This window comes from Takifugu rubripes, chromosome 10 (genome assembly GCF_901000725.2).
Source record: "Takifugu rubripes chromosome 10, fTakRub1.2, whole genome shotgun sequence".
NCBI classification, from domain to species: Eukaryota; Metazoa; Chordata; class Actinopteri; order Tetraodontiformes; family Tetraodontidae; genus Takifugu; species Takifugu rubripes.
The window spans coordinates 11370676-11442764 of record NC_042294.1 but is presented as its reverse complement, the minus strand read 5'-3'; the positions used below and the strand labels follow the sequence as shown (position 1 = coordinate 11442764).

General features: G+C 45.6%; 3 pseudogenes; 2 read left to right on the top strand and 1 right to left on the bottom strand.

Moving 5' to 3' along the window:
- The first annotated feature begins 21787 nt into the window (after positions 1-21787).
- Positions 21788-24437, top strand: LOC115251347 (general transcription factor II-I repeat domain-containing protein 2-like; annotated as a pseudogene).
- A 6798-nt stretch (positions 24438-31235) lies between these two features.
- LOC115251303 (general transcription factor II-I repeat domain-containing protein 2-like) lies at positions 31236-32975 on the bottom strand (annotated as a pseudogene).
- A 24621-nt stretch (positions 32976-57596) lies between these two features.
- LOC115251340 (general transcription factor II-I repeat domain-containing protein 2-like) lies at positions 57597-60266 on the top strand (annotated as a pseudogene).
- Positions 60267-72089: the final 11823 nt, after the last annotated feature.

Here is a 72089-nt window from a genome sequence, read left to right as displayed (position 1 = left end):
CTGGAGCAATGTGGACTGGACGTCTCCGAGGTGTCGGTGTACTCAGGAGTTTGTACAGAGATCTTCAAAAGAGAGAGTGTGATCTTCCAGAAATCAGTCTACTGTTTTGTTCATCTGAGCATTCAGGAGTTTCTGGCTGCCGTCTACATGTTCCACCTTTACACCATCAAGAATAAAAGGATTATGGATTCTTTCCTAAAATATTTGAAACCAATCCACTTTTCCTGGTTTGCTGGGTTGTTAAATAACGATCCAGCCACATCTCTTGATGACTTCCTCATGAGAGCACTAATGAAATCTCTCGAAAGTAAAAATGGCCACCTGGACTTGTTTGTTCGCTTCCTTCATGGTCTCTCTCTGGAGTCCAATCAGAGGATCTTGGGTGGACTGTTGGATCAGACGGACAGCCACCCAGAAACCATCCAGAAGGTCCTCAACAACCTGAAGGAGGTGAACAGTGATGAAATCTCCCCAGACAGAAGCATCAACATCTTCCACTGTCTGATGGAGATGAAGGATCAGTCAGTCCATCAGGAGATCCAAGAGTTCCTGAAGTCAGAGAAGAAATCAGAGAGGAGACTGTCAGAGATCCACTGTTCAGCTCTGGCCTACCTGCTGCAGATGTCAGAGGAGGTTCTGGATGAGCTGAACCTGCAGCAGTACAACACCTCAGAGGAGGGACGACGTCGCCTGATTCCAGCTGTGAGGAACTGCAGGAAGGCCGAGTAAGTAAAGATTTTTGGGGCCGGACATCGGCGTTTAAATCAAGCGAGTGGATCATGTCAGGTAGCAATACCCCCTCCAGTGGTCATTCCTTCAATTCTTTATTTCCATTGCAGCATCCATAAATTTAAAAAACAACAACAATTAATTCAGAAATGTTCAACACTGGTTGGATATAAGTTCAAAGGTCAGTCCAGACAAACCAACATAAGGCAGGAATAATAGGAGCCACAAGTTAACTGACTATCATGAAATTACTGTCATGTCATTAAATAACTTTTGTTTGTTTGTATACATCGTATTCAAACAACAGAAAAACACATTTTAACTAATGACACGTGACTATTTTGCTTCATTTGTTCAACGTAAAAACAGCCGGCCTCGTTGGTTTAAATGGGTGTTTTAGGTCTTTGTGGCGGTTCCATTTGGAGCCTTTATGTGACCCACAAAGTTGTTTGAGCCTTTCCACACCCGTTAGGTGGCAACTTCATCACTAGCAACAAAAGGTGCAGTGAAAATGATTTGAAGGAAAACAGGCAGATGTAACAGAAGCTGAAGGCAATCGATGCAACCAGAGACTCTGATGTCATCGATCGGATCGCTGAATTAAGACTTGACGCACGATCGTACAAATTGGATGAAATGCAAAATATCCAAAGAGCCGATAGACAGATAAAAAGATGCACGTTTCTTTAAACCATTTGCTATAATCATTTTAAATATTGAGTAATTATGAGCTGTTCTAAAATAAGACAAATGTTAAGAATAATTCAGTTGCATTTCAGATCTGATGGTTGTTCAAACTGTTGCTCTACGGTGTTGAATTTAGCTTTTCCAGGAAATGAGCTACATTTGTGTTGAGGTAGATTCTCAGATAAGTTGATTAGAAATCCCAAAGTTTGACTCACTATTTTTGTTTCATACACAACAGACTGTCTGGTAGTTTTCTTTCAAAGAGTCATTGGGAAGTTGTGGCCTCAGCAATGACGTCAAACCCTTCTCATCTACGGGAGCTGAGCTTAAGCTGGAACCAAAGCCTGACAGATGCCACAGTAAAGTTACTGTCTTCTGCAATGATGCATCCAAACTGCAGACTGGAGACGCTCAGGTCAGGAGGCCTCTGTTGGTCTTTTCTAAATTTCTTAACATTTTCTGCTTTTCTCTTCATTTTCATATTTAGAAATGTGTTTTTATTTGCCCCAATTATTGGTTTTCTAGGCTGTGGTGCTGCACTTTATCAGAGATCAGCTGTGACTCTCTGGCCTCGGTGCTGAGGTCCAATCCCTCCCATCTGAGGGTTCTGGAGCTGACTGAGACCAAGCTGCAGGATCCAGCAGTGAAGCAGCTCTGTGGTTTTCTCCAGGATCCTCTCTGTAAGCTGGAGACTCTCAGGTCAGCTTTCTTTTATCTTCGACATAACAACTAAACAATGAAAGGCTTCAAGATAAACTCCATTGACTTTTGGAGAAGAGAAGTGTAGTATGAATTTAAATGAGCCATTGAAAGTCAATTTTATAGATACTTTTGAACAATGTTGATTCTGTAATATCCCAGTTTATCAGTGGGGGGCAGAGCTCTCCTGACTCCAAGGGCCCTGATTAAATAATGAAATAAAATGAAATAATTATTTTGAGCAAGTGTAATATGACGTTTCCTAAGAGATCATTTCTTGCCATGATTCCTTATCCAGACTGAGTGGCTGCAGTTTATCAGAGATCAGCTGTGACTCTCTGGCCTCGGCGCTGAGGTCCAATCCCTCCCATCTGAGGGTTCTGGACTTGAATTACAACAAGCTGAAGGATCCAGCAGTGAATCTGTTCTGTGGTTTTCTGCAGGATCCTCTCTGTGAGCTGGAGACTCTCAGGTCAGTCACCTCCATTCAGTTCTGTAATTAAGATCATGTGAAAGTGCCAAATATAAAATTAAAATTTTTTGGTCAGGTTGTCACACTGCAGGTTATCAGAGATCAGCTGTGGCTCTCTGGCCTCGGCGCTGAGGTCCAATCCCTCCCATCTGAGGGTTCTGGACCTTAGTCTTAACCAGCTGAAGGATCCAGCAGTGAAGCTGCTCTGTGGTTTTCTCCAGGATCCTCTCTGTGAGCTGGAGACGCTCAGGTCAGTCAGAGATGATCCAGTACTTTCCCAGGTGTAACCAGTTAGACAATAAATGTTTCCATGTTTGATCTCTGTTATAAACGTAGTGTTACAGTTCTCAGAAAAAAGACCACACAGGACAGATTTGCAGTATTAAATTGGTTGTGGAAATCTGTCCCATGTGAGGATGGTCATCAATGACTAGAAAGGAAGTATCAGTTGTAGATTTGTCTTGTTTTATTTTAGGCTGGCCACAAAACCGCCCAAACATTCAGACAAATCAAAAATGGTTCTTCCTGTCTTTTAAAGATCAGAAGGAAAACTAGAGAACCCAAAAAGAAAGCTGCTGCAGTGTGCCATGCCCCTTCTCTCCTGAGAAAAGCCATCCCAAAAAAGAGAAAAGCCCAAGTGTGAAGTGAGCACCCTGTTAAACCTTGGTACCGAAAGCCTGCAGTCATTCTCATCTTAGGTGGCTTCATTCCAGCCAGAAGCCCAAACCTGCCTCCCTCTTAAAGGGGCAGCAGGTCAGTCCAACCACAGAAACCTTCATGAAGATCTGAAGCTTTCAGCATCCACAATTGTTGCACCTCACTTCCATTGGAGTCCAAATCAGAAGTCAACAAGTTGATTCTCCACCGATTCTACACAATGCAACCGTTTTAAAAAGGTTTCCATGCAGAAGTTTTCACACATTTTTATATTAATCTGTTTGTTCATCGCCTCCTTCTGTTGTAATGATCATTAATGAAAATGACCTTGTTTTAGTTTTTCTCCTCACAAATATGACTTTCTATGAACGATGCAATAAATGCAGCTTGCAATCTAAGACAATATGGAAGTATGTGTATATAATAGTAGTGGAAGGAGCTCATAAAATAATATATTTGCTCTTCTCATCACATCTTTCTATGTTATTAAAGAAAAACCTGCTCTTAGTCAACAAAATCAGGAGTGGGTCGCTTTGTTCCAACTCCTGACAAGAGTTGAGTGCTATTGAGAAATGTGGTTTCACAAACTTGGAAGGTATTTTGACCTACACACACTTTACATACGGTGTAGATCTTGTCCAACCGCCCTGAAAGAACCCAAAATAGGAACATACGGCAGATAAGCCGGTGCAGGACCAGAGGTTTGTTGCTTGTAAGCTGTGTTTTGCTCTGGTACATGTTGATTTTTATTTGTCTTCTCTCAAAATAATTGTTATTTTAGACTAAGTGGCTGCAGTTTATCAGAGACCAGCTGTGATTCTGTGGCCTCAGCTCTGAAGTCCAACCTCTCCCATCTGAGGGTTCTGGACCTGAGCTTCAACATGTTGCAGGATTCAGGAGTGAAGCTGCTCTGTTCTGGACTGGAGAGTCCAAACTGTAAACTGGAGACGCTCAGGTCAGTCTTCATTTTTCTACCTATATACCAGCTGCTAAGATGGTGAAGTGAGGCTGTTCTCAACACTGCTGTGATGCACCACATTTAAAAAATTCCTTGTAATATCGTGAATTCAGGTCTGACCCAACTAAGAACTAACGTAGGTTTAGTACTGACGCAGATAACATGCAGACCTGCACCGTATAACCTCATCCTGCAATTTTCAGATTGCTTTACTGCAGCTTATCAGAGACCTGCTGTGGCTCTCTGGCCTCGGCGCTGAGGTCCAATCCCTCCCATCTCAGAGAACTGGACCTCAGCCTCAACGATCTGCAGGATTCAGGGGTGAAGCTGCTCTGTGGTTTTCTCCACTTTCCAAACTGCCGACTGGAAACTCTGAGGTAAACACCATTCTCAAAAATGTCCATTATTCCATCCGAGGGTCCTCACACTTTCTGAGTGTGTGTGTTGTGCCCAGTTCCTTCAGGAGGGAGGGCCACACGGGGACCACTTATTCATGATAAATTGATTTAAGGACAATGAAAAAGCCGACAGATGGTAACCAAAATTAGACAAAACTACGTGAGGGTGCCTCACGTCAAGGAGCGCGTGTGCAGTCCCGACGTGGAACTTATTGCTATCGGACTCCGTCCATACTATTTGCCACGGGAGTTTACTAACGTCATCGCCATCACCGTTTATATTCCTCCGACCGGTAAAGCGGACTCGGCCTGTGATGTCATCCACTCTGTCACGGCTGACCTGCAGACTAAACATCCCGGAGCCTTTATCCTTATCACAGGTGACTTCAATCATGCCTCCCTTAAGTCCACTCTCCCTACATTCCACCAGTATGTCCAGTGCAGCACGAGAGACAGGAAGACTTTGGATCTACTGTATGCTAATATCACCAATGCATACACCTCCACCGCACTCCCTCCACTAGGCAAGTCTGACCACAATCTCGTGCTGCTCTCCCCATCATACACACCTGTGGTTCAGCAGCAATCAGTCACTGTGAGGACTGTTAGGAAATGGTCTGATGGTGCCATGGACTGTCTGCGGGATGCCCTGGAGACCACCAACTGGTCTGCTCTCTGTGAACCACATGGTGAGGACCTGGATGGACTGACAGACTGTGTTTCCGACTACATCAAGTTCTGCACTGAGAACTCCGTCCCCACCAAGAAGGTACGCTGTTACCCAAACAACAAACCATGGGTGACAAGTGACCTGAAGGCCCTTTTGAATAAGAAGAAGAGGGCCTTCACTGCTGGGGACCTGGCTGAGCTCAGGAGTGTACAGAAGGAACTGAAACGCAGTCTGAAGGAGAGCAAGGACGCCTACAGGAAGAAGCTGGAGGAGAGACTGGAGAGGAACCAGACCAGGGATGTTTGGAGTGGGAGGACGATCACTGGCTTCCAGAAGAAAGGAATACGCTCAGCTGATGGGAACGTGGACCAAGCTAATGAGTTGAACCAGTTTTTCAACAGGTTTGACTCTAGCTCCCCCTCCCCCAGCTGTCCCAATATTCCTCTGGATAACAATGGGTCCCCTTCACACCTCCCAGAGCCCCTAACACCTCTGCCAACTTCTTCCCCCTCCCCCCTGCTGACACCCTACATGGATCCCAGCATGTCACCCATCCCCCCGACAGGACTGTCCTTCACGTCTGGCCAGGTGAAGAGAGAGCTGGAGAGGCTCAACCAGAGGAAGGCTGCCGGACCAGACGGCATCAGCCCACGGGTGCTGAAGAACTGCTCCAGGCAGCTGTGTGGAATACTGCAGCACCTGTTCAACCAGAGCCTTCATCTTCAGAGGATCCCAGTGCTTTGGAAGACATCCTGCCTGGTCCCGGTGCCGAAGAAGACCCATCCTGTGGCACCGAGTGACTACAGGCCAATAGCACTGACCTCCCACATTATGAAGGTCATGGAGCGGCTGGTGCTGTCACACCTCAGACCTCTGGTGAGCCCCTTTCAGGACCCTCTGCAGTTTGCCTATCAGCCCAAGGTGGGGGTTGATGATGCAGTGATATACCTGCTGCAGAGGGCTTACTCCTCCTTGGACAGACTAAACACCACAGTGCGGGTCATGTTCTTTGACTTCTCTTCTGCCTTCAACACCATCCAGCCAAGACTGCTGAGGGCGAAGTTGGAGAAGATGCAGATGGATGCTCCCCTTGTTTCTTGGATCGAGGACTACCTGACAGGTCGGCCACAGTTTGTGAGACTGCGGAGCTGTGTGTCCGACCCCCTGATGAGCAACACAGGAGCTCCTCAAGGAACTGTGCTCTCCCCATTTCTGTTCACCACCTACACAGCTGACTTCCAGTACCACTCTGAGACATGTCATCTCCAGAAGTACTCGGATGACACAGTCATAGTCGGGTGTGTGGAGAATGGACAGGAGGATGAATACAGGGACCTTGTGGAGAGTTTTGTCAGGTGGAGCAGGGAGAACCTTCTGTAGCTCAACGTGACCAAGACGAAGGAGATGGTGGTGGATTTCAGAAAAAGCAAGTCCCCCCCCCCCCCACCCCCTCCATAACACAGTGGACAAACTGAGGAGCAGCTTCAGCAACAGACTCCTGCAGCCTCGCTGCTCTAAGGAACGGTACAGTCATTCCTGCCGTCCGCCATCAGACTCTATAACTCATCCAAACCCAGCCAATAACAACAACTGTGTAATGTTCATGTTGTAATTTTATTTCTAATTTATTCTATATTTATGTATATATGCTTATAATGCTTATAATATGTATATATTATATTATGTATATATTATATATATGCTTATAATATATGCTGTATATATGCTTATAACATTCTAATCTTATCTTTATTTTATTTTTTTTTCTGTCTCTTTACTCTGCATACGCTGCTACTATAATTCAATTGCCCCACGGGGATGAATAAAGTTCATCTTAATCTTAATCTTAATCTTATTACTATCATTTTTTAACCTGTAACTAAATTAAATATTTACAGATCATGCCTTTGATTAACCTTTCAGATTAATACTGGTTTCACTTATAACCTTATAAAAGTTTCCCTTCTTTATTTAGATTAAGGAGCTGCATCTTATCAGAGATCAGCTGTGACTCTCTGGCCTCGGCGCTGAGGTCCAATCCCTCCCATCTCAGAGAACTGGACCTGAGTCAGAACCAGCTGCAGGATTCAGGAGTGAAGCTGCTCTGTGGTTTTCTCCACTTTCCAAACTGCCGACTGGAAACTCTGCGGTAAACACCATTCTCAAAAATGTCCATTATTCCATCCGAGGGTCCTCACACTTTCTGAGTGTGTGTGTGTTGTGCCCAGTTCCTTCAGGAGGGAGGGCCACACGGGGACCACTTATTCATGATAAATAGATTTAAGGACAATGAAAAAGCCGACAGATGGGAACCAAAATTAGACAAAACTAGGTGAGGGTGCCTGGTAGACACCAGCCAACGAGGAGGGAGATGGTGAGGGAGACAGGAAGTCATCTAAGACAGGTTGTGCCTTTAAAGATGAGCCACAGGTGAGATGGATCTCCATGATGAGATGGGAGGGAAAGAGGTGGGAGAACCTGGGAAGAGTGAGGGCCAGAACAATATATATTCTCCTTTGGAACAGTGCAAACCTGAGAGGTTGGAATTGTGGTAATTACATATTACTATCATTTTTTAACCTGTAACTAAATTAAATATTTACAGATCATGCCTTTGATTAACCTTTCAGATTAATACTGGTTTCACTTATAACCTTATAAAAGTTTCCCTTCTTTATTTAGATTAAGGAGCTGCAGCTTATCAGAGATCAGCTGTGACTCTCTGGCCTCGGCGCTGAGGTCCAATCCCTCCCATCTCAGAGAACTGGACCTGAGTCAGAACCAGCTGCAGGATTCAGGAGTGAAGCTGCTGTCTGATCTCGTAGAGAATCCAGACTATGGGCTGGAGACATTGAAACAGTAGGTGGTTGAAGCCAGTCAACTCCCGCTCATCTGCTGCATCACTCACTGACCACTGGTGAAGAGCATCTGTGGAAACATCTGCCGTCTACTCCGTCCATAGATGAAGAATTCAGTTTTTAAAAAGCGCTGGTGGACTTTCAGGAGATCAGTCGATGGTCGACAAAGCAGAAGCAGCTTCGCCTTGAAGTTAAATTAGTTCCTGGTATCACACAATGCATCTTTATAAAGTTCTAAATGGCTCCTCGGCCACTCTTATAAGCATGAAAACATTCTCTTAATTGTCTCTTCAAATGTCTGTATTATACGTTACTATTTTTTATAATGCCTTCAGAATCTTTAGGGTTTGTGTCACTTTAGTAAAATCAAAGCATTTTTCTTTATGTGCCAGTAATGAACACAATCTAAGAAGTCTTTGACACTAAACATATGGAGCTCCTATAGAACAAACTAAAGATTTGTTGTTATTAAGATAAAGAAATGCAACATTTCCCCCAGAGAAACGATGGCGATGGGAAAAGCCCTGGCTGTGTGTGTGCATCACAGCAGGCGTGGGTTCTCCTCCCTGTAGTCATGCGGGGCTCCTTTGAAGGGCAGATGAGGAGGTTGGTTACAGATTCCCCTCAGAAAGATGATTACGGTGCCAAAGGTCATCACCGGGGTAACCAGGAAGAGGCAGAGTCGGTCTACTGTACGAGCAATGCCGCTCCAGTTATCCTTCTCCTGTCAGGACCAGACATTTACGCCACTTTTGATCTTTTTTAAATCAGACTTTGGGTTGAGGACTCTGTTTGAACCATCTGAGCTCATTGTAGTCGTTCTTGTTGCGCATGTGTTTAATGATGTAGTGGCTCCATCCACAGCCGGCTTGATCTCTGCGTACAGCTGATCGCTCGCTCCTCCCTCTTCTTGTGGTTTCACAGCTACACACAGACACCAAAGCTCAGAACTCAAATGAAGCTACTGATGCTTCTATATCTCATGTGTTTAAATGTTTCTGGAAACGTACTGGCAGCGTGTGTGACTCGGGTCACCAGTCCGTGTCTCCCAGACTGTTTCTCAAACATCAGCTCACTGCGGGACTTCACACTGTAGTACTCCTCAGCCGAGGCAATGTAGCCCACTGAGCTGGATCGCCACGGTAACGCTCCATCCCAGTACGGCTCTGCCTCAGCAGGGCGGGACATGCGCAAGATGAGGGGTAATCGCTCGAGGAAGAGCTGGCAGAAAAAGAAAACAGGATTTGGAACACTGATACTGATGTGTGTATGTCTGTGTGTTATAGTGGAAAACCACATGTTCATATATTCTCTTTCATATGTTATTAAGTCATAGGTTCATATATCCTCTTTCATATGTTATTAAATAATAGGTTCATATATCCTCTTTCATACGTTATTAAGTCATATGTTCATATATCCTCTTTCATATGTTATTAAGTCACATGTTCATATATCCTCTTTCATGTTATTTGTTGTGGTTCGGTTTCTGGTCGGCACTCGGACTTCTCACCTCCCCCCCTACCTGCAGGAACGGCATTCAGGGGGGGCCGATCTCCGAAGAGCGCTGAGCCTCCAGCGCACCTGCAGCTCGTTCCGCCTAAATCAGGAAGACAATAGTTAATAGCAAACGAAATAATTAAAATAAAAAGAATAAGCTTAGAATAAGCAAGGGATTGCGCAGTACACAGTCACAGATTCTCAATTTAATTTTTACTTAGATTTGATTTTTTTAATTTGAAACTTTACTGTGTTCCCTTATGTGTTTATCTGCTTTGTGTTATGTGACTGAGGATCGAAACATTTTACATGTATTTTTGAGTATAACTTAAATTACATTTGTGTAATGCTAATAGTTTAATATCATACAGTGTAAATATTTGCATGAGGAAGTTTATGTATATTTTGGGTATAAATAAAGTTGATGAGTCCTTATATTTTCTGTTAAGTTTAAATGTATTTTGTTATTTGACTCTTTATTTGCATATTTGAATGAAACTTTTTACGCAAAGTTGTCTGCTCCTTTGTTTACTTCCGGTTACTGTCGCTAGTTTCCGGTCTCGTGAGCTCACTCTCGCTAGCTTGTCTCTGACGGTGGTTGTCAGCGCAGCATCAGCGAGTCTCCAGCCCGGACGCGGCTCCTTCGTGCGTCCACAGAGGCTCCGTCTGTCTCCTACTGACTTGTATCTCTACATTTTGTCGTCGCTGCTGGTTGTCAAACGTTTGCTGGAACTTGTGGCGCTCGGCTGCCGGCGACGGCAACTATATCTGTTTTAAAGAAGCGGAGGAGACCGCGGAGGAGGTTCCGAGGATGAACCCTCAGTGCGCCCGCTGTGGGAAGATCGTCTACCCGACAGAGAAAGTGAGCTGCCTGGACAAGGTGAGCTGGATGACCCGGAGAAGCGTCCTTTTAGTCCGTTTTTGCAACGATGACAGAAACGGGAACCTTTGGGCAGGTCCTGTGAAGTTGGACACGTCGGTGATTGAGAAGTGGAAGGAAAACGACCCTTAAATGTTGGGGTCCAGGGTTGTGTCTGGTTTGTCCTGGCGCACCTGTGGGCAATTAACACCTGGAGGAGGGAGCGCCTGGCGATCAGGGCCAGAGTGTTGCGGCTTTGTTGCTCTGTCTTCCCGGCACGTTTAAGGGCTTCACGCCGTCTGCTGGACCTGAGAAGTGCAGAACCTGTCTCCCGAGCTCCCTGCAGTCCAGGAGGACTGCTTCTGTCTTCTTTGAGTGTTCCCCTGTCAATAAAACTCATTTGGACCTTTTTACCACTGTGTTCTGGCCTGCTCTCGGGTTCTGTTAAAACCCAAAATCTAACAGATACTTGATTTAGTGATTTTCCCCAACAGACGGTGTTTGATTAGAAACTCTTTCTGACCTCTGGTGCTCTGAAACATCTCCGCTTCCATTTTCAGCTGTTTTTATTCTCAATAACATCAAATCATCCATCCATCCAAATCGTGGTCCTGTTGGACCACCAAAGGACAAACACTTTCCATTTAGCACGGACAAAAAAAACCCAAATCCTGTTTAGCAATGAAGCTGTGGGGAGAGTTTGAGGAGCGTTTCTGAGGAACACGCTGCCATATTGGGTCCAAGCTGCTGGGGTTTTTGTTGTCTCCAGGTGAATCGGTGGGCAGCGGCGTTACCGCCTGTCTCTGCCCCCCCCCCCTCTCTCCCCGTGGTCGTGGTCACGCCGGGCATCTTTACTGGTCCCGTTTTAAACAGGTTCTGTTGGGAACAGGTGTTCTCCAGAACTGTATTCCAGGCTGCTGTGCTGAAGGGCTGTTTTCAGTAGCAATAGAGCCAGAGTGTGCCTGCTCCATATGAACCCCCCCAGGCCGTGCTTTCCTCCTGGCTGAGCCATAATCAGCTCTGGATGGACTGGTTCACGCTTGGACTGAGTCAAGATTTGATAGCTTGACTGATTCTTACAGTTTTTGATCAAACCCCCATCTGCTGATTCCAGGAGATCTTTAAAGGATCTCAGAGCTTCAGATTTATGAAGCCTGCTCAGCCCCCGGCAGCGCTGATGAAACCATTTCATTCCTTCAACAAAGCAGAACATGAAGCTCCAGAAAAGGTTTTTGGATCAAGTTTCCAACAGAACGAGGACAAGTGGGTAAAAGCGCCACTTTAAAGCCTCCAGGCCTCAGAAAACATCCACCTTTAGGATGCCTGACTTTAGAGGATCGTCGGTTCGCTCCGAGCACAAGAACAAACATGTTTAACCTCAGTCCAAGAACATCTGACCTGAAATGATCAAAAACCTTCAGCGTAAAAAGATGGTGGAGAGAAAGCTGCTGGGAGGTTCTCAGAAGAGAAGTGGCATTAAAGCCAGCTGGAAGAGTCCAGCCTGCTTCCTGCTCCTCCAAACAGGCGTCTCCACACCAACACGGAGGAACACGGGCTTCTGTTCTTCCTTCTTCTCTTCTGACTATTGTGTGTTTGATGAATGCAGCATCCACTCACTGCCCCCCCCCCCCCTCATTTACACTGCTCCTGGTTTCACAATGGTCGTCAAACTGGTTTCACCAGCTTCACATCAGTCGCTCAGAAAGCTCATATTTGGAGATAGTTGCCTTTTTCGGATTGTCTCGCCCCGAATTTCAGATGGGAAGAATTTCTTTCTTTTTCCTTTGGAAGACAAAATGTTGAACATGATAATTTTTGAAGAGATGAAAATACGACACTAGAGGTCAGAAGGTTGGGCGGAAGTTTTCTGGTCTTGTGGAAGGATGACAGGTCACATGGAATGTGACCTGTCCGGAGGGGTGAGTTGAAGCTCCTTCTGACGGGAGACTCCGCCAGCGTTCCCAGCAGACCCTCACAACACGTTTGGGTCTGCCGGGTCTGTCCGGCATCCTTCCCCACCATCGGAGCCAACTCACCACCAGGTGGTGATCAGTTGACAGCTCCGCCCCTCTCTTCACCCGAGTGTCCAGAACATGCGGCCGCAAATCCGATGACGCGACCACAAAGTCGATCATCGATCTGCAGCCTAAGGCGTCCTGGAGCCAAGTGCACATGTGGACGCCTTTATGTCTGAACAAGATGTTTGTTATGGACAATCTGAGACGAGCACAGAAGTCCAATACCCTCCTGGGCTACCACCTTATCGTGGTGGAGGGGTTTGCCTGTCCCAGTGATCCCAGGAGCTCCGTTGTCTGGGGCTTTATGCCCCTGGTTGGGCCACCCATGGCAAACAGGTCCTAGGTGAGGGACCAGACAAAGCGTAGCCCAGGACCCCCTAATGATGCTGAACAACATTGGTGCCAAGTTTCCCTTGCCCGGATGCAGGTCACCGGGGCCCCCTCCTGGAGCCAGGCCTGGGGCCGGGGCACGTTGGTGAGCGCCTGGTGGCCGGACCTCTGCCCAGGGAGTCATGAAAATGATACAGAGACATCATTGATTTATTGATTCAGTTGTTATTCAGAATGTATTAGAAATGTTCTTGTTTGATAAAAATGCAGTGAATTGGGATTATTGAACTACAACCTCTACAGATTATTTACCTTCATCACAGTCTCATCACTATTTCTGATGTTTCCTCAGGATGGACAAGGACAGAGCAGAGTCCACAGTGTCCAGCTGTGTGTCCCTGAAGAGCAAAGTCGACCCTTTAAACTTCGGTATTGGACCTCAAGGCTCACCTTTAAAGTAAGGTTTTCTGAACCACATGATTCTGCCTTAGAACATTTCACAACCATACAAAACATCATTTTGTGGGTATTAGCCTCTACTATCGTGAAAAATGAAATTCATCAGGTCCTTAAAATGAAACGGTGCACCAACATGTCAGGTGTTCGCTCCCATTAACTCCCATGTTAATTTTAGTGTGGTAAATCTTTTAAAACTGAAAATTGCTTCTGTTTTTAACTGGGCATTTCTCCTACATGGGTTAACATCATCTCACAAAAATTCCTAGGCATATATTTTAAAGTTTCCCAACAATATCCATCATTGCAGAGTGCTCCAGCTCTCCATTTAGATACAGATGTCCCCCGCCTCCCCCGGGACATTTATGCCCCTGGTAGGGCCACCCATGGCAAACAGGTCCTAGGTGAGGGACCAGACAAAGCGTAGCCCAGGACCCCCTAATGATGCTGAACAACATTGGTGCCAAGTTTCCCTTGCCCGGATGCGGGTCACCGGGGCCCCCTCCTGGAGCCAGGCCTGGGGCCGGGGCACGTTGGTGAGCGCCTGGTGGCCGGACCTCTGCCCATGGAGTCTGGCCGGGCACAGCCTGAAGAGGCAACATGGGACCCCCTTCCCGTGGGCTCACCACCTGCAGGAGGGGCCAGGGGGGGTCGGGTGCATTGTGTGTTGGGTAGCGGCCGAAGGCAGGGACCTTGGCGGTCTGATCCCCGGCTGCATAAACTGGCTCTGGGGACATGGAATGTGACCTCTCTGGTGGGAAAGGAGCCTGAGCTGGTGCGCGAGGTTGAGAAGTTCCGACGCACAGCAAAGGGCTCTGGAACCAGTCTTCTCGAGAGGGATTGGACTCTCTACCACTCTGGAGTTGCCGATGGTGAGAGGCGACGGGCAGGGGGGGCAATTCTGGTTGCTCCCCGGCTCAGTGCCTGTATATTGGAGTTTACCCCGGTGGATGAGAGGGTAGCCTCCCTTCGCCTTCGGGTGGGGGGACGGATCCTGTGGCCCAAACAGCAGTTCAGCGTATCCACCCTTTTTGGAGTCCTTAGAGGGAGTGCTGGAGAGTGCTCCTTCTGGGGGCTCCCTCGTCCTCCTGGGTGACTTCAATGCTCACGTCGGCAGCGACAGTGAGACCTGGAGAGGTGTGATTGGGAAGAACGGCCCCCTGATCTGAAATATTCCTGCTTGATAAAAATGCAGTGAATTGGGATTATTGAACTACAACCTCTCCAGATTATTTACCTTCATCACAGTCTCATGATATTTCTGATGTTTCCTCAGGATGGACGAGGACAGAGCAGAGTCCACAGTGTCCAGCTGTGTGTCCCTGAAGAGTGACATGTCCAAAGATGGAATGATAGACTTCAGAAGTTCAGACAAAATGTAAGAAAACTAAAGTGTGATGATGTGTTTGTGTGGCAGCCTTTAAACTTCAGTATTGGACCTCAAGGCTCACCTTTAAAGTAAGGTTTTCTGAACCACGTAACTCTGCCTTAGAACATTTCACAACCATACAAAACATCATTTTGTGGGTATTAGCCTCCACTATCGTGAAAAATGAAATTCATCAGGTCCTTAAAATGAAACGGTGCACCAACATGTCAGGCGTTCGCTCCCATTAACTCCCATGTTAATTTTAGTGTGGTAAATCTTTTAAAACTGAAAATTGCTTCTGTTTTTAACTGGTCATTTCTCCTACATGGGTTAACATCATCTCACAAAAATTCCTAGGCATATATTTTAAAGTTTCCCAACAATATCCACCATTGCAGAGTGCTCCAGCTCTCCATTTAGATACGGATGGGTAAGACATGGCAGGTCTGTGCAGCTTGTTCTGCCACACTGTTCCACCACATGTCATGAAAATTCATTAAAAAGTCTATTTATAAGGCTCCTGGTTCTAATAAACCCATAGACAACAATATCAGTCATTTCTAAATGGTTGAAATAAGCTTTTGAATACGCGTGACCTCTGTGCTATTTAATGATCAGTTTCAGAGACCAGACGACTGTATTTGGAGCATAAATGGAGAACTTTTGTTCTATTCTATGAGTTTATATTCCTGATTTGGCACTTTTATTTTTAACATAAATTCACAATAAGGAAAAGCCACTAAACACTTAGATCAAATACACTTTTCTCCAACTAAACGAGCTTGTTAGAACGTAAATAACTTTATAATTTTTGCTCAGTGTTCATTCAATCTTCAACTTTCAGAGCAAACTGAAAGTAGAAGTGAACGCAGCCTTTCTTAGGCGTTGCTAACGCCCAGTAGACATGTATAACCACTATTCCCATTTTTGACAGCTATCAGAAACGGTCTGCTTCCATTGGAGATTCCTCCTGTCCCAAGGGTGAAAAGAAACGGAGAACTGAACTGCAGACCGCCGACCTGAACAACAGCGTCTCACGTAAGCTCGTACATTTGTATTTATAAGATACTTTTGGGTCGGAATAAAGGAACAACTTGTGTATTTACAATGTGCAAGAGAAGATCCAGAGAGCTCTTGTTTGGTTCCACTGGAACCAAACCCTCTTCAGACCTTCCTAAATGCTTAGACAGTATTTAGCAGCATTTAGTCATTTAGTTCTGGAAAGTGTTAAAGAGTTGAAGGCAGGTGACCTTTACAGGACAATGGGTCTGCTGAGTATGATGTGTTTGGAGAAGGTTTGATGTGTTTTTCTAAATATCATCCAGCTTTTACCAGCTGTTTAGTCCAAGCAAACTCTTGGAAGACATGGAAATGGTTGTTATAGACTAAATTACACTGAAACCCAATGAAATAAAAGAATAGGTGTACATAAGAAGACATAACATTTAAAAGTGACAGTAAGATGGGTCATTACCCGACTGTTGCTTCTATCATTCAAACATGACAGAATATTTTCCAGTTGAGGACATCTGTGTTACTGCTGTAGATGACAATTGTAAAAGGATTTAAAAGATTGTTTGTTTCAGAGGGTGGTGAACTGCAGGAGGTGATAGAAGGTCATAAGATGAGTCTGAAGAGAAGATGTGAACATGTGACTGAAGGAACTAATGAAGCAGGAAGTGGAACCCTGCTGAACAAGATCTACACTGAGCTCTACATCACTGAGGGACAAAGTGAGGAGGTGGACACACAACATGAGGTGAGACAGCTTGAGAGAACCTCCAAGAAGAACATCCAGGACACTCCAATCAAGTGCCAGGACATCTTCAAAGTCTTATCTGAGCAACAGAGACACATCAGAGTGGTTCTGACCAACGGTGTCGCCGGCGTTGGAAAAACCTTCTCAGTGCAGAAGTTCAGTCTGGACTGGGCAGAAGGTTTGGAGAACCAAGACATCAGTCTGGTGCTTCCGCTCTCATGCAGGGAGCTGAACTTGATCAGAGATGAGCAGCACAGTCTTCTCTCACTGCTTCATGTTTTCCATCCAACATTACAGAAGATCAGAGCAGAAGATCTGACTGTCTGGAAACTTCTGTTCATCTTTGATGGCCTGGATGAAAGCAGATTTTCACTGGGTTTCAACAAGCATCAGGTCATCTCTGATGTCACACAAGTATCGTCAGTTGGCGTGCTCCTGGTGAACCTCATCCAGGGGAACCTGCTTCCCTCAGCTCTCATCTGGATCACCTCCAGACCTGCAGCAGCCTATCAGATTCCTCCCTCGTGTGTTGACAGGATCACAGAAGTACGAGGCTTCACTGACTCCCAGAAGGAGGAGTACTTCAGGAGGAGGTTCAGTGATGAAGATCTGTCCAAGAGAATCATCTCACACATCAAGGCCTCCAGGAGCCTCCACATCATGTGTCTGATCCCAGTTTTCTGCTGGATCACTGCTATAGTTCTGGAGGACATGATGACCAGAGACCAGAGAGGAGAGCTGCCCAAAACCCTGACTGACCTCTACTCACACTTCCTGATGGTTCAGATAAAGAGGAAGAAGCAGAAGTATGGAGGAAAGCAGAGACCAGAGGAACTGACTAAGGTTGACAAAGAACTCCTTCTGAAGTTGGGTCGGCTGGCGTTTGAACATCTGGAGAAAGGAAACATCATGTTCTACTCAGAAGACCTGGAGCGATGTGGACTGGACGTCTCCGAGGTGTCGGTGTACTCAGGAGTTTGTACAGAGATCTTCAAAAGAGAGAGTGTGATCTTCCAGAAATCAGTCTACTGCTTTGTTCATCTGAGCATTCAGGAGTTTCTGGCTGCCGTCTACATGTTCCACTGTTACACCAGGAAAGACACAGTGGTTATAAGTCAGTTCCTAAAATATTCTAAACCAATCCACTGTTCCTGGTTTGCTGGGTTGTTCATAAAATACGATCCAGCCACATTTCTTGATGACTTCCTCAGGAGAGCACTAATGAAATCTCTTGAAAGTAAAAATGGCCACCTGGACTTGTTTGTTCGCTTCCTTCATGGTCTCTCTCTGGAGTCCAATCAGAGGATCTTGGGTGGACTGTTGGATCAGATCAACAGCCACCCAGAAACCATCCAGAAGGTCCTCTACAACCTGAATGAGGTGAACAGTGATGAAATCTCCCCAGACAGAAGCATCAACATCTTCCACTGTCTGATGGAGATGAAGGATCAGTCAATCCATCAGGAGATCCAAGAGTTCCTGAAGTCAGGGAAGAAATCAGAGAGGAGACTGTCAGAGATCCACTGTTCAGCTCTGGCCTACCTGCTGCAGATGTCAGAGGAGGTTCTGGATGAGCTGGACCTGCAGCAGTACAACATCTCAGATGAGGGACGACGTCGCCTGATTCCAGCCGTGAGGAACTGCAGGAAGGTCGAGTAAGTAAAGATTTTTGGGGCCGGACATCGGCGTTTAAATCAAGCGAGTGGATCATGTCAGGTAGCAATACCCCCTCCAGTGGTCATTCCTTCAATTCTTTATCTCCATTGCAGCGTCCATAAATTAAGAACAACAACAATTCATTCAGAAATGTTCAACACTGGCTGGATATAAGTTCAAAGGTCAATCCTGACAAACCAACATAAGGCAGGAATAATAGGAGCCACAAGTTAACTGACTATCATGAAATTACTGTCATGTCATTAAATAACTTTTGTTTGTTTGTATACATCGTATTCTAACGACAGAAAAACACATTTTTACTGATGACACGTGACTATTTTGCTTCATTTGTTCAATGTAAAAACAGCCGGCCTCGTTGGTTTAAATGGGTGTTTTAGGTCTTTGTGGCGGTTCCGTTTGGAGCCTTTATGTGACCCACAAAGTTGTTTGAGCCTTTCCACACCCGTTAGGTGGCAACTTCATCACTAGCAACAAAAGGTGCAGTGAAAATGATTTGAAGGGAAACAGGCAGATATAACAGAAGCTGAGGGCAAACGATGCAACCAGAGACTCTGATGTCATCGATCGGATCGCTGAATTAAGACTTGACGCACGATCGTACAAATTGGATGAAATGCGAAATATCCAAAGAGCCGATAGAGAGATAAAAAGATACACGTTTCTTTAAACCATTTGCTACAATCATTTTAAATATTGAGTAATTATGAGCTGTTCTAAAATAAGACAAATGTTGAGAATAATTCAGTTGCATTTCAGATCTGATGGTCGTTCAAACTGTTGCTCTACGGTGTTGAATTTAGCTTTTCCAGGAAATGAGCTACATTTGTGTTGAGGTAGATTCTCAGATAAGTTGATGAGAAATCCCAAAGTTTGACTCACTATTTTTGTTTCATACACAACAGACTGTCTGATAGTTTTCTTTCAAAGAGTCATTGGGAAGTTGTGGCCTCAGCAATGACGTCAAACCCTTCTCATCTACGGGAGCTGAGCTTAAGCGAGAACGAAAGCCTGACAGATGCCGGAGTAAAGTTACTGTCTTCTGCAATGATGCATCCAAACTGCAGACTGGAGACTCTCAGGTCAGTCAGAGATGATCCAGTACTTTCCCAGGTGTAACTAGTTAGACAATAAATGTTTACATGTTTGATCTTTGTTATAAACGTAGTGTTACAGTTCTCAGAAAAAAGACCACACAGGACAGATTTGCAGTATTAAATTGGTTGTGGAAATCTGTCCCATGTGAGGATGGTCATCAATGACTAGAAAGGAAGTATCAGTTGTAGATTTGTCTTGTTTTATTTTAGGCTGGCCACAAAACCGCCCAAACATTCAGACCAATCAAAAATGGTTCTTCCTGTCTTTTAAAGATCAGAAGGAAAACTAGAAACCCCAAAAAGAAAGCTGCTGCAGTGTGCCATGCCCCTTCTCTACTGAGAAAAGCCATCCCAAAAAAGAGAAAAGCCCAAGTGTGAAGTGAGCGCCCTGTTAAACCTTGGTACCGAAAGCCTGCAGTCATTCTCATCTTAGGTGGCTTCATTCCAGCCAGAAGCCCAAACCTGCCTCCCTCTTAAAGGGGCAGCAGGTCAGTCCAACCACAGAAACCTTCATGAAGATCTGAAGCTTTCAGCATCCACAATTGTTGCACCTCACTTCCATTGGAGTCCAAATCAGAAGTCAACAAGTTGATTCTACACTGATTCTACACAATGAACCATTTTAAAAAGGTTTCCATCCATAAGTTTTTACACATTTTTATATAAATCTGTTTGTTCATCGCCTCCTTCTGTTGTAATGGTCATTAAAGAAAATGACCTTATTTGAGTTTTTCTCCTCACAAATATGACTTTCTATGAACGATGCAATAAATGCAGCTTGCAATCTAAGACAATATGGAAGTATGTGTATATAATAGGAGTGGAAGTAGCTCATAAAATAATACATTTGCTCTTCTCATTGAATCTCTCTGTTATTAAAGAAAAACCTGCTCTTAGTCAACAACATCTAAGACATCAACCAAAAATCCTAATTTTATTCAATCTAATATAAAACAGTAGAGAAGACTCTTTCTGCAGAGACACTGGTGGCAGGAATGCAGAAGTATCACCTGCTCAACTTGGAAGGTGGAGCAGAAACCACCAGCTGAGAAGGTCCTCAGCCAGAGGAAGTGGTGGAGAACCATGAAACTTGCTCAGCTCCACCTCAGCTCCAGAGACGGGCTGAGCTGGAGCTGTGGCACCAGGTATCGCCCAGAAGAGCCTCCAACAAACAAGCTCTTCTCTTGGGAGGAGAGGGCTTTGAATCTCAGCTCAGTGTGCTTGTCTCTAGTAGGTGGCAGCTGCAGCTTTTCCTGAGGTCCTTGTTGATGCCCTGAGGGGAATTGATGCTCCTGCAATGTTTTCTGGCAGCATTGAGCTTGCAGTGGGGCAATCAAACACACTGTGGGGGGGCTCTCTTTCCTTCTCTCATCTGGAGAACAAGTGACAGCAGCTGCCAATCATTGTTGGAGAAATGTGCAGTCAGGGGAACGATGCGTCCAGACTATAGCCACCCTTCCAGCATCCAGCAGTGTCTAAAACCTTTGATTTGGTTTCACCAGAGAGTGTAGGGATTGCAGGGTCGCTGCAGCATCGCCCACAAGCTGTCAGGAGTGGGTCGCTTTGTCCCAACTCCTGACAAGAGTTGAGTGCTATTGAGAAATGTGGTTTCACAAACTTGGAAGGTATTTTGACCTACACACACTTTACATACGCTGTAGATCTTGTCCAACCGCCCTGAAAGAACCCAAAATACGAACATACGGCAGATAAGCCGGTACAGGACGAGAGGTTTGTTGCTTGGAAGCTGTGTTTTGCTCTGGTACATGTTGATTTTTATTTGTCTTCACTCAAAATAATTGTTATTTTAGACTAAGTGACTGCAGTTTATCAGAGACCAGCTGTGGTTCTTTGGCCTCAGCTCTGAAGTCCAACCTCTCCCATCTGAGGGTTCTGGACCTGAGCTCCAACACGTTGCAGGATTCAGGAGTGAAGCGGCTCTGTTCTGGACTGGAGAGTCCAAACTGTAAACTGGAGAGGCTCAGGTCAGTCTTCATTTTTCTACCTTTATACCAGCTGCTAAGATGGTGAAGTGAGGCTGTTCTCAACACGGCTGTGATGCACCACATTAAAAAAATTCCTTGTAATATCGTGAATTCAGGTCTGACCCAACTAAGAACTAACGTAGGTTTAGTACTGACGCAGATAACATGCAGACCTGCACCGTATAACCTCATCCTGCATTTTTCAGATTGATTAACTGCAGTTTATCAGAGATCAGCTGTGGCTCTCTGGCCTCGGCGCTGAGGTCCAATCCCTCCCATCTCAGAGAACTGGACCTGAGTTGGAACCAGCTGAAGGATTCAGGAGTGAAGCTGCTCTCTGGTTTTCTCCACTTTCCAAACTGCCGACTGGAAACTCTGGGGTAAACACCATTCTCAAAAATGTCCATTATTCCATCCGAGGGTCCTCACACTTTCTGAGTGTGTGTGTTGTGCCCAGTTCCTTCAGGAGGGAGGGCCACACGGGGACCACTTATTCATGATGAATTGATTTAAGGACAATGAAAAAGCCGACAGATGGTAACCAAAATTAGACAAAACTAGGTGAGGGTGCCTGGTAGACACCAGCCAACGAGGAGGGAGATGGTGAGGGGGACAGGAAGTCATCTAAGACAGGTTGGCTGTTTCTGAAACCACACCTATACCACATGTGTCAAACTCAGGCCCGCGGGCCAAATTTGGCCTGCAGTGTATTTATATTTGACCCGCAAGATCATATCAAATGTGCATTAGAGCTGGCCCGCGGTGTATACTGTACCGCTAATACTACAAATCCCACAGTGCTTTGCTAGTATATTGGTGCGCAGTCGAAACCGGCAAGCGCTCCTTTTTTCTGTTGACAGTCATTGACAACCATGCTTCAGACACATCAGACAAATTAATTTTACCTCCACAAAAATGGCCAAACGAAAGATGGACAACAGGAGCTTTGAAAACAGGTGGGAGGCAGATTATCTGTTCACGAATATAAAGGACAGACCTGTTGGTCTTGTGTGCGGAGCTAACGTGGCTGTAACGAAAGAATATAACAAGAAGACACTATGAAACAAAACATTATGAAAAGTACAAGGACCTGGACGTAAAGCAGAAGCTGCAGAAGGTGGAGGAGATGAAAAGAAGTCTGGTTTGCCCGCAGTCTATGTTCCTGAAAGCAAAATCAGAAAGTGAAGCTGCTGTAAAGGCTAGCTTTATTGTGGCAGCAGAGATAGCAAAATCAGCCCGGCCCTGTAATGAGGGAGAGTTTGTCAAAAAGTGCATGGTCGAAGTTTGCGACATCGTGTGCCCAGATAAAAAGCAAGAATTTATAAATGTGAGCCTGAGCAGAAACACCGTGGCTGAGCGCGTGTGTGAGCTTTCCACTAATCTACATGAACAACTAATAAAAAAGGGGAAAGATTTTATTGCATACTCCCCTGCTGTGGATGAGAGCAGCCACACGTCTGATACTGCCCAGCTGTCAATCTTCATCCGTGGAGTAGACTCCAGCCTGTGCGTCACAGAGGAACTTTTAGGATTAAAATCAATACATGGCACCACCACAGGAAAAGATATCTTTGAAGAGGTATCCAAATGTATAACTGAAATGAGCCTGCCTTGGGATAAACTTGTGGGACTGAGGACAGATGGTGCACCCGCGGTGTGCGGTCAAAAGAGTGGATTGGTCAGCAGGATTCAGGAGAAGATGCGGGAGGAAGCTGCAGGTGAACTTACAGTTTATCACTGTGTCACACATCAGGAAGCGCTCTGTGGCAAAGCTCTGCAAATGGAACATGTTATGAGCTCTATGAAACGAGTCGTCAACTTCATAGGAGCCAAAGGTTTGAATCACCGGCAGTTCAAGTCTTTTCTGGAGGAGTTGGATTTGGAATACAGAGATGTGCCCTATCACACAGAGGTGAGATGGCCAAGCAGAGGAAAAGCACTGAACAGATGTTTTGAGCTACGTGAGGAAATCTGTCAGTTTATGGAAAACAAAGGGAAGGACACAACAGAGCTGAGAGATAAAAGGTTCCTGTGTGAGCTTGCATTTCTGTCTGACATTGTGAGCCATCTCGATGTGCTTAACCTGCAGCTTCAGGGACGGGGCCACATCATCACAGACATGTACGCAGCAGTGAGGGCCTTTAAAACTAAGTTGTGTCTGTGGAAGACTCAGATGCTGCAAGGAAACTTGGGTCATTTTCCGTGCTGCCAAACCATGGCAGAGCAAATCTCTCCTGCCGTGCTGCCGAGCGCACAGTTTGCTGAAAGAATCAACGCGCTCAGCGCCGAGTTTTCCCGGCGATTTGCCGACTTTGAGGCTGAGAAAGGGAAATTTGAACTGCTCAGTAACCCGTTTGCGATGGACGTGGAAAGCGCACCAACCAGCCTCCAAATGGAGCTAAGTGAACTCCAATGTAATGAGATGCTCAAATCAAAACATGACTGTTGGTGCTGCGCGGTTTCCATGTTTCCTCCCAGACACAATGCCTCAATTACGCACCCAAGCTGCTCAGATACTCTCAATGTTCGGCAGCACATATCTATGTGAACAACTGTTCTCTATGATGAAGGTGAACAAAACACCTGACAGAAGTCGACTCACTGATGAACACCTTCACTCCGTCCTGAGGCTTTCCTCAGCTCAGAGCCTGACCCCAGACATTGATGAACTTGCATCTAAGAGAAGATGCCAGGTATCTGGCTTAGACCGATGTGCAGAGTAAACCAGAGTGTAGCAAACTGAGCTTGAATATATCTGTTTCTGATGCACTTTTTCTACTGCAAGGCATGGTCTGTTAATAGTTGGAATGTTGGATTGTTATTGAATGACATTATTTTTGGTTCTTTTGTTGTTGGCTTTGAAAAAGATTTACTTTAAAAAGGAACTTGAAAGGATATGGGGAGAGACATACTTTATTTATTTAAATAAGAAATGAATACCACTGATGTGTCTTTTATTTCAAATTTAATTTCTCATGTGTTTGTAATATCAAGCGTTGGTTGTTCCAGATTCTGTGTTTAAGCAAAACTAAAGTTTGTTTCCATATGAAAAGGTTAAACATTACATATCAGTTGCAGTTAATTTTTCAATAAATATTGAGTTTGGCCCGTGACTTTACTTCACTGCTTAATTTTGGCCCACTGTGAATTTGAGTTTGACACCCCTGCCCTATAGTGCACTCAATAGTGTGGACGCCATTTTGAAATAGTGTCCGAATTGTTAGTGAGCATCGCTGTACCCTATGTAGTGCACTCAATGTATCCCACAATGCACTGCGAAAAGTACAAGCGAGCACCCTAACTCGGAAAATGTATCCACCCTAGCCCCCAGCCGTAAAGGCTGATGGGATACATTTTTTAACGTAATTTCTACTGTGCGGTTTGATATATGAAATTTTTGGAAATAAGAATTTTTTTTCAGTAGGGGTCCAATATGATCATCTTAAAATATTACAACATAAATGTGTAAAAACAAATCAATCATTCTTCACTGATCCACCCCCCTCACTTAAAATTGTTCTTCGGAATCGTCTGTTCCTCACCAGGCGACAGAATCTCAGTAAAAGAATATTTACAAAGATGAAAAGTAGCTTTGATCCATTTTCTGATGAAAAATTGCTTTATTACGTTTCAGATTAATACTGGTTTCACTTATAACCTTATAAAAGTTTCCCTTCTTTATTTAGATTATGGCGCTGCAGTTTATCAGAGATCAGCTGTGACTCTCTGGCCTCGGCGCTGAGGTCCAATCCCTCCCATCTCAGAGAACTGGACCTGGGTCAGAACCAGCTGAAGGATCCAGGAGTGAAGCTGCTCTGTGGTTTTCTCCAGGATCCAAACTGCCGACTGAAAACTCTGAGGTAAACACCATTCTCAAAAATGTCCATTATTCCATCCGAGGGTCCTCACACTTTCTGAGTGTGTGTGTTGTGCCCAGTTCCTTCAGGAGGGAGGGCCACACGGTGACCACTTATTCATGATAAATTGATTTAAGGACAATGAAAAAGCCGACAGATGGTAACCAAAATTAGACAAAACTAGGTGAGGGTGCCTGGTAGACACCAGCCAACGAGGAGGGAGATGGTGAGGGAGACAGGAAGTCATCTAAGACAGGTTGGCTGTTTCTGAAACCACCCCCTGTACCCTACATAGTGCACTCAATAGTGTGGACGCCATTTTGAAATAGAGTCCCAATTGTTAGTGAGCATCGCTGTACCCTATGTAGTGCACTCAATGTATCCCACAATGCACTGCGAAGTGAGCACCCTAACTCGGAAAATGTATCCACCCTAGCCCCCAGCCGTGAAGGCTGATGGGATACATTTTTTAACGTAATTTCTACTGTGCGGTTTGATATATGACATTTTTGGAAATAAGATTTTTTTTCAGTAGGGGTCCAATATGATCATCTTAAAATATTACAACATAAATGTGTAAAAACAAATCAATCATTCTTCACTGATCCCCCCCCTCACTTAAAATTGTTCTTCAGAATCGTCTGTTCCTCACCAGGTGACAGAATCTCAGTAAAAGAATATTTACAAAGATGAAAAGTAGCTTTGATCCATTTTTTGATGAAAAATTGCTTTATTAAATGTTTTCACTACAGCGGAATATGACTAGAGAATGTTCCATCACGTCTTGGCTTGAAAATGTCAAGGGACACTAATTATTTTAGGTAATAAGTAATTATTATTGTATTATTATTGACATTAATATTTCATTTTATTATATAAAGTTAATTATAGGGTAAAATATTGCATTTTCATAAAATGACCGCTGAATGTATTTCTGATGGGTTAAAATAATTAAATGGACCTGGCCACTTTTCCCGGCGACCGGTTCGTAATTATTATGCGACACCATGACGTCACTTTACGTGCGCCGTAAATGACGTCGTTGTCCGAATACTAACTTTAAATTGAGTGAGCTACGTAGTTCACTCAATCCATGTCCCCCATGTAGTGAGTAGTGAACAGGGAACGAGGGTGTGGAGTCAGAAACAGCCGTTGTGCCTTTAAAGATGAGCCACAGGTGAGATGGATCTCCATGATGAGATGGGAGGGAAAGAGGTGGGAGAACCTGGGAAGAGTGAGGGCCAGAACAATATATATTCTCCTTTGGAACAGTGCAAACCTGAGAGGTTGGAATTGTGGTAATTACATATTACTATCATTTTTTAACCTGTAACTAAATTAAATATTTACAGATCATGCCTTTGATTAACCTTTCAGATTAATACTGGTTTCACTTATAACCTTATAAAAGTTTCCCTTCTTTATTTAGATTAAACCACTGCAGTTTATCAGAGATCAGCTGTGGCTCTCTGGCCTCGGCGCTGAGGTCCAATCCCTCCCATCTCAGAGAACTGGACCTGGGTCAGAACCAGCTGCAGGATCCAGGAGTGAAGCTGCTCTGTGGTTTTCTCCAGGATCCAAACTGCCGACTGGAAACTCTGAGGTAAACACCATTCTCAAAAATGTCCATTATTCCATCCGAGGGTCCTCACACTTTCTGAGTGTGTGTGTTGTGCCCAGTTCCTTCAGGAGGGAGGGCCACACGGGGACCACTTATTCATGATAAATTGATTTAAGGACAATGAAAAAGTCGACAGATGGTAACCAAAATTAGACAAAACTAGGTGAGGGTGCCTGGTAGACACCAGCCAACGGGGAGGGAGATGGTGAGGGAGACAGGAAGTCATCTAAGACAGGTTGTGCCTTTAAAGATGAGCCACAGGTGAGATGGATCTCCATGATGAGATGGGAGGGAAAGAGGTGGGAGAACCTGGGAAGAGTGAGGGCCAGAACAATATATATTCTCCTTTGGAACAGAGCAAACCTGAGAGGTTGGAATTGTGGTAATTACATATTACTATCATTTTTTAAGCTGTAACTAAATTAAATATTTACAGATCATGCCTTTGATTAACCTTTCAGATTAATACTGGTTTCACTTATAACCTTATAAAAGTTTCCCTTCTTTATTTAGATTATGGGGCTGCAGGTTATCAGAGATCAGCTGTGACTCTCTGGCCTCGGCGCTGAGGTCCAATCCCTCCCATCTCAGAGAACTGGACCTGGGTCAGAACCAGCTGCAGGATCCAGGAGTGAAGCTGCTCTGTGGTTTTCTCCAGGATCCAAACTGCCGACTGGAAACTCTGAGGTAAACACCATTCTCAAAAATGTCCATTATTCCATCCGAGGGTCCTCACACTTTCTGAGTGTGTGTGTTGTGCCCAGTTCCTTCAGGAGGGAGGGCCACACGGGGACCACTTATTCATGATGAATTCATTTAAGGACAATGAAAAAGCCGACAGATGGTAACCAAAATGAGACAAAACTAGGTGAGGGTGCCTGGTAGACACCAGCCAACGAGGAGGGAGATGGTGAGGGAGACAGGAAGTCATCTAAGACAGGTTGTGCCTTTAAAGATGAGCCACAGGTGAGATGGATCTCCATGATGAGATGGGAGGGAAAGAGGTGGGAGAACCTGGGAAGAGTGAGGGCCAGAACAATATATATTCTCCTTTGGAACAGAGCAAACCTGAGAGGTTGGAATTGTGGTCATTACATATTACTATCATTTTTTAAGCTGTAACTAAATTAAATATTTACAGATCATGCCTTTGATTAACCTTTCAGATTAATACTGGTTTCACTTATAACCTTATAAAAGTTTCCCTTCTTTATTTAGATTAAGGAGCTGCAGGTTATCAGAGATCAGCTGTGGCTCTCTGGCCTCGGCGCTGAGGTCCAATCCCTCCCATCTCAGAGAACTGGACCTGAGTCAGAACCAGCTGCAGGATTCAGGAGTGAAGCTGCTGTCTGCTCTCGTAGAGAATCCACACTATGGGCTGGAGACATTGAGACATGGCTGGTTGTAGCCAGTCACCTCCCGCTCATCTGCTGCATCACTCACTGACCACTGGTGAAGAGCATCTGTGGAAACATCTGCCGTCTACTCCGTCCATAGATGAAAAATTCAGTTTTTAAAAAGCGCTGGTGGACTTTCAGGAGATCAGTCAATGGTCGACAAAGCAGAAGCAGCTTCGCCTTGAAGTTAAATTAGTTCCTGGTATCACACAATGCTTCTTTATAAAGTTCTAAATGGCTCCTCGACCACTCTTATAAGCATTAAAACATTCTCTTAATTGTCTCTTCAAATGTCTGTATTATACGTTACTATTTTACATCATGCCTTCAGAATCTTTAGGGTTTAGTATTTACTGTCTCTGTGACATGGAGCATTGGAATATTTCAGCTGCAGCCAGCAAAAACCCATCAGAATGACGGCTATCGGTGGGAACCGCAGGTCATTGGACTTAGTCAGTCTGGTAAATGTTATAGGATTTATTGCAATCTAATAAAAACTATGAATAAATGTGGGAAATAGGAAATAAAAAGAAGCAAAATGACCAAATAAAACTCCCATGAATACTGTAAATTTAAAGATGTCAAGAATGGAATATCAGCTTAAATGGAATCAAACATAAAGTGAAAAGGCCTCCTTTAAGTTTACTGCAAAAATAAACACAAAATCAAGAGCGACACGCGCCAAAAACGTCTCATTCTCTCTTCTGTCTCCACTCATTCTTTTATATTCTCTTAAGATAATGGGGACGGGGTCGTGTGATAACAAAACAACCTAATTGGGGACTATATTTTTATTCCAGGAACTTTGGCTCTTCAGAAGTTTCTATGTTGGCTTCCACAGATTGTGCATCCACTAGAAACTCAGTGTTTTTGAGGAACTACCAGGAGCAGCTGGAGTGGAGGCCAATGACGCTATAGCTACATATAGCTACATATAGATCACGGCTTGTCACAGCTCCATTTCCCCAGTTCCCTCCTGTCCCCCTGCCTCTGCTCCACTCACCTGCAGCACAGCTGCAGCTCATTCCCAACCAGCCCTGCTATCAGCCTCCCCTGCACTCTCACTCTTTGCCAGATTGTTCTTCTGCTTTGATGCGAGACTTTCCAGCGTTATTTCCCTGCTGGATTCCCCGTTACCGACCCTGCCTGTCTTCGTTCTGCCTGCCTCGCCTGTTCCCTGGACAACCTACCTGCTTTCTGCCCCTGACTACGACTTCTGCCTCAGCGTTTCTGGTTCCTGTCTGCTGCTCGCCTGGTTTTGACTTCTCCGCCTGGCCCCGACTTCGCTGCTGCTCGTCCCCAGTCTGCTCCGCTACATCGTCAGCCTCCTCTCCTGTAAGACCCTTTCTGTCACTCCTGCCCGCTGTCAGCGGAACTGCACGGTTCCGAGGATTTACATCCTTCCCCCTTGGTTCCGCATTCCGGCTCTGCTCGACCCACTCCCCGAGCCTGCAACCCATAGACTTTGTGTGGGCCCTGAGCCTGAAGAACGGACTATTTCCTGTGTTTCCTTGGTGTCTGCCTGAGTTCCTGTTTGCCCTTGTGCTAATAAGTCAGAACACAGAGGAACTCTTGTATTGGGGGCAGAAAAGGTACATTTTTACCTGGTAAAATTCAGTCAAAAGAGCACTAAAAGCATGAATAAACTGAATCATGTAGATTCTAATGACATAAGCTGGAGCTCCTACAGTTACAGCCCATAATGAGACTGCAACTGTTTCTGTGAAAGTGAACTTTTATACAGTTTACATTCTGCAGATTCCTGTCCAATTTCAATGCAAACATTCAGGTTAATGGATATAATAGAAATCTGTTACACATCATGGATCAGTCAGTAATCTTGGACAACAGCAACGTTTAATCCTGGATCACTGCTCCATATATTTAAATGAACAAAGACGGCTGATACTGATTTAAGACAGAATTTGTGCATTTTGATGATCACATTCATCGGATTTTTAACCACTGATGGAAACATCCTGATTCATTGAAATCAGGGGTGTCAAAGTCAAATGGACGGAGGGCCAAATAAAAAATGTAGCTCCACAGCGGGAGCCCCGTCTGTCGTCACTGATACCAGCTTTTCCAGCGGCACTTTTTTCTCCAGCAAAAACTCCTTCACCGCGTTATATATGTCAACTCCCCTCGTTATATATGTCAACTCCCCTCGTTATATATGTCAACTCCCCTCGTTATATATGTCAACTCCCCTCGTTATATGTGTCAACTCCCCTCGTTATATGTGTCAACTCCCCTCGTTATATGTGTCAACTCCCCTCGTTATATGTGTCAACTCCCCTCGTAGTTGTCTTTAGGGGCAGGAGTGTGAGAAGTTCTTCTCTTGTGGAGAAAGAAACTCTCGTGGTGAAAATGATCTGTCTTCTGTCTTTTTTCTGCCATCTTTTTATGGGTCAGTCATCTCGTTTTGGCTGCGCCCGCTCGGCTGTTTGGTCGTAGCGATCTGCGTAGACGCTACGTTTTGGTCATGCGCATCATACTGACCTTTGAACTATACTAGGTCATAGTTCACTTATATTAAACATTTTTATTAATATATTGTTATTTCCAGTTTATGTGATTTAAACAAGAATCGCAAACAAAATAAATGAGATGCAGCTCATTGGTCAGTGGTGCTATTTGAGCTATTTTTAGAACAGGCCGGTGGGCGACTCATGTGGTTCTGACGGGCGACCGGGTGCCCGCGGGCAACGTGTTGGTGACCCCTGGTCTAGTGAACCAAACTGAACCAACTGAAAACCTAACAAATATTTTACAGTATGATCAGATAAATAAAGCAATAGTTTCTTATGGCTCTGTCAGTCATTTTTAATTTTCAAGAGGCACAAAAGACAAATTTGCTTTCTATAAAAATCCCCATAACATGAACATTAAATGAATGAAGCGGTATTATTCAAGGCACCATCAGTAGATTTTCTCATTTAGCAAAAGTGGACTAAATTTACTTCAAAGAAAAAAAAATTCAAACAGTAATTTTCTATCATTCACTCAGCTGAAATATTTTTAGAACATAATTGGATTGAAACACAATAACATAAAGTGCAAAAATCTATGAACCAAAAACAACACTTTCTTCAAGGAAAAGGCACATGTGCAGTGAAAAATATTGAACTTTTAAACTTGAGCTGAGTAATAATTGTAAATGTGTTATTGCAGCTTAATGTTCACTTGTTTGAGGCTGATACTTGGTGGTGTCTCTTTGGACGAGTTCATCAATGTTGGGGGTCCGGCTCTGAGCTGAGGAACTCCTCACAATTGAGTGAAGGTGTTCAGCAAGAAGTCCACTTCTGTGTGATGTTTTGTTCAGCTTCATCAAAGAAAGCAGTTGTTCCCGCAGGTCTGTGCTGCCAAACACAGGCAACGTTGGAGCAGCCTGGATGTGTGTCGGGGAGGAAACGGGCAAACTCCGCAGCACCCACTGCCCCATGTGTTGCCTTCAGGGCATCACTGCATTGGAGCTCAATCACCTCCATTTGGAGCTTTGGTGCTGAGCTTTCCACCTCAACCTCAAACGGACGGCTGAGCAGTTCAAACCTGCTTTTTGGTGCTTTTAAGTCAGTGACTCGGCGTGGGAAGTCAGCGGCCAGAACACTCATTTAATCAGCAAACTGTGCTCGGGAACACGCTGGTAGAGAGCTTCTCCTTCAGGGTCTGGCAGCTGGGAAAGTGGCTCAAGTTTCCTTTGTGCATCTGTGCCTCCCACAGAGTGCGTTTGGTTCTAAAGGCCTTCACTGTACTGTACATATCAGAGGGGACACCACCCCGACCCTGCAGCTGCTGCTTCATTGCATTCAGATGACTCGGAATGTCCCACAGAAAAGCCGTTTCACACAAGAACCTTTGGTCTGGGAGTTGAGTCGTGTCTTTCCCTTTGCTGTCCAAGAACATCCGATCTCCTCAGGAAGCTGGAAACATCTCTGCAGCACCTTTCCCTGGCTTAGCCATCGCACCTCAGTGTGATGGGGCAAATCACCACGCTGCGTTTGCCACTGGCTCAGAAACGCCTTGAACTGGCGCTGAATTAAACCTTTGGCTCTGATGAAGTTCCCTGCGTGCGTGATGGTGAACATTCCATGTTCCATGTTCAGGGCTTCAGCACACAACGATTCCAGGTGTATGATGCAATGATGAGCTGCCAGTTCAGCGTCACGTTTTCCTCCTGCATCTTCTCCCGTATCTTGGCCACCAGTCCACTCCTGTGTCCACACATGGCAGCTGCTCCGTCTGTTGTCCAACCCACCAGTTTTTCCCGAGGCAGCTCCATCTCATTTCCACATCTGGACACCTCTTCATACAAATCCTGTCCTGTGGTTGTGCCGTGCACAGGACGTAACGCCAGGAACTCCTCTGTCACGTTGAGGCTGGAGTCCCCTCTAATGTCGCTGCTCTCATCCACAGCCAGGGAAGATGCCATGAAATCTTTCCCCTTTTTCTCCAGCTGCTCTTTTAGATTGAGGGACAACAATGGTGTTTCTGCTCAGGCTCCCGTTTAAAAAGAGTTGCCTTTTGTCTGGGCAAACTTGCTCACAAACTTTAAGCATGCAGTGTTTGATGGAATCCCCCTCTGGAAATGGCCGGGCTGATTGAGCGATCTCTTCTGCCAGAATCAAACTGGCCTTGACAGCAGCCTCGCTTTGAGATTTGGCTTTTCTGAACAGAGCCTGTCCAGATTTGAGGCCTGGTTTTAACTCCTCAACCTCCTGTAGCTTTTGTTCCATGTCCATATTCTTGTCTTTGTCCGCGTGTTTAGCTTCATGACGCCGTCTCAGATGATATTCTTTCATCACCGCCACCCTTTCTCCACTCAGAAGACACCCAGGTTTCCCAGCTGCCTCCGTGAACATACTCCCACTCCCACCTTGTTTGAACCCCCGGTTCTCAGTGTCCACCTTCCGTTTTGCCATTTTATGGGTATCTGAACGTTAACTTTTGCTGTTATGCTAATGACTACTGATAAATAATGAAATGAAGCCGCCTCCCGCTCAGACTGTCACCGTTGCATTGTGGGAAATGTAGTATTGGCCTGTGTAAAACATCTGCGGCCTGCGGGCCGGTTCTAATAATAAATCAATATCATCCCGGGGGCCATAGAAAACCCTCGACCTTGACTCTGACATATGAGCTTTAAATGATTTCTTTTGACTCCCATTTATTTGGCTGTTTGGATATCATCTTTGCTAGTGTGTGTGCGCGTGCACGCTCTATGGAACTGGCATAAAGGATGTTAAAATTAGTCTAAATTAAATAAAAATTCATCCATTCATCATTCCCAACAGGCGGTGTTTGATTAGAAACTCTTTCTGAACTCTGGTGCTCTGAAACATCTCCGCTTCCATTTTCAGCTGTTTTTATTCTCAATAACATCAAATCATCCATCCATCCAAATCGTGGTCCTGTTGGACCACCAAAGGACAAACACTTTCCATTTAGCACGGACAAAAAAACCCAAATCCTGTTTAGCAATGAAGCTGTGGGGAGAGTTTGAGGAGCGTTTCTGAGGAACATGCTGCCATATTGGGTCCAAGCTGCTGGGGTTTTTGTTGTTTCCAGGTGAATCGGTGGGCAGCGGCGTTACCGCCTGTCTCTGCCCCCCCCCCCCCCCCCCCCCTTTCTCCCCGTGGTCGTGGTCACGCCGGGCATCTTTACTGGTCCCGTTTTAAACAGGTTCTGTTGGGAACAGGTGTTCTCCAGAACTGTATTTCAGGCTGCTGTGCTGAAGGGCTGTTTTCAGTAGCAATAGAGCCAGAGTGTGCCTGCTCCATATGAACCCCCCCAGGCCGTGCTTTCCTCCTGGCTGAGCCATAATCAGCTCTGGATGGACTGGTTCACGCTTGGACTGAGTCAAGATTTGATAGCTTGACTGATTCTTACAGTTTTTGATCAAACCCCCATCTGCTGATTCCAGGAGATCTTTAAAGGATCTCAGAGCTTCAGATTTATGAAGCCTGCTCAGCCCCCGGCAGCGCTGATGAAACCATTTCATTCCTTCAAAAAAGCAGAACATGAAGCTCCAGAAAAGGTTTTTGTATCAAGTTTCCAACAGAACGAGGACAAGTGGGTAAAAGCGCCACTTTAAAGCCTCCAGGCCTCAGAAAACATCCACCTTTAGGATGCCTGACTTTAGAGGATCGTCGGTTCGCTCCGAGCACAAGAACAAACATGTTTAACCTCAGTCCAAGAACATCTGACCTGAAATGATCAAAAAGCTTCAGCGTAAAAAGATGGTGGAGAGAAAGCTGCTGGGAGGTTCTCAGAAGAGAAGTGGCATTAAAGCCAGCTGGAAGAGTCCAGCCTGCTTCCTGCTCCTCCAAACAGGCGTCTCCACACCAACACTGAGGAACACGGGCTTCTGTTCTTCCTTCTTCTCTTCTGACTATTGTGTGTTTGATGAATGCAGCATCCACTCACTGCCCCCCCCCCCCCCCCCCCCTCATTTACACTGCTCCTGGTTTCACAATGGTCGTCAAACTGGTTTCACCAGCTTCACATCATTCGCTCAGAAAGCTCAGATTTGGAGATAGTTGCCTTTTTTCGGATTGTCTCGCCCCGAATTTCACATGGGAAGAATTTTTCTTTTTCCTTTGGAAGACAAAATGTTGAACATGATAATTTTTGAAGAGATGAAAATACGACACTCGAGGTCAGAAGGTTGGGCGGAAGTTTTCTGGTCTTGTGGAAGGATGAAACCTTTGAACTCTGACAGTTCAAAGCTGAAGAATGAGATGATCCTCCCCAAAGGGATGGCGAGGTCCAGACAATAAACCGGAGTGTTGTTGTGTCCGGTTATTAACATGTTCCATGCTTTTCCTTCTGCAACAGTTCATCACACCTGCTCAGTGAAACCTCGGTGTAAAGGAGGTGAAGCCGTGCCTCAGTGACTCTACTTTGGTGTTTTAGAAACTAACAGTTATTATATGAATATACAGTGTGCACGTACGCGCACACGTGTGTATAAACACTTAATACACGCGTGTGCGTGGATGTAGACTTTTTAGTACTTTGGGTTCATATACTTTTTAGTATTTTGCAGATTCGTGTCTGTATATAAACCAGATCCTCCTGTAATAAAGAACTAAAGGCTGACTGTTGTCACGTGACCTGTCTCCGTCTGTGTCCGATGATGGAACCTGCCTGGAACATCTGGTCCACAGAAAAAGTAAAACAGCTCACAGAACTGGTCCAGTTTAGACCCAAAAATGACAATAAACAATGAAAGTGAAAAAATGGACGAACTTTCTATCGGTCATCGACAGTTTCAGTCGTCATCTGAATTCATCAAAAATAACTGAAGGAGTTCCAAAAAGGAGAAATATCATGTGGTGCTTTACCGCCACCCGGTGGACACGCGTGGAACTGCAGACAATAGTTAAACGCGCTCCGACACATTCTGACCTCTGCTGCTCCTCCTGGACTCCAGGGCTGCAGAAATATGCTGCTTTTACAAGTCTTTAAAATCTGTAAAGCATCATAAATCTTATTTATTTAACTAGGTTCAATAATGGTGGAGAATGGTGTCCGAGAAGCGTCTTTATTTTAAAGTGAACAAGAACAGTTCGGTCCGCGTTCACAGAGGCGGAGAGACCTCGAGAGAGTCCAAAACAAGTCCGCGAGGAAAACTCTCAGAAATAGTCAAGCCACAGAAGTCAGGGTTTGGCGATGAGGACTAAAACACTCCGCCGCTGGCAGACGGGAGTTCTGTCCTTAAATCTGACGGGAGATTGAAGAGAGACCGCAGGTGCGTGTGTCTGCGGGGCCACTGTGGCTGATGAGCGGCTCCTCCACGCCCCCTGCAGGTAGACACCCGCAACAACGGTCCCAGAAACTGGGAACCCAACAAACCAGTTTTTTAAAGTTTTCCTTTCAGACTAAGCAGGAAGACTATTCTGTCCCTCAGTTTTGTGTTCTAACAGATTTAAGTTTTCAGTCTACAGCTAATCTGGTTACTGTGTTGTCTTGTTATTTTATATAACAAAGAGACGAGACGTGTTTCTAAGCCAAGCGTCTTTACTTGTTCCCTGCACGTGTACACCTTGCCTGCTACCGAGCATGCTGGGTAATGTAGTTGTCCTTCTATTAAACACATAACACCACATCTTCCCCCCTTTAAAGAAAGATTTATCCTTACGCGAAGACATAAAAAAATGAAATTTTTTAACTTAGCACTCCTTGGCATTGTAACTGTTTGTAAACAACTTTCTGCGTAAACTTTGTTTTACATTGAAGAAGAAAATAATAAAGTGCAAATTATCTAAACATCTGAACAGCTTATGAACATGTCATCAATTCCCAACAACCCACAAAGTGCTCAACAGGTCTCGATCAGCCTCTTAGGTGGCTGAACATGTCTCTTTGGTCTCGACAACCCTGCAGCAGGTGGTGATGCTTGCACTTTTGTCAAACCATGGTCAGCACGATCAGGCCCACTACCAGCCGGTTCTGCCGATCCAGCTGTGTCCTGCTGGCCGGCTTCCTGGGCCACAGTGTCCCTCTGACTCTGCTGCAGCTGAAGATCTATGCGGTTCCTTCTCAACAGCAGACCACTGTCCACCTGGACTCTGTAGGATCGTGGAGCAACTTCTTCCTGCACCTGTCCGGTTTGCTGCCATGTGCCTGTGGAACAGTCCCTGAGACGAACATTGTCTCCAGGCTTCAGCATAGGCAGGTGTTTTGCCTTCCGATCATGCAGCTGTCTTTGTTTCTCCTTCTGGCCCTCCTTCGACTTTCTGATTCTGGATGCCCCTTTGGGTGTCAGCAAGTCCTCACACACTGGCAGGTTAGATCGAATGCGCCTACCCATCAGCATTTGTGCTGGCGACAGTCCATTTTGTAAGGGTGTGCTCCGGTAGATCAGAAGACTCTTTTGGAAGCTGTCATTGGTTTGTGACTTTTTCAACAGGTTTTTTACAGTCTTCACAGAGCTCTCCGCCAAGCCATTTGATTTTGGATATGTTGGGCTCGACGTGGTGTGCTTGAATCCCCATTCTTTGGCAAAAACAGCAAACTCCCCGCTAGAAAACTGAGGCCCATTGTCCGAAAACAACTCGCACGGGACACCGTGTCTGGCAAAAACAGTCTTTAGATAGCTGATCACTGTTTTGCTCGATGTCGACTGCAGCATTCCAACTTCAGGAAAGTTTGAGAAGTAGTCAGTGACCACTATGTAGCTCTTTCCATCCCAGTCGAACAGATCAGTTCCAACCTTGTAGTAGGGTCTGTGGGGCACTGGATGAGTCATCAGCGGCTCAGCTTGTTGTTTTGGTCTGTAGATGCGGCATAGTTCACATGATGCCGTTATCTGGCTAATATCTTGATTCATTCTTGGCCAGTACATTACTTCCCTAGCTCTACGCTTACACTTGACCTCTCCCAGGTGGCCTTCATGTATCTTTTGTAGCATCAGTCTACGTAGAGAAGAAGGAATAACAAGCTTGCTCCCTTTCATCACGATGTCATCCACCACCATGAGCTCTGCTCTACAATTCCAGTAATCTTGTATTTTAACAGGGCAATTCTTTTTATTGTCAGGCCATCCTTTCAATATTGCACTCTTGAGTTCTGTCATTGTTTCATCTGCAATAGTCTCTCTCTGTATTTGCAGTGTTTTGTCTTCAGTCACTGGCAGAGATGTGACAACCATGTCCACGTATGCCTGTATTTCTATGCTTTCCTTACTGTCTGGCTGTTCTTTCCTGTCTACTGCCCTAGACAGAGTGTCGGCTGTGTACATGTATTTTCCTTGAGTGTATATCATGTGCACGTCGTATTTTTGCAGCCTGATTAGCATTCGTTGTATACGTACCGGACAGTCATTTAATGGTTTGTTCATAATGGACACCAGTGGTTTGTGATCAGTTTCCACTTCAAACATCTTGCCATAAACGTACTGATGGAAACGTTCACATGCATACAAGCTTGCCAACAACTCTTTTTCAATTTGAGCATACCTGGACTCGGCGCTCGTCAAGGCTCGTGATGCATAGGCAACAGGTAACCACTGCTCTTCATGTTGCTGCAGCAGCACTGCTCCTAAACCATATTGTGATGCATCTGCCGAAATTCTGGTGCTCTTCTCTGGGTCGTAGAACCTCAACACAGGTGCCTGTGTCAGAATTTCTTTCAGTTTTAGGAAACACTGTTCTTGCTCGTGAGACCAGACCCATTCATTCTTTTGCTCAAGCAGACTCCTGAGAGGTGCTGACTGTGTTGACAGTTGTGGGACAAATTTGGCTAGGTAGGTGACCATCCCCAGGAACCTTCTGACCTCATCTTTGTTAGTTGGTCTCTCCATGTTGTTAATAGCTGAAGTTTTTCTCGGGTCGGGCTTCACCCCCTCTTCACTCACAACATCTCCCACAAAGGTAAGTGATTTGACTCCGAACTCACATTTGTCTTTGTTAAGTTTCAGATTCACCTCCCTTGTCTTGTCCAGCACTTGTCTCAGTCTTCTGTCGTGTTCTTCTCGAGTTGAGCCCCAAACGATGATGTCATCCATCATTGTCTCAACTCCAGGAATGTGCTCAAAAATCATGTGAATAGTCTTATGTTAGACCTCAGGTGCTGACAAGATACCATATGGCAGACGAAGAAATCTGTACCTTCCCTCTGGAGTGTTGAATGTGCACAGGCGGGAACTCTCCTCGTCAAGTCTCATCTGCCAGAAGCCTGACGAAGCATCTAATTTACTGAACCATTTAGCTCCAGCAAATTGTGCCATGATTTCTTCTCTGGTTGGTAACTTGAAGTGTTCTCTTTTGATAGCTTTATTTAGATCCCTTGGATCTAGGCACGTTCTCAGGGCACCTGTTTCCTTTTGCAGAACGACAAGCGAGCTGACCCATTCCGTTGGCTCGTCAATTTTCTTGATGACTCCCAGTTTTTCCATGCGCACCAGTTCATCTTTTAGTTTTTCTCGCAGAGCAAATGGAATTTTTCTGCAAGGATGCGCAACAGGAGTCACACTTTTATCCACACGTATCTTATGTCGACCAGGCAGGCATCCAAGTCCTTCAAAACAGTCTTTATATTCCTCCATAAGTGATTCCTGAGTATTTGCAGTATCTGATGATGTCACTACAAACACTCTTTTGACCAGATTGAGCTTTATGCAAGTACTGAGACTCAGGATTGGTTGTACACCCATATCCACAACCAGTAGTTGTGCTCTTATCTGTCGACATTTGTGTTTGAAGGTTGCAATACAACCACCTTTCACAGGAACACGTTCTCCGGTATATCCACTCACTTTTGTTTTTACCGGATGAATTTTGCTCTTTACTGTCAGTTTTTTGTAATCTTCTAAGGATATCAGATTTACATGAGCACCTGTATCTAGCTTGAAAGGTATTATTGTCTGGTTGAGTTCTATTGGCACAATCCATTCCTCTTTCTCAGTTGCACTAGACTGCACCATGTTCACTATGAACTCATCCTCCTCCTCTTCTTCAACTGTGTGGACTTTCTGTCTTGAAGCCGCTCAGCAGCATTTAGCATAGTGATTGTTTTTTCCACAGTTATTACAAATCTTTCCAAATGCAGGGCAGGATTTAGGCTTGTGACTGCCTCCACACTTACCACATTTAAACTCCTTAGAGTTCTCTTTTTGTTTGGCTTTTTTTTTTTTTTTTTGTGGTTCATTCGTGGCAAACGTTCTATCCGACGCTGCTCACGATCCCACTTCTGACACCATGTGTTGTCTTGTTATTTTATATAACAAAGAGACGAGACGTGTTTCTAAGCCAAGCGTCTTTACTTGTTCCCTGCACGTGTACACCTTGCCTGCTACCGAGCATGCTGGGTAATGTAGTTGTCCTTCTATTAAACACATAACACCACAGTTACTGACCCTTTAAAAGAATCTCGTGGGGAAGGTTGGAAGCAGGAAGTGCGACATAAAAGTGCAGCAGAATAAGAAAAACGTGTCGCTCCTGGATCGAGTCTGTAAATTCATGTTATCTTTTACTATTGTTGTTGTTATTCAAAATACTACGTATTGCTAATGTTAAGACCTCAGGTTAGTTATTCTACGCACAGAAATTAGTGTGAATGTATGTTCTTACATCGACACTGAACGTTAGTGGTTGCTGAAGCCGCTAAAGCTCTTAGCTGAGGGCAGAAGGAAGACTGAAGAGCGACAAGGTGAGTAAACGAAGAGCATTATAGAAAAGAATTGACAGTTGTGTTTGGAGATAAAATCAAGATTTGAATCAACTAGACTTCATATTTAGTTTTAGCACAAAGCATCGTTATACGTTATAAATGAATCGGTCTTATTTAACTTTCTTATAGTCTGGCTTTAGTTATAGTTGAATCGTCTTTCTAAGTGAAGTTTAGTTTATTTTTCTGCTCTTTGCTACTGATCCTAAAAGAACTTCAAACCCTCCCAGAACGCTTTAATGGTAGTAATATATACGCCATAAAGCTGTTGAGGTTTTAAAAGTGAAAGTATTCTGTTCAGACGAAGCAGGAAGAGCGACATTTTGTGACAGTTTAAAAGCTGAGCTGAAGACAGTCCTTTCACCATGTTGGCCTGTGGAAAACCAGTGTTGTCGGCCCGATGGACCAGCGTCCCCGTCGTTGCAGGACCACCGTTGGCCACCAGTTGGGTTTTTGGGATCAAAGTGGGGGCGTTTCCTGTATCCGGTTCTCCTCACGGATCCATGACTACAACATGTTGCTGCAAGTGCAGAGACGTTTGCTCTGGAAAGAACTTTAGAGCACATTCAGTGCTGCAGGATGAGGGGCTGGAAAAGGTGCCAGTTCTTTTCTCACTGCAGGGAACAGTTAAAAAAAGCAGCTTAAACTCTGAAAACATGAAAATTATACAGAGACATCATTGATTTATTGATTCAGTTGTTATCCAGAATGGATTAGAAATGTTCCTGTTTGATAAAAATGCAGTGAATTGGGATTATTGAACTACAACCTCTCCAGATTATTTACCTTCATCACAGTCTCATCACTATTTCTGATGTTTCCTCAGGATGGACGAGGACAGAGCAGAGTCCACAGTGCCCAGCTGTGTGTCCCTGAAGAGTGACCACTCCAAAGGCCTACCTTTAAACTTTGGTATTGGACCTCAAGGCTCACCTTTAAAGTAAGGTTTTCTGAACCACATAACTCTGCCTTAGAACATTTCACAACCATACAAAACATCATTTTGTGGGTATTAGCCTCTACTATCGTGAAAAATGAAATTCATCAGGTCCTTAAAATGAAACGGTGCACCAACATGTCAGGTGTTCGCTCCCATTAACTCCCATGTTAACTTTAGTGTGGTAAATCTTTTAAAACTGAAAATTGCTTGTGTTTTTAACTGGTCATTTCTCCTACATGGGTTAACATCATCTCACAAAAATTCCTAGGCATATATTTTAAAGTTTCCCAACAATATCCATCATTGCAGAGTGCTCCAGCTCTCCATTTAGATACGGATGTCCCCCGCCTCCCCCGGGACATGGTCAAAGCTCTCCCGGAGGGGTGAGTTGAAGCTCCTTCTGACGGGAGACTCCGCCAGCGTTCCCAGCAGACCCTCACAACACGTTTGGGTCTGCCGGGTCTGTCCGGCATCCTTCCCCACCATCGGAGCCAACTCACCACCAGGTGGTGATCAGTTGACAGCTCCGCCCCTCTCTTCACCCGAGTGTCCAGAACATGCGGCCGCAAATCCGATGACGCGACCACAAAGTCGATCATCGATCTGCGGCCTAAGGCGTCCTGGAGCCAAGTGCACATGTGGACGCCTTTATGCCTGAACAAGATGTTTGTTATGGACAATCTGAGACGAGCACAGAAGTCCAATACCCTCCTGGGCTACCACCTTATCGTGGTGGAGGGGTTTGCCTGTCCCAATGATCCTAGGAGCTCCGTTGTCTGGGGCTTTATGCCCCTGGTTGGGCCCCCCATGGCAAACAGGTCCTAGGTGAGGGACCAGACAAAGCGTAGTCCAGGACCCCCTAATGATGCTGAACAACATTGGTCTCAAGTTTCCCTTGCCCGGATACAGGTCACCGGGGCCCCCTCCTGGAGCCAGGCCTGGGGCCGGGGCACGTCGGTGAGCGCCTGGTGGCCGGACCTCTGCCCATGGCGTCCGGCCGGGCACAGCCCGAAGAGGCAACATGGGACCCCCCTTCCTGTGGGCTCACCACCTGCAGGAGGGGCCAGGGGGGGTCGGGTGCATTGTGTGTCGGGTAGCGGCCGAAGGCAGGGACCTTGGCGGTCTGATCCCCGGCTGCATAAACTGGCTCTAGGGACATGGAATGTGACCTCTCTGGTGGGAAAGGAGCCTGAGCTGGTGCGCGAGGTTGAGAAGTTCCGACTAGATATAGTCGGCCTCACCTCGACGCACAGCAAGGGCTCTGGAACCAGTCTTCTAGAGAGGGGTTGGACTCTCTACCACTCTGGAGTTGCCGATGGTGAGAGGCGACGGGCGGGGGGGCAATTCTGGTTGCTCCCCGGCTCAGTGCCTGGATATTGGAGTTTACCCCGGTGGATGAGAGGGTAGCCTCCCTTTGCCTTCGGGTGGGGGACGGATCCTGTGGCCCAAACAGCAGTTCAGCGTATCCACCCTTTTTGGAGTCCTGAGAGGGAGTGCTGGAGAGTGCTCCTCCTGGGGGCTCCCTCGTCCTCCTGGGTCGGCAGCGACAGTGAGACCTGGAGAGGTGTGATTGGGAAGAACGGCCCCCCTGATCTGAAATGTTCCTGTTTGATAAAAATGCAGTGAATTGGGATTATTGAACTACAACCTCTCCAGATTATTTACCTTCATCACAGTCTCATCAATATTTCTGATGTTTCCTCAGGATGGACGAGGACAGAGCAGAGTCCACAGTGCCCAGCTGTGTGTCCCTGAAGAGCAAATACGAACCTTTAAACTTCGGTATTGGACCTCAAGGCTCACCTTTAAAGTAAGGTTTTCTGAACCACATAACTCTGCCTTAGAACATTTCACAACCATACAAAACATCATTTTGTAGGTATTAGCCTCTACTATCGTGAAAAATGAAATTAATGAAACGGTGCACCAACATGTCAGGTGTTCGCTCCCATTAACTCCCATGTTAATTTTAGTGTGGTAAATCTTTTAAAACTGAAAATTGCTTCTGTTTTTAACTGGTCATTTTTCCTACATGGGTTAACATCATCCCACAAAAATTCCTAGGCATATATTTTAAAGTTTCCCAACAATATCCATCATTGCAGAGTGCTCCAGCTCTCCATTTAGATACGGATGTCCCCCGCCTCCCCCGGGACATGGTCAAAGCTCTCCCGGAGGGGTGAGTTGAAGCTCCTTCTGACGGGAGACTCCGCCAGCGTTCCCAGCAGACCCTCACAACACGTTTGGGTCTGCCGGGTCTGTCCGGCATCCTTCCCCACCATCGGAGCCAACTCACCACCAGGTGGTGATCAGTTGACAGCTCCGCCCCCCTCTTCACCCGAGTGTCCAGAACATGCGGCCGCAAATCCGATGACGCGACCACAAAGTCGATCATCGATCTGCGGCCTAAGGCGTCCTGGAGCCAAGTGCACATGTGGACGCCTTTATGCCTGAACAAGATGTTTGTTATGGACAATCTGAGACGAGCACAGAAGTCCAATACCCTCCTGGGCTACCACCTTATCGTGGTGGAGGGGTTTGCCTGTCCCAGTGATCCTAGGAGCTCTGTTGTCTGGGGCTTTATGCCCCTGGTTGGGCCCCCCATGGCAAACAGGTCCTAGGTGAGGGACCAGACAAAGCGTAGTCCAGGACCCCCTAATGATGCTGAACAACATTGGTCTCAAGTTTCCCTTGCCCGGATACAGGTCACCGGGGCCCCCTCCTGGAGCCAGGCCTGGGGCCGGGGCACGTCGGTGAGCGCCTGGTGGCCGGACCTCTGCCCATGGCGTCCGGCCGGGCACAGCCCGAAGAGGCAACATGGGACCCCCTTCCTGTGGGCTCACCACCTGCAGGAGGGGCCAGGGGGGGTCGGGTGCATTGTGTGTCGGGTAGCGGCCGAAGGCAGGGACCTTGGCGGTCTGATCCCCGGCTGCATAAACTGGCTCTAGGGACATGGAATGTGACCTCTCTGGTGGGAAAGGAGCCTGAGCTGGTGCGCGAGGTTGAGAAGTTCCGACTAGATATAGTCGGCCTCACCTCGACGCACAGCAAGGGCTCTGGAACCAGTCTTCTCGAGAGGGGTTGGACTCTCTACCACTCTGGAGTTGCCGATGGTGAGAGGCGACGGGCATGGGGGGGCAATTCTGGTTGCTCCCCGGCTCAGTGCCTGGATATTGGAGTTTACCCCGGTGGATGAGAGGGTAGCCTCCCTTTGCCTTCGGGTGGGGGACGGATCCTGTGGCCCAAACAGCAGTTCAGCGTATCCACCCTTTTTGGAGTCCTGAGAGGGAGTGCTGGAGAGTGCTCCTCCTGGGGGCTCCCTCGTCCTCCTGGGTCGGCAGCGACAGTGAGACCTGGAGAGGTGTGATTGGGAAGAACGGCCCCCCCTGATCTGAAATGTTCCTGTTTGATAAAAATGCAGTGAATTGGGATTATTGAACTACAACCTCTCCAGATTATTTACCTTCATCACAGTCTCATCACTATTTCTGATGTTTCCTCAGGATGGACGAGGACAGAGCAGAGTCCACAGTGCCCAGCTGTGTGTCCCTGAAGAGTGACCACTCCAAAGGGACCCCTTTAAACTTTGGTATTGGACCTCAAGGCTCACCTTTAAAGTAAGGTTTTCTGAACCACATAATTCTGCTTTAGAACATTTCACAACCATACAAAACATCATTTTGTAGGTATTAGCCTCTACTATCGTGAAAAATGAAATTCATCAGGTCCTTTAAATGAAACGGTGCACCAACATGTCAGGCGTTCGCTCCCATTAACCCCCATGTTAATTTTAGTGTGGTAAATCTTTAACACTGAAAATTGCTTCTGTTTTTAACTGGTCATTTCTCCTACATGGGTTAACATCATCTCACAAAAATTCCTAGGCATATATTTTAAAGTTTCCCAACAATATCCATCATTGCAGAGTGCTCCAGCTCTCCATTTAGATACGGATGGGTAAGACATGGCAGGTCTGTGCAGCTTGTTCTGCCACACTGTTCCACCACATGTCATGAAAATTCATTAAAAAGTCTATTTATAAGGCTCCTGGTTCTAATAAACCCATAGACAACAATATCAGTCATTTCTAAATGGTTGAAATAAGCTTTTGAATACGCGTGACCTCTGTGCTATTTAATGATCAGTTTCAGAGACCAGACGACTGTATTTGGAGCACAAATGGAGAACTTTTGTTCTATTCTGAGTTTATATTCCTGATTTGGCACTTTTATTTTTAACATAAATTCACAATGAAGAAAAGCCACTAAACACTTAGATCAAATACACTTTTCTCCAACTAAACGAGCTTGTTAGAACGTAAATAACTTTATATTTTTTGCTCGGTGTTCATTCAATCTTCAACTGTCAGAGCAAACTGAAAGTAGAAGTGAACGCAGCCTTTCTTAGGCGTTGCTAACGCCCAGTAGACATGTATAACCACTATTCCCATTTTTGACAGCTATCAGAAACGGTCTGCTTCCATTGGAGATTCCTCCTGTCCCAAGGGTGAAAAGAAACGGAGAACTGAACTGCAGACCGCCGACCTGAACAACAGCGTCTCACGTAAGCTCGTACATTTGTATTTATAAGATACTTTTGGGTCGGAATAAAGGAACAACTTGTGTATTTACAATGTGCAAGAGAAGATCCAGAGAGCTCTTGTTTGGTTCCACTGGAACCCCTGGACCCTCTGAAGACCTTCCTAAATGCTTAGACAGTATTTAGCAACATTTAGTCATTTAGTTCTGGAAAGTGTTAAAGAGCTGAAGGCAGGTGACCTTTACAGGACAATGGGTCTGCTGAGTATGATGTGTTTGGAGAAGGTTTGATGTGTTTTTCTAAATATCATCCAGCTTTTACCAGCTGTTTAGTCCAAGCAAACTCTTGGAAGACATGGAAATGGTTGTTATAGACTAAATTAGATTGAAACCCAGTGAAATAAAAGAATAGGTGTACATAAGAAGACATAACATTTCAAACTGACAGTGAGATGGGTCATGACCCGACTGTTGCTTCGATCATTCAAACATGACAGAATATTTTCCAGTTGAGGACATCTGTGTTACTGCTGTAGATGACAATTGTAAAAGGATTTAAAAGATGGTTTGTTTCAGAGGGTGGTGAACTGCAGGAGGTGATAGAAGGTCATAAGATGAGTCTGAAGAGAAGATGTGAACATGTGACTGAAGGAACTAATGAAGCAGGAAGTGGAACCCTGCTGAACAAGATCTACACTGAGCTCTACATCACTGAGGGACAAAGTGAGGAGGTGGACACACAACATGAGGTGAGACAGCTTGAGAGAACCTCCAAGAAGAACATCCAGGACACTCCAATCAAGTGCCAGGACATCTTCAAAGTCTTATCTGAGCAACAGGGACACATCAGAGTGGTTCTGACCAACGGTGTCGCCGGCGTTGGAAAAACCTTCTCAGTGCAGAAGTTCAGTCTGGACTGGGCAGAAGGTTTGGAGAACCAAGACATCAGTCTGGTGCTTCCGCTCTCATGCAGGGAGCTGAACTTGATCAGAGATGAGCAGCACAGTCTTCTCTCACTGCTTCATGTTTTCCATCCAACATTACAGAAGATCAGAGCAGAAGATCTGACTGTCTGGAAACTTCTGTTCATCTTTGATGGCCTGGATGAAAGCAGATTTTCACTGGGTTTCAACAAGCATCAGCTCATCTCTGATGTCACACAAGTATCGTCAGTTGACGTGCTCCTGGTGAACCTCATCCAGGGGAACCTGCTTCCCTCAGCTCTCATCTGGATCACCTCCAGACCTGCAGCAGCCCATCAGATTCCTCCCTCGTGTCTTGACAGGATCACAGAAGTACGAGGCTTCACTGACTCCCAGAAGGAGGAGTACTTCAGGAGGAGGTTCAGTGATGAAGATCTGTCCAAGAGAATCATCTCACACATCAAGGCCTCCAGGAGCCTCCACATCATGTGTCTGATCCCAGTTTTCTGCTGGATCACTGCTATAGTTCTGGAGGACATGATGACCAGAGACCAGAGAGGAGAGCTGCCCAAAACCCTGACTGACCTCTACTCACACTTCCTGATGGTTCAGATAAAGAGGAAGAAGCAGAAGTATGGAGGAAAGCAGAGACCAGAGGAACTGACTGAGGCTGATAAAGAACTCCTTCTGAAGTTGGGTCGGCTGGCGTTTGAACATCTGGAGAAAGGAAACATCATGTTCTACTCAGAAGACCTGAAGCAATGTGGACTGGACGTCTCCGAGGTGTCGGTGTACTCAGGAGTTTGTACAGAGATCTTCAAGAGAGAGAGTGTGATCTTCCAGAAATCAGTCTACTGCTTTGTTCATCTGAGCGTTCAGGAGTTTCTGGCTGCCGTCTACACATTCCACTGTTACACCATCAATAAAAGGATTATGGAGTCTTTCCCAAAATATTTGAAACTAAACCCCTTTTCCTGGTTTGTTGGGTTGTTAAATAACGATCCAGTCACATCTCTTGATGACTTCCTCAGGAGAGCACTAATGAAATCTCTTGAAAGTAAAAATGGCCACCTGGACTTGTTTGTTCGCTTCCTTCATGGTCTCTCTCTGGAGTCCAATCAGAGGATCTTGGGTGGACTGTTGGATCAGACGGAGAACCACCCAAAAACCATCCAGAAGGTCCTCAACAACCTGAAGGAGGTGAACAGTGATGGAATCTCCCCAGACAGAAGCATCAACATCTTCCACTGTCTGATGGAGATGAAGGATCAGTCAGTCCATCAGGAGATCCAAGAGTTCCTGAAGTCAGGGGAGATATCAGAGAGGGAACTGTCAGAGATCCACTGTTCAGCTCTGGCCTACCTGCTGCAGATGTCAGAGGAGGTTCTGGATGAGCTGGACCTGCATCAGTACAACACCTCAGTGGAGGGACGACGTCGCCTGATTCCAGCTGTGAGGAACTGCAGGAAGGTCGAGTAAGTCCAGATGTGATTAAGAACACAGGCTGTTAACAGCAGACATGAGTGACTCTGTCAGGAAAAGGCTCCATTGAGTGATCTCACCAGACACTTTGTTCTTCTCGTGTTGTCCAGTGTTAGAAGCTTTTAAATTCCATGTCTGAAGGTTAAAGGTCATCTGGTTCACAGCTACAGCTGGGAATTTAACTTAAAAACTATCTCTGTTCTGTTTTATACCTACTAAAGAACATCTCCATTTCTGACCGATTATTTTTGGGTGACTATCTGAAACACCAGATGTTCTGTCGACTGTTTTCCTGTTCAGGTTTTCAGAAACGAGTGTGGACTCAACACATCTGCTCATATCTGACAGGTTGTATTTTGTCTTTATTCAGTTTAAGGTACTGCTGGTTATCAGAGCTCAGCTGTGACTCTCTGGCCTCGGCGCTGAGGTCCAATCCCTCCCATCTGAGGGTTCTGGACCTGAGCTACAACAGTCTAGAGGATTCAGGGGTGAAGCTGCTCTGTTCTGGACTGGAGAGTCCAAACTGTAAGCTGGAGACTCTCAGGTCAGTTCAGCTGTGTCTAAAGTCTGTATTTCTTTCATCTACAAAGATTCCAAGCAGATTTATTTGGAACTAAGCAAAGCAAAATCTGAACACGTCTGACTGAAACAAATGGGATTTATTGTGGTTTTTAGATTGATTAACTGCAGTTTATCAGAGATCAGCTGTGACTCTCTGGCCTCGGCGCTGAGGTCCAATCCCTCCCATCTGAGGGTTCTGGACCTGAGTTGGAACCAGCTGAAGGATCCAGCAGTGAAGCTGCTCTGTGGTTTTCTCCAGGATCCTCTCTGTGAGCTGGAGACTCTCAGGTCAGTCAGAGATGATCCAGTACTTTCCCAGGTGTAACTAGTTAGACAATAACTGTTTCCATGTTTGATCTTTGTTATAAACGTAGCGTTACAGTTCTCGGAAAAAAGACCACACAGGACAGATTTGCAGTATTAAATTGGTTGTGGAAATCTGTCCCATGTGAGGATGGTCATCAATGACTAGAAAGGAAGTATCAGTTGTAGATTTGTCTTGTTTTATTTTAGGCTGGCCACAAAACCGCCCAAACATTCAGACCAATCAAAAATGGTTCTTCCTGTCTTTTAAAGATCAGAAGGAAAACTAGAAAACCCCAAAAGAAAGCTGCTGCAGTGTGCCATGCCCCTTCTCTACTGAGAAAAGCCATCCCAAAAAAGAGTAAAGCCCAAGTGTGAAGTGAGCCCCCTGTTAAACCTTGGTACCGAAAGCCTGCAGTCATTCTCATCTTAGGTGGCTTCATTCCAGCCAGAAGCCCAAACCTGCCTCCCTCTTAAAGGGGCAGCAGGTCAGTCCAACCACAGAAACCTTCATGAAGATCTGAAGCTTTCAGCATCCACAATTGTTGCATCTCACTTCCATTGGAGTCCAAATCAGAAGTCAACAAGTTGATTCTACACCGATTCTACACAATGCAACCATTTTAAAAAGGTTTCCATCCATAAGTTTTCACACATTTTTATATAAATCTGTTTGTTCATCGCCTCCTTCTTTTGTAATGGTCATTAAAGAAAATGACCTTATTTGAGTTTTTCTCCTCACAAATATGACTTTCTATGAACGATGCAATAAATGCAGCTTGCAATCTAAGACAATATGGAAGTATGTGTATATAATAGTAGTGGAAGGAGCTCATAAAATAATACATTTGCTCTTCTCATCGAATCTCTCTGTTATTAAAGAAAAACCTGCTCTTAGTCAACAACATCTAAGACATCAACCAAAAATCCTAATTTTCTACAATATAATATAAAACAGCAGAGAAGAGTCTTTCTGCAGAGACACTGGTGGCAGGAATGCAGAAGTATCACCTGCGCAACTTGGAAGGTGGAGCAGAAACCACCAGCTGAGAAGGTCCTCAGCCAGAGGAAGTGGTGGAGAACCATGAAACTTGCTAAGCTCCACCTCAGCTCCAGAGACGGGCTGAGCTGGAGCTGTGGCACCAGGTATCGCCCAGAAGAGCCTCCAACAAACAAGCTCTTCTCTTGGGAGGAGAGGGCTTTGAATCTCAGCTCAGTGTGCTTGTCTCTAGTAGGTGGCAGCTGCACCTTTTCCTGAGGTCCTTGTTGATGCCCTGAGGGGAATTGATGCTCCTGCAATGTTTTCTGGCAGCATTGAGCTTGCAGTGGGGCAATCAAACACACTGTGGGGTGGCTCTCTTTCCTTCTCTCATCTGGAGAACAAGTGACAGCAGCTGCCAATCATTGTTGGAGAAATGTGCAGTCAGGGGAACTCTGCGTCCAGACTATAGCCACCCTTCCAGCATCCAGCAGTGTCTAAAACCTTTGATTTGGTTTCACCGGAGAGTGTAGGGATTGCAGGGTCGCTGCAGCATCGCCCACAAGCTGTCAGGAGTGGGTCGCTTTGTCCCAACTCCTGACAAGAGTTGAGTGCTATTGAGAAATGTGGTCTCACAAACTTGGAAGGTATTTTGACCTACACACACTTTACATGCGGTGTAGATCTGGTCCAACCGACCTGAAAGAACCCAAAATAGGAACATACGGCAGATAAGCCGGTGCAGGACCAGAGGTTTGTTGCTTGTAAGCTGTGTTTTGCTCTGGTACATGTTGATTTTTATTTGTCTTCTCTCAAAATAATTGTTATTTTAGTCTAAAGGACTGCAGGTTATCAGAGACCAGCTGTGATTCTGTGGCCTCGGCTCTGAAGTCCAACCTCTCCCATCTGAGGGTTCTGGACCTGAGCTTCAACACGTTGCAGGATTCAGGAGTGAAGCGGCTCTGTTCTGGACTGGAGAGTCCAAACTGTAAACTGGAGACGCTCAGGTCAGTCTTCATTTTTCTACCTATATACCAGCTGCTAAGATGGTGAAGTGAGGCTGTTCTCAACACTGCTGTGATGCACCACATTAAAAAAATTCTTTGTAATATCGTGAATTCACGTCTGACCCAACTAAGAACTAACGTAGGTTTAGTACTGACGCAGATAACATGCAGACCTGCACCGTATAACCTCATCCTGCATTTTTCAGATTAGAATACTGCAGTTTATCAGAGATCAGCTGTGACTCTCTGGCCTCGGCGCTGAGGTCCAATCCCTCCCATCTCAGAGAACTGGACCTGGATCAGAACCAGCTGAAGGCTCCAGGAGTGAAGCGGCTCTGTGGTTTTCTCCAGGATCCTCTCTGTAAGCTGGAGACTCTCAGGTCAGCTTTCTTTTATCTTCGACATAACAACTAAACAATAAAAGGCTTCAAGATAAACTCCATTGACTTTTGGAGAAGAGAAGTTTAGTATGAATTTAAATGAGCCATTGAAAGTCAATTTTATAGATACTTTTTAACTGTGTTGTTGCTGTAATATCCCAGTTTACCAGTGGGGGGCAGAGCTCTCCTGACTCCAAAGGCCCTGATTAAATAATGAAATAAAATGAAATAATGATTTTGAGCAAGTGTAACATGACTTTTCCTCCAATAAGAGATCATTTCTTGCCATGATTCCTTATCCAGACTGAATTGCTGCAGTTTATCAGAGATCAGCTGTGACTCTCTGGCCTCGGCGCTGAGGTCCAATCCCTCCCATCTGAGGGTTCTGGAGCTGCGTGGGAACCAGCTGAAGGATCCAGGAGTGAAGCTGCTCTGTGGTTTTCTCCAGGATCCTCTCTGTAAGCTGGAGACGCTCAGGTGAGTCAGAGATGATCCAGTACTTTCCCAGGTGTAACTAGTTAGACAATAAATGTTTACATGTTTGATCTTTGTTATAAACGTAGTGTTACAGTTCTCAGAAACGAGACCACACAGGACAGATTTGCAGTATTAAATTGGTTGTGGAAATCTGACCCATGTGAGGATGGTCATCAATGACTAGAAAGGAAGTATCAGTTGTAGATTTGTCTTGTTTTATTTTAGGCTGGCCGCAAAACCGCCCAAACATTCAGACCAATCAAAAATGGTTCTTCCTGTCTTTTAAAGATCAGAAGGAAAACTAGAAAACCCCAAAAGAAAGCTGCTGCAGTGTGCCATGCCCCTTCTCTACTGAGAAAAGCCATCCCAAAAAAGAGAAAAGCCCAAGTGTGAAGTGAGCACCCTGTTAAACCTTGGTACCGAAAGCCTGCAGTCATTCTCATCTTAGGTGGCTTCATTCCAGCCAGAAGCCCAAACCTGCCTCCCTCTTAAAGGGGCAGCAGGTCAGTCCAACCACAGAAACCTTCATGAAGATCTGAAGCTTTCAGCATCCACAATTGTTGCACCTCACTTCCATTGGAGTCCAAATCAGAAGTCAACAAGTTGATTCTGCACCGATTCTACACAATGCAACCATTTTAAAAAGGTTTCCATGCATAGGTTTTTACAAATTTTTATATAAATCTGTTTGTTCATCACCTCCTTCTTTTGTAATGGTCATTAAAGAAAATGACCTTATTTGAGTTTTTCTCCTCACAAATATGACTTTCTATGAACGATGCAATAAATGCAGCTTGCAATCTAAGACAATATGGAAGTATGTGTATATAATAGTAGTGTAAGTAGCTCATAAAATAATACATTTGCTCTTCTCATCGAATCTTTCTATGTTATTAAAGAAAAACCTGCTCTTAGTCAACAACATCTAAGAGATCAACCAAAAATCCTAATTTTCTACAATATAATATAAAACAGTAGAGAAGACTCTTTCTGCAGAGACCCTGGTGGCAGGAATGCAGAAGTATCACCTGCGCAACTTGGAAGGTGGAGCAGAAACCACCAGCTGAGAAGGTCCTCAGCGAGAGGAAGTGGTGGAGAACCATGAAACTTGCTCAGCTCCACCTCGGCTCCAGAGACGGGCTGAGCTGGAGCTGTGGCACCAGGTATCGCCCAGAAGAGCCTCCAACAAACAAGCTCTTCTCTTGGGAGGAGAGGGCTTTGAATCTCAGCTCAGTGTGCTTGTCTCTAGTAGGTGGCAGCTGCACCTTTTCCTGAGGTCCTTGTTGATGCCCTGAGGGGAATTGATGCTCCTGCAATGTTTTCTGGCAGCATTGAGCTTGCAGTGGGGCAATCAAACACACTGTGGGGGGGCTCTCTTTCCTTCTCTCATCTGGAGAACAAGTGACACCAGCTGCCAATCATTGTTGGAGAAATGTGCAGTCAGGGGAACTCTGCGTCCAGACTATAGCCACCCTTCCAGCATCCAGCAGTGTCTAAAACCTTTGATTTGGTTTCACCAGAGAGTGTAGGGATTGCAGGGTCGCTGCAGCATCGCCCACAAGCTGTCAGGAGTGGGTCGCTTTGTCCCAACTCCTGACAAGAGTTGAGTGCTATTGAGAAATGTGGTCTCACAAACTTGGAAGGTATTTTGACCTACACACACTTTACATACGCTGTAGATCTTGTCCAACCGACCTGAAAGAACCCAAAATACGAACATACGGCAGATAAGCCGGTGCAGGACCAGAGGTTTGTTGCTTGGAAGCTGTGTTTTGCTCTGGTACATGTTGATTTTTATTTGTCTTCTCTCAAAATAATTGTTATTTTAGTCTAAAGGACTGCAGGTTATCAGAGACCAGCTGTGATTCTGTGGCCTCGGCTCTGAAGTCCAACCTCTCCCATCTGAGGGTTCTGGACCTGAGCTTCAACACGTTGCAGGATTCAGGAGTGAAGCGGCTCTGTTCTGGACTGGAGAGTCCAAACTGTAAACTGGAGACGCTCAGGTCAGTCTTCATTTTTCTACCTATATACCAGCTGCTAAGATGGTGAAGTGAGGCTGTTCTCAACACTGCTGTGATGCACCACATTAAAAAAATTCCTTGTAATATCGTGAATTCAGGTCTGACCCAACTAAGAACTAACGTAGGTTTAGTACTGCCGCAGATAACATGCAGACCTGCACCGTATAACCTTATCCTGCATTTTTCAGATTAGAATACTGCAGCTTATCAGAGATCAGCTGTGGCTCTCTGGCCTCGGCGCTGAGGTCCAATCCCTCCCATCTCAGAGAACTGGACCTGGATCAGAACCAGCTGAAGGATCCAGGAGTGAAGCTGCTCTGTGGTTTTCTCCAGGATCCAAACTGCCGACTGAAAACTCTGAGGTAAACACCATTCTCAAAAATGTCCATTATTCCATCCGAGGGTCCTCACACTTTCTGAGTGTGTGTGTTGTGCCCAGTTCCTTCAGGAGGGAGGGCCACACGGGGACCACTTATTCATGATAAATTGATTTAAGGACAATGAAAAAGCCGACAGATGGTAACCAAAATTAGACAAAACTAGGTGAGGGTGCCTGGTAGACACCAGCCAACGAGGAGGGAGATGGTGAGGGAGACAGGAAGTCATCTAAGACAGGTTGGCTGTTTCTGAAACCACCCCCTATACCCTACATAGTGCACTCAATAGTGTGGACGCCATTTTGAAATAGAGTCCGAATTGTTAGTGAGCATCGCTGTACCCTATGTAGTGCACTCAATGTATCCCACAATGCACTGCGAAAAGTACAAGCGAGCACCCTAACTCGGAAAATGTATCCACCCTAGCCCCCAGCCGTGAAGGCTGATGGGATACATTTTTTAACGTAATTCCTACTGTGCGGTTTGATATATGAAATTTTTGGAAATAAGATTTTTTTTTCAGTGGGGGTCCAATATGATCATCTTAAAATATTACAACATAAATGTGTAAAAACAAATCAATCATTCTTCACTGATCCCCCCCTCACTTAAAATTGTTCTTCGGAATCGTCTGTTCCTCACCAGGCGACAGAATCTCAGTAAAAGAATATTTACAAAGATGAAAAGTAGCTTTGATCCATTTTTTGATGAAAAATTTCTTTATTAAATGTTTTCACTACAGCGGAATATGACTAGAGAATGTTCCATCACGTCTTGGCTTGAAAATGTCAAGGGACACTAATTATTTTAGGTAATAAGTAATTATTATTGTATTATTATTGACATTAATATTCCATTTTATTATATAAAGTTAATTATAGGGTAAAATATTGCATTTTCATAAAAATGACCGCTGAATGTATTTCTGATGGGTTAAAATAATTAAATGGACCTGGCCACTTTTCCCTGCGACCAGTTCGTAATTATTATGCGACACCATGACGTCACTTTACGTGCGCCGTAAATGACGCCGTTGTCCGAATACTAACTTTAAATTGAGTGAGCTACGTAGTTCACTCAATCCATGTCCCCCATGTAGTGAGTAGTGAACAGGGAACGAGGGTGTGGAGTCGGAAACAGCCGTTGTGCCTTTAAAGATGAGCCACAGGTGAGATGGATCTCAATGATGAGATGGGAGGGAAAGAGGTGGGAGAACCTGGGAAGAGTGAGGGCCAGAACAATATATATTCTCCTTTGGAACAGTGCAAAGCTGAGAGGTTGGAATTGTGGTAATTACATATTACTATCATTTTTAACCTGTAACTAAATTAAATATTGACAGATCATGCCTTTGATTAACCTTTCAGATTAATACTGGTTTCACTTATAACCTTATAAAAGTTTCCCTTCTTTATTTAGATTAAGTGTCTGCAGTTTATCAGAGATCAGCTGTGGCTCTCTGGTCTTGGCGCTGAGGTCCAATCCCTCCCATCTCAGAATACTGGACCTGAGACAGAACCAGCTGCAGGATCCAGGAGTGAAGCTGCTCTGTGGTTTTCTCCAGGATCCAACCTGCCGACTGAAAACTCTGAGGTAAACACCATTCTCAAAAATGTCCATTATTCCATCCGAGGGTCCTCACACTTTCTGAGTGTGTGTGTTGTGCCCAGTTCCTTCAGGAGGGAGGGCCACACGGTGACCACTTATTCATGATAAATTGATTTAAGGACAATGAAAAAGCCGACAGATGGTAACCAAAATTAGACAAAACTAGGTGAGGGTGCCTGGTAGACACCAGCCAACGAGGAGGGAGATGGTGAGGGAGACAGGAAGTCATCTTAGACAGGTTGGCTGTTTCTGAAACCACCCCCTGTACCCTACATAGTGCACTCAATAGTGTGGACGCCATTTTGAAATAGAGTCTGAATTGTTAGTGAGCATCGCTGTACCCTATGTAGTGCACTCAATGTATCCCACAATGCACTGCGAAAAGTACAAGCGAGCACCCTAACTCGGAAAATGTATCCACCCTAGCCCCCAGCCGTAAAGGCTGACGTGATACATTTTTTAACGTAATTTTTACTGTGCGGTTTGATATATGAAATTTTTGGAAATAAGAATTTTTTTTTCAGTGGGGGTCCAATATGATCATCTTAAAATATTACAACATAAATGTGTAAAAAAAAAATCAATCCATCTTCACTGATCCCCCCCCCTCACTTAAAATTGTTCTTCGGAATCGTCTGTTCCTCACCAGGCGACAGAATCTCAGTAAAAGAATATTTACAAAGATGAAAAGTAGCTTTGATCCTTTTTCTGATGAAAAATTGCTTTATTAAATGTTTTCACTACAACGGAATATGACTAGAGAATGTTCCATCACGTCTTGGCTTGAAAATGTCAAGGGACACTAATTATTTTAGGTAGTAAGTAATTATTATTGTATTATTATTGACATTAATATTTCATTTTATTATATAAAGTTAATTATAGGGTAAAATATTGCATTTTCATAAAAATGACCGCTGAATGTATTTCTGATGGGTTAAAATAATTAAATGGACCTGGCCACTTTTCCCGGCGACCAGTTCGTAATTATTATGCGACACCATGACGTCACTTTACGTGCGCCGTAAATGACGCCGTTGTCCGAATACTAACTTTAAATTGAGTGCGCTACGTAGTTCACTCAATCCATGTCCCCCATGTAGTGAGTAGTGAACAGGGAACGAGGGTGTGGAGTCAGAAACAGCTGTTGTGCCTTTAAAGATGAGCCACAGGTGAGATGGATCTCCATGATGAGATGGGAGGGAAAGAGGTGGGAGAACCTGGGAAGAGTGAGGGCCAGAACAATATATATTCTCCTTTGGAACAGTGCAAACCTGAGAGGTTGGAATTGTGGTAATTACATATTACTATCATTTTTTAACCTGTAACTAAATTAAATATTTACAGATCATGCCTTTGATTAACCTTTCAGATTAATACTGGTTTCACTTATAACCTTATAAAAGTTTCCCTTCTTTATTTAGATTAAAGGACTGCAGCTTATCAGAGATCAGCTGTGACTCTCTGGCCTCGGCGCTGAGGTCCAATCCCTCCCATCTCAGAATACTGGACCTGAGTCAGAACCAGCTGCAGGATTCAGGAGTGAAGCTGCTCTGTGGTTTTCTCCACTTTCCAAACTGCCGACTGGAAACTCTGAGGTAAACACCATTCTCAAAAATGTCCATTATTCCATCCGAGGGTCCTCACATTTTCTGAGTGTGTGTGTTGTGCCCAGTTCCTTCAGGAGGGAGGGCCACACGGGGACCACTTATTCATGATAAATTGATTTAAGGACAATGAAAAAGCCGACAGATGGTAACCAAAATTAGACAAAACTACGTGAGGGTGCCTGGTAGACACCAGCCAACGAGGAGGGAGATGGTGAGGGAGACAGGAAGTCATCTAAGACAGGTTGGCTGTTTCTGAAACCACCCCCTATACCACATGTGTCAAACTCAGGCCCGCAGGCCAAATTTGGCCTGCAGTGTATTTATAATTGGCCCGCGAGATCATATCAAATGTGCATTAGAGCTGGCCCGTGGTGTATACTGTACCGCTAATACTACAAATCCCACAGTGCTTTGCTCGTATATTGGTGCGCAGTCGAAACCGGCAAGCGCTCCTTTTTTCTGTTGACAGTCATTGACAACCATGCTCCAGACACATCAGACAAATTAATTTTACCTCCACAAAAATGGCCAAACGAAAGATGGACAACAGGAGCTTTGAAAACAGGTGGGAGGCAGATTATCTGTTCACAAATATAAAGGACAGACCTGTTTGTCTTGTGTGCGGAGCTAACGTGGCTGTAACGAAAGAATATAACAAGAAGACACTATGAAACAAAACATTATGAAAAGTACAAGGACCTGGACGTAAAGCAGAAGCTGCAGAAGGTGGAGGAGATGAAAAGAAGTCTGGTTTGCCCGCAGTCTATGTTCCTGAAAGCAAAATCAGAAAGTGAAGCTGCTGTAAAGGCTAGCTTTATTGTGGCAGCAGAGATAGCAAAATCAGCCCGGCCCTGTAATGAGGGAGAGTTTGTCAAAAAGTGCATGGTCAAAGTTTGCGACATCGTGTGCCCAGATAAAAAGCAAGAATTTATAAATGTGAGCCTGAGCAGAAACACCGTGGCTGAGCGCGTGTGTGAGCTTTCCACTAATCTACATGAACAACTAATAAAAAAGGGGAAAGATTTTATTGCATACTCCCCTGCTGTGGATGAGAGCAGCCACACGTCTGATACTGCCCAGCTGTCAATCTTCATCCGTGGAGTAGACTCCAGCCTGTGCGTCACAGAGGAACTTTTAGGATTAAAATCAATACATGGCACCACCACAGGAAAAGATATCCTTGAAGAGGTATCCAAATGTATAACTGAAATGAGCCTGCCTTGGGATAAACTTGTGGGACTGACGACAGATGGTGCACCCGCGGTGTGCGGTCAAAAGAGTGGATTGGTCAGCAGGATTCAGGAGAAGATGCGGGAGGAAGCTGCAGGTGAACTTACAGTTTATCACTGTGTCACACATCAGGAAGCACTCTGTGGCAAAGCTCTGCAAATGGAACATGTTATGAGCTCTATGAAACGAGTCGTCACCTTCATAAGAGCCAAAGGTTTGAATCACCGGCAGTTCGAGTCTTTTCTGGAGGAGTTGGATTGGGAATACAGAGATGTGCCCTATCACACAGAGGTGAGATGGCCAAGCAGAGGAAAAGTACTGAACAGATGTTTTGAGCTACGTGAGGAAATCTGTCAGTTTATGGAAAACAAAGGGAAGGACACAACAGAGCTGAGAGATAAAAGGTTCCTGTGTGAGCTTGCATTTCTGTCTGACAGTGTGAGCACTCGATGTGCTTAACCTGCAGCTTCAGGGACGGGGCCACATCATCACAGACATGTACGCAGCAGTGAGGGCCTTTAAAACTAAGTTGTGTCTGTGGAAGACTCAGATGCTGCAAGGAAACTTGGGTCATTTTCCGTGCTGCCAAACCATGGCAGAGCAAATCTCTCCTGCCGTGCTGCCGAGCGCACAGTTTGCTGAAAGAATCAACGCGCTCAGCGCCGAGTTTTCCCGGCGATTTGCCGACTTTGAGGCTCAGAAAGGGAGATTTGAACTGCTCAGTAACCCGTTTGCGATGGACGTGGAAAGCGCACCAACCAGCCTCCAAATGGAGCTAAGTGAACTCCAATGTAATGACATGCTCAAATCAAAACATGACTGTTGGTGCTGCGCGGTTTCCATGTTTCCTCCCAGACACAATGCCTCAATTACGCACCCGAGCTGCTCAGATGCTCTCAATGTTCGGCAGCACATATCTATGTGAACAACTGTTCTCTATGATGAAGGTGAACAAAACACCTGACAGAAGTCGACTCACTGATGAACACCTTCACTCCGTCCTGAGGCTTTCCTCAGCTCAGAGCCTGACCCCAGACATTGATGAACTTGCATCTAAGAGAAGATGCCAGGTATCTGGCTTAGACCGATGTGCAGAGTAAACCAGAGTGTAGCAAACTGAGCTTGAATATATCTGTTTCTGATGCACTTTTTCTACTGCAAGGCATGGTCTGTTAATAGTTGGAATGTTGGATTGTTATTGAATGACATTATTTTTGGTTCTTTTGTTGTTGGCTTTGAAAAAGATTTACTTTAAAAAGGAACTTGAAAGGATATGGGGAGAGACATACTTTATTTATTTAAATAAGAAATGAATACCACTGATGTGTCTTTTATTTCAAATTTAATTTCTCATGTGTTTGTAATATCAAGCGTTGGTTGTTCCAGATTCTGTGTTTAAGCAAAACTAAAGTTTGTTTCCATATGAAAAGGTTAAACATTACATATCAGTTGCAGTTAATTTTTCAATAAATATTGAGTTTGGCCCGTGACTTTACTTCACTGCTTAATTTTGGCCCACTGTCAATTTGAGTTTGACACCCCTGCCCTATAGTGCACTCAATAGTGTGGACGCCATTTTGAAATAGTGTCCGAATTGTTAGTGAGCATCGCTGTACCCTATGTAGTGCACTCAATGTATCCCACAATGCACTGCGAAAAGTACAAGCGAGCACCCTAACTCGGAAAATGTATCCACCCTAGCCCCCAGCCGTAAAGGCTGATGGGATACATTTTTTAACGTAATTTCTACTGTGCGGTTTGATATATGAAATTTTTGGAAATAAGAATTTTTTTTCAGTAGGGGTCCAATATGATCATCTTAAAATATTACAACATAAATGTGTAAAAACAAATCAATCATTCTTCACTGATCCCCCCCTCACTTAAAATTGTTCTTCGGAATCGTCTGTTCCTCACCAGGCGACAGAATCTCAGTAAAAGAATATTTACAAAGATGAAAAGTAGCTTTGATCCATTTTCTGATGAAAAATTGCTTTATTACGTTTCAGATTAATACTGGTTTCACTTATAACCTTATAAAAGTTTCCCTTCTTTATTTAGATTATGGCGCTGCAGTTTATCAGAGATCAGCTGTGACTCTCTGGCCTCGGCGCTGAGGTCCAATCCCTCCCATCTCAGAGAACTGGACCTGGGTCAGAACCAGCTGAAGGATCCAGGAGTGAAGCTGCTCTGTGGTTTTCTCCAGGATCCAAACTGCCGACTGAAAACTCTGAGGTAAACACCATTCTCAAAAATGTCCATTATTCCATCCGAGGGTCCTCACACTTTCTGAGTGTGTGTGTTGTGCCCAGTTCCTTCAGGAGGGAGGGCCACACGGGGACCACTTATTCATGATAAATTGATTTAAGGACAATGAAAAAGCCGACAGATGGTAACCAAAATTAGACAAAACTAGGTGAGGGTGCCTGGTAGACACCAGCCAACGAGGAGGGAGATGGTGAGGGAGACAGGAAGTCATCTAAGACAGGTTGGCTGTTTCTGAAACCACCCCCTGTACCCTACATAGTGCACTCAATAGTGTGGACGCCATTTTGAAATAGAGTCCCAATTGTTAGTGAGCATCGCTGTACCCTATGTAGTGCACTCAATGTATCCCACAATGCACTGCGAAGTGAGCACCCTAACTCGGAAAATGTATCCACCCTAGCCCCCAGCCGTGAAGGCTGATGGGATACATTTTTTAACGTAATTTCTACTGTGCGGTTTGATATATGACATTTTTGGAAATAAGATTTTTTTTCAGTAGGGGTCCAATATGATCATCTTAAAATATTACAACATAAATGTGTAAAAACAAATCAATCATTCTTCACTGATCCCCCCCCTCACTTAAAATTGTTCTTCAGAATCGTCTGTTCCTCACCAGGTGACAGAATCTCAGTAAAAGAATATTTACAAAGATGAAAAGTAGCTTTGATCCATTTTTTGATGAAAAATTGCTTTATTAAATGTTTTCACTACAGCGGAATATGACTAGAGAATGTTCCATCACGTCTTGGCTTGAAAATGTCAAGGGACACTAATTATTTTAGGTAATAAGTAATTATTATTGTATTATTATTGACATTAATATTTCATTTTATTATATAAAGTTAATTATAGGGTAAAATATTACATTTTCATAAAATGACCGCTGAATGTATTTCTGATGGGTTAAAATAATTAAATGGACCCGGCCACTTTTCCCGGCGACCGGTTCGTAATTATTATGCGACACCATGACGTCACTTTACGTGCGCCGTAAATGACGTCGTTGTCCGAATACTAACTTTAAATTGAGTGAGCTACGTAGTTTACTCAATCCACGTCCCCCATGTAGTGAGTAGTGAACAGGGAACGAGGGTGTGGAGTCGGAAACAGCCGTTGTGCCTTTAAAGATGAGCCACAGGTGAGATGGATCTCCATGATGAGATGGGAGGGAAAGAGGTGGGAGAACCTGGGAAGAGTGAGGGCCAGAACAATATATATTCTCCTTTGGAACAGTGCAAACCTGAGAGGTTGGAATTGTGGTAATTACATATTACTATCATTTTTTAACCTGTAACTAAATTAAATATTTACAGATCATGCCTTTGATTAACCTTTCAGATTAATACTGGTTTCACTTATAACCTTATAAAAGTTTCCCTTCTTTATTTAGATTAAACCACTGCAGTTTATCAGAGATCAGCTGTGGCTCTCTGGCCTCGGCGCTGAGGTCCAATCCCTCCCATCTCAGAGAACTGGACCTGGGTCAGAACCAGCTGCAGGATCCAGGAGTGAAGCTGCTCTGTGGTTTTCTCCAGGATCCAAACTGCCGACTGGAAACTCTGAGGTAAACACCATTCTCAAAAATGTCCATTATTCCATCCGAGGGTCCTCACACTTTCTGAGTGTGTGTGTTGTGCCCAGTTCCTTCAGGAGGGAGGGCCACACGGGGACCACTTATTCATGATAAATTGATTTAAGGACAATGAAAAAGTCGACAGATGGTAACCAAAATGAGACAAAACTAGGTGAGGGTGCCTGGTAGACACCAGCCAACGGGGAGGGAGATGGTGAGGGAGACAGGAAGTCATCTAAGACAGGTTGTGCCTTTAAAGATGAGCCACAGGTGAGATGGATCTCCATGATGAGATGGGAGGGAAAGAGGTGGGAGAACCTGGGAAGAGTGAGGGCCAGAACAATATATATTCTCCTTTGGAACAGAGCAAACCTGAGAGGTTGGAATTGTGGTAATTACATATTACTATCATTTTTTAAGCTGTAACTAAATTAAATATTTACAGATCATGCCTTTGATTAACCTTTCAGATTAATACTGGTTTCACTTATAACCTTATAAAAGTTTCCCTTCTTTATTTAGATTATGGGGCTGCAGGTTATCAGAGATCAGCTGTGACTCTCTGGCCTCGGCGCTGAGGTCCAATCCCTCCCATCTCAGAGAACTGGACCTGGGTCAGAACCAGCTGCAGGATCCAGGAGTGAAGCTGCTCTGTGGTTTTCTCCAGGATCCAAACTGCCGACTGGAAACTCTGAGGTAAACACCATTCTCAAAAATGTCCATTATTCCATCCGAGGGTCCTCACACTTTCTGAGTGTGTGTGTTGTGCCCAGTTCCTTCAGGAGGGAGGGCCACACGGGGACCACTTATTCATGATGAATTCATTTAAGGACAATGAAAAAGCCGACAGATGGTAACCAAAATGAGACAAAACTAGGTGAGGGTGCCTGGTAGACACCAGCCAACGAGGAGGGAGATGGTGAGGGAGACAGGAAGTCATCTAAGACAGGTTGTGCCTTTAAAGATGAGCCACAGGTGAGATGGATCTCCATGATGAGATGGGAGGGAAAGAGGTGGGAGAACCTGGGAAGAGTGAGGGCCAGAACAATATATATTCTCCTTTGGAACAGAGCAAACCTGAGAGGTTGGAATTGTGGTCATTACATATTACTATCATTTTTTAAGCTGTAACTAAATTAAATATTTACAGATCATGCCTTTGATTAACCTTTCAGATTAATACTGGTTTCACTTATAACCTTATAAAAGTTTCCCTTCTTTATTTAGATTAAGGAGCTGCAGGTTATCAGAGATCAGCTGTGGCTCTCTGGCCTCGGCGCTGAGGTCCAATCCCTCCCATCTCAGAGAACTGGACCTGAGTCAGAACCAGCTGCAGGATTCAGGAGTGAAGCTGCTGTCTGCTCTCGTAGAGAATCCACACTATGGGCTGGAGACATTGAGACATGGCTGGTTGTAGCCAGTCACCTCCCGCTCATCTGCTGCATCACTCACTGACCACTGGTGAAGAGCATCTGTGGAAACATCTGCCGTCTACTCCGTCCATAGATGAAAAATTCAGTTTTTAAAAAGCGCTGGTGGACTTTCAGGAGATCAGTCAATGGTCGACAAAGCAGAAGCAGCTTCGCCTTGAAGTTAAATTAGTTCCTGGTATCACACAATGCTTCTTTATAAAGTTCTAAATGGCTCCTCGACCACTCTTATAAGCATTAAAACATTCTCTTAATTGTCTCTTCAAATGTCTGTATTATACGTTACTATTTTACATCATGCCTTCAGAATCTTTAGGGTTTAGTATTTACTGTCTCTGTGACATGGAGCATTGGAATATTTCAGCTGCAGCCAGCAAAAACCCATCAGAATGACGGCTATCGGTGGGAACCACAGGTCATTGGACTTTAGTCAGTCTGGTAAATGTTATAGGATTTATTGCAATCTAATAAAAACTATGAATAAATGTGGGAAATAGGAAATAAAAAGAAGCAAAATGACCAAATAAAACTCCCATGAATACTGTAAATTTAAAGATGTCAAGAATGGAATATCAGCTTAAATGGAATCAAACATAAAGTGAAAAGGCCTCCTTTAAGTTTACTGCAAAAATAAACACAAAATCAAGAGCGACACGCACCAAAAACGTCTCATTCTCTCTTCTGTCTCCACTCATTCTTTTATATTCTCTTAAGATAATGGGGACGGGGTCGTGTGATAACAAAACAACCTAATTGGGGACTATATTTTTATTCCAGGAACTTTGGCTCTTCAGAAGTTTCTATGTTGGCTTCCACAGATTGTGCATCCACTAGAAACTCAGTGTTTTTGAGGAACTACCAGGAGCAGCTGGAGTGGAGGCCAATGACGCTATAGCTACATATAGCTACATATAGATCACGGTTTGTCACAGCTCCATTTCCCCAGTTCCCTCCTGTCCCCCTGCCTCTGCTCCACTCACCTGCAGCACAGCTGCAGCTCATTCCCAACCAGCCCTGCTATCAGCCTCCCCTGCACTCTCACTCTTTGCCAGATTGTTCTTCTGCTTTGATGCGAGACTTTCCAGCGTTATTTCCCTGCTGGATTCCCCGTTACCGACCCTGCCTGTCTCCGTTCTGCCTGCCTCGCCTGTTCCCTGGACAACCTACCTGCTTTCTGCCCCTGACTACGACTTCTGCCTCAGCGTTTCTGGTTCCTGTCTGCTGCTCGCCTGGTTTTGACTTCTCCGCCTGGCCCCGACTTCGCTGCTGCTCGTCCCCAGTCTGCTCCGCTACATCGTCAGCCTCCTCTCCTGTAAGACCCTTTCTGTCACTCCTGCCCGCTGTCAGCGGAACTGCACGGTTCCGAGGATTTACATCCTTCCCCCTTGGTTCCGCATTCCGGCTCTGCTCGACCCACTCCCCGAGTCTGCAACCCATAGACTTTGTGTGGGCCCTGAGCCTGAAGAACGGACTATTTCCTGTGTTTCCTTGGTGTCTGCCTGAGTTCCTGTTTGCCCTTGTGCTAATAAGTCAGAACACAGAGGAACTCTTGTATTGGGGGCAGAAAAGGTACATTTTTACCTGGTAAAATTCAGTCAAAAGAGCACTAAAAGCATGAATAAACTGAATCATGTAGATTCTAATGACATAAGCTGGAGCTCCTACAGTTACAGCCCATAATGAGACTGCAACTGTTTCTGTGAAAGTGAACTTTTATACAGTTTACATTCTGCAGATTCCTGTCCAATTTCAATGCAAACATTCAGGTTAATGGATATAATAGAAATCTGTTACACATCATGGATCAGTCAGTAATCTTGGACAACAGCAACGTTTAATCCTGGATCACTGCTCCATATATTTAAATGAACAAAGACGGCTGATACTGATTTACGACAGAATTTGTGCATTTTGATGATCACATTCATCGGATTTTTAACCACTGATGGAAACATCCTGATTCATTGAAATCAGGGGTGTCAAAGTCAAATGGACGGAGGGCCAAATAAAAAATGTAGCTCCACAGCGGGAGCCCCGTCTGTCGTCACTGATACCAGCTTTTCCAGCGGCACTTTTTTCTCCAGCAAAAACTCCTTCACCGCGTTATATATGTCAACTCCCCTCGTTATATATGTCAACTCCCCTCGTTATATATGTCAACTCCCCTCGTTATATGTGTCAACTCCCCTCGTTATATGTGTCAACTCCCCTCGTTATATGTGTCAACTCCCCTCGTTATATGTGTCAACTCCCCTCGTTATATGTGTCAACTCCCCTCGTAGTTGTCTTTAGGGGCAGGAGTGTGAGAAGTTCTTCTCTTGTGGAGAAAGAAACTCTCGTGGTGAAAATGATCTGTCTTCTGTCTTTTTTCTTCCATCTTTTTATGGGTCAGTCGTCTCCTCGTTCTGGCTGCGCCCGCTCGGCTGTTTGGTCGTAGCGATCTGCGTAGACGCTACGTTTTGGTCATGCGCATCATACTGACCTTTGAACTATACTAGGTCATAGTTCACTTATATTAAACATTTTTATTAATATATTGTTATTTCCAGTTTATGTGATTTAAACAAGAATCGCAAACAAAATAAATGAGATGCAGCTCATTGGTCAGTGGTGCTATTTGAGCTATTTTTAGAACAGGCCGGTGGGCGACTCATGTGGTTCTGACGGGCGACCGGGTGCCCGCGGGCAACGTGTTGGTGACCCCTGGTCTAGTGAACCAAACTGAACCAACTGAAAACCTAACAAATATTTTACAGTATGATCAGATAAATAAAGCAATAGTTTCTTATGGCTCTGTCAGTCATTTTTAATTTTCAAGAGGCACAAAAGACAAATTTGCTTTCTATAAAAATCCCCATAACATGAACATTAAATGAATGAAGCGGTATTATTCAAGGCACCATCAGTAGATTTTCTCATTTAGCAAAAGTGGACTAAATTTACTTCAAAGAAAAAAAAATTCAAACAGTAATTTTCTATCATTCACTCAGCTGAAATATTTTTAGAACATAATTGGATTGAAACACAATAACATAAAGTGCAAAAATCTATGAACCAAAAACAACACTTTCTTCAAGGAAAAGGCACATGTGCAGTGAAAAATATTGAACTTTTAAACTTGAGCTGAGTAATAATTGTAAATGTGTTATTGCAGCTTAATGTTCACTTGTTTGAGGCTGATACTTGGTGGTGTCTCTTTGGACGAGTTCATCAATGTTGGGGGTCCGGCTCTGAGCTGAGGAACTCCTCACAATTGAGTGAAGGTGTTCAGCAGGAAGTCCACTTCTGTGTGATGTTTTGTTCAGCTTCATCAAAGAAAGCAGTTGTTCCCGCAGGTCTGTGCTGCCCAACACAGGCAACGTTGGAGCAGCCTGGATGTGTGTCGGGGAGGAAACGGGCAAACTCCGCAGCACCCACTGCCCCATGTGTTGCCTTCAGGGCATCACTGCATTGGAGCTCAATCACCTCCATTTGGAGCTTTGGTGCTGAGCTTTCCACCTCAACCTCAAAGGGACGGCTGAGCAGTTCAAACCTGCTTTTTGGTGCTTTTAAGTCAGTGACTCGGCGTGGGAAGTCAGCGGCCAGAACACTCATTTAATCAGCAAACTGTGCTCGGGAACACGCTGGTAGAGAGCTTCTCCTTCAGGGTCTGGCAGCTGGGAAAGTGGCTCAAGTTTCCTTTGTGCATCTGTGCCTCCCACAGAGTGCGTTTGGTTCTAAAGGCCTTCACTGTACTGTACATATCAGAGGGGACACCACCCCGACCCTGCAGCTGCTGCTTCATTGCATTCAGATGACTCGGAATGTCCCACAGAAAAGCCGTTTCACACAAGAACCTTTGGTCTGGGAGTTGAGTTGTGTCTTTCCCTTTGCTGTCCAAGAACATCCGATCTCCTCAGGAAGCTGGAAACATCTCTGCAGCACCTTTCCCTGGTTTAGCCATCGCACCTCAGTGTGATGGGGCAAATCACCACGCTGCGTTTGCCACTGGCTCAGAAACGCCTTGAACTGGCGCTGAATTAAACCTTTGGCTCTGATGAAGTTCCCTGCGTGCGTGATGGTGAAAATTCCATGTTCCATGTTCAGGGCTTCAGCACACAACGATTCCAGGTGTAATGCAATGATGAGCTGTCAGTTCAGCCGTCACGTTTTCCTCCTGCATCTTCTCCCGTATCTTGGCCACCAGTCCACTCCTGTGTCCACACATGGCAGCTGCTCCGTCTGTTGTCCAACCCACCAGTTTTTCCCGAGGCAGCTCCATCTCATTTCCACATCTGGACACCTCTTCATACAAATCCTGTCCTGTGGTTGTGCCGTGCACAGGACGTAACGCCAGAAACTCCTCTGTCACGTTGAGGCTGGAGTCCCCTCTAATGTCGCTGCTCTCATCCACAGCCAGGGAAGATGCCATGAAATCTTTCCCCTTTTTCTCCAGCTGCTCTTTTAGATTGAGGGACAACAATGGTGTTTCTGCTCAGGCTCCCGTTTCAAAAGAGTTGCCTTTTGTCTGGGCAAACTTGCTCACAAACTTTAAGCATGCAGTGTTTGATGGAATCCCCCTCTGGAAATGGCCGGGCTGATTGAGCGATCTCTTCTGCCAGAATCAAACTGGCCTTGACAGCAGCCTCGCTTTGACATTTGGCTTTTCTGAACAGAGCCTGTCCAGATTTGAGGCCTGGTTTTAACTCCTCAACCTTCTGTAGCTTTTGTTCCATGTCCATATTCTTGTCTTTGTCCGCGTGTTTAGCTTCATGATGCCGTCTCAGATGATATTCTTTCATTACCGCCACCCTTTCTCCACTCAGAAGACACCCAGGTTTCCCAGCTGCCTCCGTGAACATGTGCTCCCACTCCCACCTTGTTTGAACCCCCGGTTCTCAGTGTCCACCTTCCGTTTTGCCATTTTATGGGTATCTGAAAGTTAACTTTTGCTGTTATGCTAATGACTACTGATAAATAATGAAATGAAGCCACCTCCCGCTCAGACTGTCACCGTTGCATTGTGGGAAATGTAGTATTGGTGTTGTGACTCCTACTCTGGCCCCACCTCCTCCTGGGCAATCAGCTCAACCACCACCACCTGGGCCCTCTCCTGCAGCTGCACCCAATCCGCCCAAACGACTCTGCACCCATAAAAGGCCCCTATGCACTCAGGCCAGTGCTTGATCTTACTGATGTTTTTGGCAACACGTCCCGTGGACCCAGCATCTCTCCAGGCTCCCCAGCGACTCCCTGCGTCTTCCAGAGACTCCTCTGCAACCTTCCTAGCCCCTCTTCCTCTGACCTCTTCCTCTTCCCCTTCCTCGGACGGATTTCTCCTATCCTCTGGACACTTGGACTCCCCCACAGACTCTCGCCCCTGGATCTCGAACTTGGTTCGTCTGCCGCATCACGCACCTATAGTTTGTCTCGGCCTCTCTCATTTTGTTTCTTCCCTCCTGGTTTTTTTTGCTTCATTAAACCTTCAGAGTTTACTTTTTTAATTCCCGTGTCTGTCTGCCTTCTTTGGGGTTCCGCCACACTTGACCGCCAGTCCTCTCGAGCGTAACAGAAAGATCAAGCCAAGATGAGTCAAGGTGGAACCCCGGGGCAGCCGGGCGACCCTAGGACCCCCACGTTACCCTCCCCCCTCGAAAGAAGAGTGGAGGCCCACTCTGCCCAGCTCTCCTCCCTTCAGTCGGAGCTAACCAAGGCCTTCCCCACAATCCAGGGGGAGATTTCCGAGCTCCAGAGCTCCTCCCAGACCACCTCCAGTACCCTGTCCGCCCTCTCCAACCAGATGTCCGCCATGGCAACCGTTTTGGCTTCCATTATTCAGAAGCTAGGCAGCGACCCCGGTGGGGCTGCTCCATCAGAACCATCTCTCCCGCTTTCTCCCCGAGCCGAGCCCAACCTTGCCAGCCCCCGTGTGTTCGGTGGGGATTTCGACCTGGGCAAGGGGTTCCTCCACCAATGTGAGCTGCTCTTCCGCCATCAGCCCTCCAGATTTGTTTCCGACGAGGCCAAGGTTGGATTTATAACCTCCCTCCTGGCCGACATGGCATTGAGCTGGGCCATAGCTGCCGTCGACCTGGACCCCCGCCTCTCCTCAGACTACAGCGCCTTTCGACGGGAGTTCAAGGCTGTGTTCGAGCACCCCACCTACGGTGAAGACGCCGCGAGTCGTCTGCTCGCTCTCCAGCAGGGGTCACGGTCAGTTGCGGAGTACACCCTTGAGTTCCGCATCCTGGCTGCAGAGAGCCGCTGGGGCGAGACCGCGCTCCGTAGCGTCTATCGACGGGGCCTGAGTGAGGCAATCAAGGACCTGATTGTGAGAGACCGCCCCTCGTTACTCAACGAGCTGATCACCCTCTCGCTCCAGATGGATGAACGACTACGGGAGCGCCGCCAGGAGCGCGCCCAACGTGCGGGCGGTTCTACCCGCCAACTCTCCCACCGCACTTCCTCTGTCCCTGACTTCTCCCTTACCAGCACTGCCGCCCCACCTCCTCACATCCTCTTGCAATCCCCAGCTCACTCCTCCCCCAGAGTCGGAGAGGAACCCATGCAGATCGGCCGGTCCCGTCTCTCACGGCAGGAGCGGGAGCAAAGACTCCGAGACCAGTTGTGCCTGTACTGCGGAAACAACGGCCACTTCATCCAAGCCTGCCCCGTCCGACCAAAAGGGCCTGCTCACCAGTAGGGGGAGTACTGGTGAGCCGAGCTGTGATTCCCCAACCCACCGAGCAACACAACCGCCTCTTCCCCGCAACCCTCTCCTGGGATAAGGAGTCTATTCCGGTGAGTGTTCTCATTGACTCTGGGGCTGATGAGTCCCTGATGGACTTTTCTCTCGCGCGTCAAGCTGGCATTCCCCTGGTTCCTCTCGATCGCTCCCTGTTCCCCCAGGCGATCGATGGCCGCTCTCTGGGTAACATCACGCATCGCACCATCCCACTCACCCTAACACTCTCGGGTAATCACATAGAGAGTACACCTTTCCTGGTTTTGCACGCCCCCACCGCTCCACTCGTGTTAGGAAGACCGTGGTTGGAAAGGCACGACCCCCACATCTCATGGACTTCGGGTCGGATCCTGGGGTGGAGCGTGGCCTGTCACGCCAACTGCCTTCGCTCCGCCCCCTCTCCATCCAGTAATCCCAGGCCCGCGCTCACTCCCCCGGATCTCACTGGTGTTCCCCCTATCTACAATGATTTAGCCCCAGTGTTCAGTAAGGACAATGCTCTGTCCCTTCCCCCTCACCGGCCCTATGATTGCCCCATCGACCTCCTCCCCGGGGCTCCCTACCCCACGGGTCGACTTTACAATCTCTCCATCCCAGAGAAGGAGGTGATGCGCAACTACATCACTGAATCCCTTGCCTCTGGGATCATAAGACCATCGTCATCCCCCTTAGCTGCAGGTTTCTTCTTTGTAGCCAAGAAGGATGGCGGCCTGAGGCCCTGCATCGACTTCCGCAAACTTAACAACATCACCGTTAAGAACAAGTACCCTCTTCCCCTTATGAGTTCCACGTTCGAGCCTCTCACTCATGCCCGGGTGTTCACTAAGTTAGACCTCCGCAACGCTTACCACTTGGTGCGGATCAGGAAAGGGGACGAATGGAAGACCGCCTTCAACACACACCTCGGGCACTTCGAATACCTGGTCATGCCCTTCGGCCTCTCCAACGCCCCCGCCGTCTTCCAGGAGTTGGTCAACGATGTGCTCCGGGACATGATCAACGTCTTTGTGGTGGTCTACTTGGACGACATCTTGATCTTCTCCCGCACCATGGAGGAGCACCACCAGCATGTTCGCCTGGTCCTACAACGGCTTTTGGAGAACCGACTATTCATCAAAGCCGAGAAGTGCGTCTTCCACTCCGCCTCAGTGGGGTACCTCGGCTACATCGTGGAGGAGGGGCGGGTGCGCGCAGATCCGGCCAAGATCCAGGCTGTGGTGGAGTGGCCACGCCCCACCGACCGCACTCAGCTTCGCCGGTTCCTTGGGTTCGCCGGGTTCATCCGGCGGTTCATCAAAGGGTTCAGTCAAGTGGCTGCCCCTCTCTCCGCTCTCACCTCCACCTCGCGCCCTTTCGCCTGGACACCGGAGGCTGAGACCGCCTTCTCGGCCCTCAAGGACAGGTTCACGACGGCTCCGGTGCTCGCCCATC